At 41.2% G+C, this 69509-nt stretch overlaps 11 protein-coding genes and 6 pseudogenes across 11 annotated transcripts; 11 read left to right on the top strand and 6 right to left on the bottom strand.

The window, feature by feature from the left end:
• The first annotated feature begins 10245 nt into the window (after positions 1-10245).
• LOC137160804 (histone H1-like) lies at positions 10246-11245 on the top strand (annotated as a pseudogene).
• A 571-nt stretch (positions 11246-11816) lies between these two features.
• Positions 11817-12415, bottom strand: LOC137160807 (histone H2A.J-like). The gene has a single exon (XM_067559675.1). It carries the CDS (start codon positions 12267-12269, stop codon positions 11880-11882), a length of 390 nt encoding a protein of 129 aa, XP_067415776.1. The 5' UTR covers positions 12270-12415; the 3' UTR covers positions 11817-11879.
• Positions 12416-12483: 68 nt separating this feature from the next.
• On the top strand, positions 12484-13106 carry LOC137160808 (histone H2B 1/2/3/4/6-like; annotated as a pseudogene).
• Positions 13107-13557: 451 nt separating this feature from the next.
• On the bottom strand, positions 13558-14064 carry LOC137160805 (histone H3). Its single transcript, XM_067559673.1, has one exon. It carries the CDS (start codon positions 14027-14029, stop codon positions 13619-13621), a length of 411 nt encoding a protein of 136 aa, XP_067415774.1. The 5' UTR covers positions 14030-14064; the 3' UTR covers positions 13558-13618.
• A 4992-nt stretch (positions 14065-19056) lies between these two features.
• Positions 19057-19603, top strand: LOC137160495 (histone H2B 8-like). The gene has a single exon (XM_067559062.1). The coding sequence runs from the start codon at positions 19167-19169 to the stop codon at positions 19545-19547; it is 381 nt and encodes a 126-aa protein (XP_067415163.1). The 5' UTR covers positions 19057-19166; the 3' UTR covers positions 19548-19603.
• Positions 19604-21569: 1966 nt separating this feature from the next.
• Positions 21570-22148, top strand: LOC137160806 (histone H3). Its single transcript, XM_067559674.1, has one exon. It carries the CDS (start codon positions 21666-21668, stop codon positions 22074-22076), a length of 411 nt encoding a protein of 136 aa, XP_067415775.1. The 5' UTR covers positions 21570-21665; the 3' UTR covers positions 22077-22148.
• A 2736-nt stretch (positions 22149-24884) lies between these two features.
• Positions 24885-25489, bottom strand: LOC137160811 (histone H2B 5-like; annotated as a pseudogene).
• Positions 25490-25721: 232 nt separating this feature from the next.
• On the top strand, positions 25722-26214 carry LOC137160810 (histone H2A.J-like). The gene has a single exon (XM_067559676.1). It carries the CDS (start codon positions 25759-25761, stop codon positions 26146-26148), a length of 390 nt encoding a protein of 129 aa, XP_067415777.1. The 5' UTR covers positions 25722-25758; the 3' UTR covers positions 26149-26214.
• A 4121-nt stretch (positions 26215-30335) lies between these two features.
• LOC137160496 (histone H2B 8-like) lies at positions 30336-30821 on the bottom strand. Its single transcript, XM_067559063.1, has one exon. The coding sequence runs from the start codon at positions 30770-30772 to the stop codon at positions 30392-30394; it is 381 nt and encodes a 126-aa protein (XP_067415164.1). The 5' UTR covers positions 30773-30821; the 3' UTR covers positions 30336-30391.
• A 252-nt stretch (positions 30822-31073) lies between these two features.
• LOC137160498 (histone H2A type 2-C) lies at positions 31074-31574 on the top strand. Its single transcript, XM_067559064.1, has one exon. It carries the CDS (start codon positions 31120-31122, stop codon positions 31507-31509), a length of 390 nt encoding a protein of 129 aa, XP_067415165.1. The 5' UTR covers positions 31074-31119; the 3' UTR covers positions 31510-31574.
• A 1417-nt stretch (positions 31575-32991) lies between these two features.
• On the bottom strand, positions 32992-33479 carry LOC137160391 (histone H1-like; annotated as a pseudogene).
• A 4201-nt stretch (positions 33480-37680) lies between these two features.
• LOC137160393 (histone H3.3C-like) lies at positions 37681-38156 on the top strand (annotated as a pseudogene).
• An 11092-nt stretch (positions 38157-49248) lies between these two features.
• Positions 49249-49635, top strand: LOC137160499 (histone H4). The gene has a single exon (XM_067559065.1). The coding sequence runs from the start codon at positions 49264-49266 to the stop codon at positions 49573-49575; it is 312 nt and encodes a 103-aa protein (XP_067415166.1). The 5' UTR covers positions 49249-49263; the 3' UTR covers positions 49576-49635.
• A 780-nt stretch (positions 49636-50415) lies between these two features.
• LOC137160394 (histone H2A type 2-C-like) lies at positions 50416-53448 on the top strand (annotated as a pseudogene).
• A 1300-nt stretch (positions 53449-54748) lies between these two features.
• LOC137160500 (histone H1-like) lies at positions 54749-55379 on the bottom strand. Its single transcript, XM_067559066.1, has one exon. It carries the CDS (start codon positions 55377-55379, stop codon positions 54777-54779), a length of 603 nt encoding a protein of 200 aa, XP_067415167.1. The 3' UTR covers positions 54749-54776.
• Positions 55380-62006: 6627 nt separating this feature from the next.
• LOC137160501 (histone H4) lies at positions 62007-62372 on the top strand. Its single transcript, XM_067559068.1, has one exon. It carries the CDS (start codon positions 62007-62009, stop codon positions 62316-62318), a length of 312 nt encoding a protein of 103 aa, XP_067415169.1. The 3' UTR covers positions 62319-62372.
• A 1693-nt stretch (positions 62373-64065) lies between these two features.
• LOC137160502 (histone H2A.J-like) lies at positions 64066-64539 on the top strand. The gene has a single exon (XM_067559069.1). It carries the CDS (start codon positions 64094-64096, stop codon positions 64475-64477), a length of 384 nt encoding a protein of 127 aa, XP_067415170.1. The 5' UTR covers positions 64066-64093; the 3' UTR covers positions 64478-64539.
• The last annotated feature ends 4970 nt before the right edge of the window (positions 64540-69509 follow it).

Here is a 69509-nt window from a genome sequence, read left to right on the forward strand (position 1 = left end):
ACTACACACCTTCACCTGGTATGGGTCACTAACTACCACAACACCTGTTCGCTGGAAACCCTGGCACACATCTACATAGGCTGCTTCAGGTTGCAGGACCTCCTCCAGAATATCTTACTGAGATTCTGGCTGTACTTTTCTCTGCACCTCCTGATCCTGGCACACTTCATCTGTGGCCCCACACAGTCATGGGATATACTCATCACCCTCCTCCTGGTGCTGGCCAAGATGGCTCTGCATCATACCAGGTGGAGGAAGCTGGATAGGCGATGCTCTGCAACAATGGGGCCTATTTCCATTACCTTGTCCACTCACAACACCGGGCAGAGTTTCTCTGTGCGGTGTTTGTTGGATTGAGGGTCACTTACTCAGCAGAAGAATGTTACAAATCTTTATTACAGAAAAACATTCAGCAAATACTGACCAATTACTCACAAGAGGGGCACTCATTAGGACCATCTGATCACAGTTGCCTCCAGCATTGGACAATACAGCTTCAAGTATCTTTTGTTACACAAACTTATGTATAACTTTTTGTTATCTTTTCTTATATATATATAAATATTAGTCTCTCATTTCCATGTTAATTCTCCTCCCTTGTCAGTACAGGGTTAGTGTTAATTCAAATTGGTCTTTTTCTAGCTTTTTAGTTACTTCTTTTGTTCTCAGAAACAAGGTTATTCTGCAATTTTTTACACATGAGCAACACAAAACATGCCTGTATTGTTAAACATTATCAGAACAGACTCTTAAAATCCACAGCAGGATTCAGTAAGGACTAAATATGCCTTTGCTCCCAATAGCGTCCATTGACTCCACTAGTCAATAGTGTCCACAGCCCTTGAGGAGCAATGGACACTGTCAGAAATTCTCTGCTCAGTGTCCCCCTTCAGATCCCTGATTATTACCCTATGACCTGCAGTCCCAGTCCTGCTTTTTCATTAGCTGTCCCAAAAGATCAATTGAAACCTGGTTTTAGTAGCTCCTCCCCCTTTGCTGAGGAGGAGAGTCTTTAGTTTTGGGCAGGCCCAGACCTGCCCAAAACAGTACTTTCAAATACTGCATGCCTTCCAACCTTCATTCACTATCTCCCCTGGCTCTCCTTCCTTCTACAGCAAGAGGGATATCCTGGCACACATTTATGTAGAGGAGGTCAGATTGCAGCTCCTTCAGAACTCCTTACTAAGGTTCTGGCTGCACTTTTCCCCATATCTCCTGGTCTGTGCACACCCCATCCATGGTGTCACAAAGTCAAAGACCTCCTCATACACTTCCTGCTGGCAATGGCCAAGATGGCCGTCCATCACTCGAGGAGGCTGAAGCTGGATGTGGGGGTACTCGAAGACTGTGGGGCCTACTTCTCATCCCTCTGAAGAAGAAATCCTGTGGGTGGTGTCCACTGACTCCCTAGACTCCTTTGAGCAGCAATAGGTGCTGTGCGGGGTCCTCTGCTTGGTGCCCCTTCCAGATCCGTGATTTTCAACCTTAGACCTCACTCCAAATCTTATGTTCTCTTTTTTGTCCCCTGTAATCAGTTGTAGCTTGGGTTTAGTGGTTTCCCTCCCTTCCAACTTAGTTGAGGGGGAGTCACTTCAGTTATGTGCAGGCCTAGACTTGCCTGTACCAGTAGTTCAGATAGTACACACTGTCAAGCTGTCTAGAGTAGCTCAGGAGTGTGAGTGCCAACCTCTGGGCAGACTGTTAAGGAACAAGGCTCAAACCACAAACTAGCTGTATGTTTTATAATTAGATTTCAGCAACCAAGTAACAAGTGTGAACTCCTAAAGCACTACAGCAAGCCTTGTAAAGCAAGCCTGCCTTTGTGATAGATGGTCCCTTACACCAAAAATCACAACAATATGCAGGTTACTCCCAGTTCCAAAGGACTAGTATTTCACAAAATGCTTCTCTCCTGACAATGGAGGTTTACAGTTTTAGAGCAAACTCTTTTATAGTTCCAAAGCAAACACGTACCTATTACCTTATAACATAGGATAAAGACATTATTAGTGAGATTAATGCATGCAGCTACTTACAAGCATTTCATAAAGTCCAAACACTAACCATGCCTCTATACATCTAATATGTCTATTTTAACAATACTAACACTTAGGCAAGCCAGACTGGTTTTCATCTGTGCATTTGATCAGTGTTCAGTGGGGCCCAGGGGCCTTGGCATGAGCTGGCACTTTGTCTGTCAGCATCACACACACCTTCCAACTTCTGCAAGAAATAATGAAGAGATTCTGTGGACAACAGTCTCCTTAACTACTGGTTTATTCCAGGAATACCATCCATCATGGAGCCGAATGAAGCAGGTGTTCTGTGCAGAAAATAGTATGTGATCATTACATTAAAAGCCACAGATTTTGTGGATCTATAAATCTAACTGCCCTTAAGCCTGTTATTGTAGGTTAGTTTTTACTTTTCCTGGTTTCTTTTGCTAGTATACCTTATATTTTCCCAAATGACTGCATCTACACTAGGGCTTTTGCCCAAATGGCTGTAGGTTATAGGTGTGATATAGCTATTCTGGCTAACTTTTTGCATGTAGACCAGTACTAATACTTGCATATTGTTAGCTACCAGCAAAATTCACATCTGCACTGGCATACAGGTCATATGCCCTCTCTGTCCTTTCTGCTGCACTATTACTCTGGGCAGTTCCACCAGGCTGGTGGCACACAACACAGTACACAATTTTCTGTCAGGTCTAAACAAAGATAACGACCCAAAAGGAATCCTTATCAGGATGAACAGGTGCATAGGCATAAGCATATGGCAAATCTATGTTGTTTTATCTAGAATAGACAAAATGGTTAAATGTATTATAGCTCAGTTATTCCTAACAAAGCCCTGTTACACACACACAAAGCTCCACACTTGTGTGTTTTGGTGCTAGTACCTCAAATAAATGATACCAATGGATATATAGGTTAAAGTCTGGTCAGCTGCTAATATGACCACCCTACTGTGTGGATGTAGCCTAGTAACATTCAAGTGCTGCTAACCCTTCTTTGCCTTGCCATTATTCCCCCTGGAGTGTCTTCTTTTGTCTTTTACCTATTCCGTCCTAGATCAGAAATTACCTACCAATTCATATCGGCTGGTTAAGCTTTCAACCCTTATATTTTTACTTGGCTTCCAGTATCAGCAACTCTCCAGGTCCAACACAACACTTTCTGTTTGAGAATGGTGACTAGGAAGACATCATCTCAGCGTGAAACCAACCAGCCAGAGGGTAACACAAAAACCCACCTTGATGTCCCACCACTCCAATTGCATCCAAACTACACTACTATATTCTTCGGTCACTGTACAATTTGGGGTGAGGGCTCAGCCACTTAGTGCCTCAGTCCATGCATGGAAGTGCACATGGTCAGCAGTACCCAATGCACTCTATGTGTCTACACAGGAGGAGAGCAGGTAAACTGATGAATTACACATGATATGGCACTTCAATATTTTCTGTTTGGGCTTACTTTACTTTTTCTGGTTTGGCCTGGTTAGGGTTGATTGATTTTGTGGATTTGCAAATGCCCTTTAGTTTGTAACTGTTGGGCTTCTTGTATTAGAAACCTGCAATAAATATTTTGTGTACTGTGATCCTTTGGTGTGTGTGTACTGCAAAAACATTAATGAGAAACGGCAACTTAAAAATAAGGATTTTAATGAATTCTCAGATTTACAATAAATGCAACTGATTATTTGACTAACTATAAATAAATTGATATGGTGAACTAAGGCAGTGCTCTCATTAATTAATTTCCCCATCAAATCTAAGATGTGGGAACATAAGGCATCACTTACTGCCCTTGTTCTCCTGGGCCCAGCCCTAGTCTGTGGCATTCTTACTCAAAAGAGAGGTGTGCTTTCTTCTTGCTTGTACAGGGCCTGTAAAAAATTGCAGTCAACAACCCATGCATAGCCAAAGAACCCTCCCTTATCCTCAATTATATTGTGCTGTGCACAGCAATCCCCACTCACATCAGTCACATTGTACACATACTGCAGTCCAAATGGATTTTGTAGACAACACTAACTTGACTTCAAGACCAAAGAATCATTCCACCACTATTGTGCACTTACTCAGTGTGCTGTTAAAACTAATGTATACATATACAAACGAAAACTACCAAAACATGACATGCCACTGTATGTGCTTCTTCCTCTGGAGGAGAGGAAGAGAGAACACAACATGTGACTGATGTATAGTCATGTTACTTAATGCTCTACTGGAAGACACTCAGATACTAAAGTGATGAGTACAGTATAAGAACCTATAGAATACAATAGAATAGAAAGGACTCCCTTTGTAACATTAATTGCACTTATTCCCATGTTGTAGTACGGTGTCATTTATTTTACCAGACTGCTACAAATCCCCATGGCAAGAATAGACCTTTGTGATCCTCTGCTTGCGCAACCCACATCAATCAGCACAGAAATGAGAGGTTCATTATGCCTTTGGGTGTAAATTCACGTCTTCTTATAACAGTGTGAGCCATGGTGAGCTGCTGAAAGTAATTCTTCCATCAGTCAACACAATGAAGGGCATTTGTGGTGCATGCAGATGAATGAGGGAATTAAATTCTGTGGGACACAACATAACACATAAAATTGTACATTATAGAAGAGTGACAGCTCTGCTATAGTTAAGGTTTAGACCAACTTTGTGTTTAAAGCTCAACTCTTTTAGGTGCTCTAAAATCTACACAGTTACTCAGATTACCTTGAAATTTGGTGTGCCTCATGCAAGTGCAGGGTTCAGTTGGTGATCCAAATTGGGGGCACTTTGACCAAGGGGTTCTGGAGATATAGCTTCTCTACCCCTAAAAAAGCTTTTCTTAAAGCTGAGAGTTTCTGCCACGGCTCAGATCATTGCATCAGGGTCTCCAAAGTGTAAGGGTTACTCCAACAGAGAGCATAGCAACCACTGGCCCTGAGGGAAAATTAAAATAAAACATTATTTGTAAAAGATTGTTCTTATTCAGTAAGGATCATCATTGCCTCATGTGCTCATTCTTTCTCCATATAGATTACACTAAGCATGCAAGGACAGAGGAGTTAATGGGGTTGTCAATGGATATTCCTTTGCACCAGCTGGATAGTTCATTTCAAGCCCTACCTTGGGCAGGAATCTGTCTCTATAGGAAGCTTTCCCCCTCCTCTAATTATTATTATTTTGGGGAAATGTAATCAAAGTATTTTTGGTTAAAAAACCAAAACCATACAAATGCTTGCTGGCACAAGAAGGGTATTTTAGGAATTAGTAGAGAGGGTGTAATGGGTGGGAAAGGTTTGGGGCTGCATTGAGGGAGGGGCTGGGGGGCTGAGGGCTCAGGTGGGGGACACTGGGAAAGGAACATGGGAGTGAGTAGCATGGAGACTAGGGGCAGAGGCTCCCTCCCAACCCCACATTCTCCTCTTCTGTATGTGCCAGAATATGGGGGGCTGACCCCTCTCCCTGCCCCCTGGGCCGTGTCTGAGCCCCACTTCCTGCTCCCCTGTGTATGCCAGAATTCTGGGGCTTCTAGCCCCTCTGCAGGAGATGGGGAGGTGATAGGGGGGGGAAGAGGAGGAGTCTGAGCTCCTCTCACTTTCCCCCTCATGTGAGCTGGGATCTGAGGGTTACTGCCCTCTGTTGGTTGAGGATTACCACACACTTGGGACTCAGACACTCAGGTTTATCAATTTAAACCTTTATTTAAACCAAAAGCATGCCCTCACATTTACAATTACCTTCTCCTGGGGCATAGGCAAGTCACAATGGATTTTTCTTATGAGGTGCTGACTACCCCACATTATACTCTAGCCTATTTATACCTTTCCACATTTTCTGACCATCCCATCAACATTAAGCCTCATGTCTTACATAATCCATACAATAGGCATATACAGGCTTCAATTTACATAACTTTAGCTGTCTATGCTATTTTTATGTCATCATGCCTCTTTTCTAATTGGTTTATTTACTCTAATCATACCATTCTATGTAGAAATGTTCCTGTTTTTCCCAGTACAGGGACTTGTTGTCAGTAGCTTTTATGTATCTTACTGTACTGATTAACTTCCTCTTATTTATGCCTAAGCTTGTCAAAATTGAATTTTTATTTTTTCTAATTTTAGTGATTAATATCAATTTTGTTTGTATTGTTTTTACTGTTGCTGGAAATTAAGTGGGGAGAAGGGTTGGGGTAGAGTTAGGACAGCACTGACAGCAGGGCTGCGGGGGCTTCCTGTGTATCTGAGGGGCCCAGAACATCAGGATGCAAGATGAAGGGGCAGCTGCAGTCCTGCCCCAGCAGAGCAGAGACCTCTGGCCAGGACTGCAAGGAGGCGGATAAGTCTCCAGCTGTGGGGTGCTGCTGAACATTGCCTGCCCAGGGATGACTCCCACGTGTCTGGCTGGTGAGTGAGGGAGTGGGCTGTCCCCCCAGCCAGGACTTTGAGGAGGAAGAGGATAAGCCCCTGGCCATGGGGAAGGCCACCCAGCTGGTAAATGGCTCCTGCCTGGGGACTGGGCAACCTTAACTCTGTGTTAACTAAGGTTTTTTTGTTTTGTTTTTTGCTATTCAATTTGTAAGCCATGCCTCATGTCCACTTACTATAGGGTAGCCCTGGCTGAAACATACTTACAGAACATCCTCAGTGGCTATTGAGAACTCCAAGGGGGCAGTTAAGCGTGGTGTGGCTGGTGTGTACCATAATTTTGTATGTCCTGGTTCTCTGAGGTTTACAGGTTGGTGGCTTTGATGTTCTGTAAAGGCACGAGTCACTGTTGGTCACTTTGAACTCTGTATTAACAAAGGTTTTGGACCGTGAATAATCAACTAGTAATTTATTGTAACCCAAATGGCAATCTGGAATGATGCCTTAGCAGCTGAATTCCAGTGAATGTTTGCCAGGATCTGGAGTGTCCAGTAAGAATGCCTGATGTGTGCGGTGTGTGCGGCCTTCCAGAAACTAAACTGCACACATAAGAGAAAGAAGCTTCTTTTTCCTAATTTCTGATATCCCTTTGTTTCTGTTTTTTTGCATATCTGTAACTTAAAATTAAGGTATCTGAAAATCTAGTGAGCATGTTGTGCTCACCTCTTTCCCCCCAAAACAATATACATATATTTTAAAATGGATTAAAACCCCTCATAATTAAAAGTGAAAAAATGTCACCAAAGAAACAAAACCAATCAACCAGCCCTCCACCTCCCTCACACCTCCTGCGTTGGAGACAAGGGGTCAGTGGAGCTGGATGTATGCAGGCTAATGAGCTATTCTTGTGAGTGGAGAGAAAAGGGCACGAGAAGGGTGAGTGTCTTTAGGGTTTCCCTGGGATTTAGAGGTGCTTCACAAGCATGTGTCCATGATAAAGTTGATGCCAGAGCCTCTGCACCAAATGGCTAACATTTGAAGGGGTTTCCCAGCCCTAGTGCCTTGGCCCACTGGAATGCTTTGGCAGAAGTAATATGGGGATGCTTAGACCACTGATACCTTAGTGCAAAGGCATTCTTATTTCTTTTCAGTCCTCCTGCTGTAATGCTCTAAACAGCCTATTTGTCGTTTGTCTGTACCTATTTCTCTGACCTGCCTTTTTAGAGTATAGCCTGTGGGGGAGGGATCATCTCCTATTCTATGTTGGTACAGGGCCTAGAGCAATAGGACTGTGATGCTGGCTGGGGACTTTAGGCACTACTGAAATAAAAACAACAACAATGAATGGTGACTGGGAAAGAAGTAGGGCTTGTGCTGGGAAGGGCCAGGTGAGAAGAAGGGTGGCAGAGAGGAAAAAAAAGCTCTGCTATCCCCTCCTTCTAGAAAGCTGGAGTCTGCAGAGGGTACATGGTGTATGGTGAATGGTGATAGTGTGCAAATGATCTGGTGGAGAGGAGGCATCTGAGAGCATGGGATTTGGGCAAAAGCTTGTGACAGTCTGTGGGGAATACATATGGATGGAGTTCAGGGAGTGTCTGCAACTGAAATGTGTCTAAGTGGCTTATGTAGGAGTTGGGCGAGGACTTTGGGGTTTCCAGAGGTACAGGATTGTTCCATGTGGGGGATTTATGAATGGATAAATGTGTATGTGTGTGCAGAGAAGAATGACTACGTGTTCATCTATCACAAAACAAGATGAAATGCACATATATTGACTGAGGCAAAGATAGTACTTACCAAGGTCCATTGGTCAATTTTGGTATTGGATTAAAACATTAACAAATTAAAATGCATATTTTTGTAATATATTTTGTAATTTGGGGGAAGACTAACTACTTATATCCACAGGAGAGGACAGACACTCACAGACAAGTCAAAGTACTTTTTAAAAAGTCCTCATTTTTTGGTTGATGGTTGGCATAATTTTCTCTTTAGAAGGAAGATAAGTGAACCAGACTGGCCATACCAGGCCACTGGCAAAAAATGCATTCAAATCTCACCTGCTCTGCTTCAGTTTTACAGCCAGTTTTCTAAAATCATATTCCTATGGGCCTCTCTCAGGTTGACCTTTATGCTAAGGATGCAATATGGAGCAGTTTATATCATCCCCTTCCTCTCCCACCTTCCTGCCCTCTTTTTTTGTTTTTTAAATACAAATTGGGAAGAATAAAAACACCGTAAAAAGGGGAGACTGTTTATTTTAATAGCTTCCATGTTCTCTTTCCAGTTCATCTGAGTGTGCTTTGCAGTGACTATCATGCCTTTACCATATGGCATACATCTTTTTTTTAGAGAGACAAGTCCTTTAAAGGGGCATCCTAAAAGTGATAAATGACTTCTCTCACTTTATCTTGGGGATTCATTAGGCTACATCTACAATTGTTTCTATTAATTTCATAACAGCCTTGTCCAGAGCATAGTGTACAGGGGAAAAACAAAGTAAAAGCAACCATTATATTTCTTAAATAACCAGCAGTGATGCTGGATAATTAACATTTCCTTATTACCATTAGCAGGCTGGTCAAATACTATGATGTGCCTTAATTTTATTTATCATATTATATCATCTTCAATAACAAATCAGCTTCTTTCTTGTTGTTTAGGATCTGATTATGGCCTAGTTTTCACCAGGTTACACCAAGATTATCATGAGTAATTTTTGTGGAATGGAAAGAGAGTATAGAATTTTCTAACTTTTGTTGTTATGGATAATTCAGATTTATAATTCAGACCTTTTTGTGAACTTGTGATTGGCTCTCATTAGAGTGTATGAGTTTATTTTTGAATGGATGTAAGGCTTCCATTACCTTTTCAAAAACAAAACACTGAATCATTTAGTGCTAAGAAAACAAACAAACAAACAAAAAAAACACAGGTGTCAAGTATAGTGCAGTTCACAACCCAATGCAAATATGAGTAATTCACAGAGCTAACATTAATTGTCCAGTTTACAGAAACCACTTTTGCATAACATTAAATTTAGGTGAAAGAAAAATAATGGATTTACTATCCATGGATTTTGAACTTTAATTAATGTCCTCAATATAACTTCAGGTTTTTACAGTGACAGTTTCTGCTTAGCAAAAATGTCATAATAAATAACTGTGTAAAAAACCTTAATCTTCTTTATTTTTTGAGAATACCTAAAGAATATCACACTAGCAACTCTTTTCTTTCTTTTTTTCTTTTTGCATTTAATGAACAGAAATTATTTGTAGGAATATAATTAATTCAAATAACAATAAAATATCTTTCAAATATAACTTTTTATGTTGTAATGGAACATCTAAAAATTACAATATGACAATTCAGACATACATATACTGTTTTTAGGCAGTAAAATACTTGGTTATAGGAACCAGTTCTCCTCCTCTATTCAAAACTCAGGAAATAACAGCAGTTCAGTCCCTTCTCTTCTAAATCAATTTGAACGGAAAAGATTGATTTAAATCACTGCCTTTCTACCCTGATTTGGAGGTAACCTTTTAAAAAATAAGATTCCCTTGTAATTGTAATTTTATTTCCAAATGTACAGTTTTAATTTATTGGTTCTTCTTTATTTCATCATTAGTTTATCCAATGGGAGAGAAGAGAACCCGGTTGTAAATTGAGATTATTTGATGGCAGTTGTACAAAAAAATACACTTTTTTTAACTTTTAAAAACAATAACTAAAAACCTGGGTGGGCAGAAAAGTCCTTCTTTGCGGGCTCCTTAATGCACCAATAAGAAAGAACCTTTAGTGTCTGAATAACGGGCACCAACTGTGTTCTTCCCCGCCCCTTTGTATGAGTTACAAAAAAATTCTACTAGTATGTGGGAAACAGCACCTGTTGCCGCGCTGGTTGCTTCTGCTCGTTGAGCTAAAGCCTCAGCTGAAAAGCCGAGGAAGGCGGCAAGAGGCTCCAAAACCCACGAGTTCCTTCCAGCATGACCGAGCTGATCACCAAGGCGGTGGCAGCTTCCAAGGAGCGCAAAGGGCTCTCTATGGGTGCTCTTAAGAAGGCTCTGGCCGCCGGAGGCTACGATGTGGAGAAGAGCAACAGCCGCATCAAGCTGGGGCTCAAGAACGCGAAGCAAGGGCACTTTGGTGCAGACCAAAGGCACCCGGGCCTCTGACTCCTTCAAACTCAGCGAGAAGTTGGGAGAGACCAATGAAAAGGCGCAGGGGGAGAGAGAGAGGAGAAAAAAAAAGGCAGCAGCAAAGCCTAAAAAATCAGCTGTCAAGAACCCCCAAAAGTCTGAGATGGCGATAAAGAGCCCGAAAGAAGCCAAGGAAAGCCCCCAAGCCTAAGAAGGAAGCTAAGAGCCCAGCTAAAGCGAAAGCGGCGAAGCCCAAGGCTGGCAGCCGAAGCCAGGGAACCGGGAAGGCAAAGAATGACTTAAAGAAAGCTCCTCTCATGCCAAGACCCCCAACAGCTTTTTAAGAGCCACCCCCTTCTTCCGAAAAGGATCTGAAAAAGTTCGTTTAGTAACAACCTGATGGTGTTTTTCATGGAAGGCAGACATTCCCTTTTCTTTTTGCCCCTCAAAATCTCTGGAAAGGGACCCGTAAAACACGCTTTTGTGGATCGCTGGGAGTGAACGTGAAGCATCCCCCGGGAAAAAGTATTCGTGTCATTCTTGCCGTATTGCTTTCGCCCTTGCGAGAAAGCAAATCAATGGGATCACCTTATAAACTCAAGTGTAGCTTTAACTTTTTGGGGGGCAGGGCCGGGGTGCATCGTTCGAAGAAGAGTTCTTAGAAAGAAGATCCAATACTAATGCCGGAGTCGAGTATCTTCCGCTAATAATTATTAGAGGAGTGAGCATTAAGCAACTGTAGATCCACTCTTCTTGAGTAAGAGAAGAGAGGGGTTGCGTGCGCCGGAGACTGTAGCCATTCATTACCTAGCAGCTTCGATCACCATGTTGCAGGGAAAGGAGAGAGGAGACTTCGTGAATTAAAAATGGGTGATCGTGATTTATAGACAAAAATCCCTTTTCTGGTCTACTGGGCAGCTCTGCAAGGATTGGCCTTTAACAATCTTAAAGGGGGACGCGGGGATTAATCAGCATTACATACAGGCTGCTTTGCCATTCAGGGAGAAGAAGAATGTGGAGACTGTACCTAACACCAGATGCCTCCCTTCTCAGGGTATATTTTTATTTGGTTTCCAGTCACGTTTGTCAGCCAGTTAGATGCGCCGTCCCCAAGTGTAAGTACATAGGACCTGTGGATGTGGCTCATTTTGTTCATTGAACTCGTCGTTCATATTCTAATCCACAACCCCATCTAAATACTGCTGGTTACTATTTCAAAAGAACTGTCAGAAATAAATGTTATTTTCTATTAGGATATGATTAAAAAGTGAGTGATATTAGAGCTCTTTTTTAATTTTGTGAGTGGCTCTAAAAAGAGCCTTTGGGTTGTTTTCTTTGAAGTTTCCCGTTTCTTCTTGGTGGGATTCATTTGCCCTTGGCCTTATGGCTCTCAGTTTTCTTGGGCAGCAGCACGGCCTGGATGTTGGGCAGGACACCCCCTTGAGCGATAGTCACTTTCCCCAGCAGTTTATTGAGCTCCTCGTCGTTCCGGATGGCGAGCTGCAGGTGGCGGGGAATGATCCTGGTTTTCTTGTTGTCCCGAGCGGCGTTGCCAGCCAGCTCCAAAATCTCAGCGGTCAGATACTCCAGCACCGCAGCCATGTAGACCGGGGCTCCGGCCCCCACTCGCTCAGCATAATGGCCCTTCCGGAGCAGCCGGTGCACACGGCCCACCGGGAACTGCAGCCCGGCTCGCGACGAGCGAGACTTCGCCTTAGCCCGGACTTTACCGCCCTGCTTTCCTCGGCCTGACATTACTAACAATTCTCGTCGAAATCTGTTCACAAAGGTAAATCGAAAAATCTTAAAAATGACACCGGCCGCACCATCAGCCCGCCTTTATAGCCTTTCTGTGTGCAGAAGTAATCGCTGTGTGATAGGCAGACATGGCGTTAATCTCAATACAGCCAATGGGGAGGCGGATCTAACTCTGGCCAATGGTGGAATTCAACGTCCTACTTGCGACGCTCTCGTAGCTCTGACCCAACAGTAAATCAGCCAGGAGAGTCGCCTTCGTTCCATAAAGTATCTAAAATACTTCAGTAGCCCCGGCGATTTGTGGACATTTGGGGCTGAACAGTAAAAGAGAGACACAGCTCGGAGGGGTGTGGATGAAAGAAGCTCGCAGTAAAGAAATTGTCAAAAATGCCCGAGCCCGCGAAATCTGCTCCGGCTCCCAAGAAAGGATCTAAGAAAGCTGTGACCAAGGTCCAAAAAAAAAAAAAAAAAGGGGGGATAAGAAGCGCAAGAAGAGCATGAAGGAGAGTTACTCCATCTACGTCTACAAAGTGCTGAAGCAAGTTCACCCCGATACTTGCATCTCGTCTAAGGCCATGGGCATCATGAATTCCTTCGTGAACGATATTTTTGAGCGTATCGCTGGAGAAGCGTCTCGACTGGCTCATTACAACAAGCGCTCGACCATCACTTCCCGGGAGATCCAGACCGCGGTGCGCCTGCTGCTGCCGGGGGAGCTGGCCAAACACGCTGTGTCTGAGGGTACCAAGGCTGTCACCAAGTACACTAGCTCCAAGTAGAGAGTTTAATAGACCAGTAGCACTAAAACCCAAAGGCTCTTTTAAGAGCCATACATCTTTTCATTAAAGAGCTGTATTATCATTAACACCTATCATGTGTTCTCTCAACTATACTAAATAGTCTTTAAAAAACAAGAGGCTTAATATATTGAAGGAATAAGCGCTATAATAAAAACAAGTACTTTTGAACCATGCTTTCCTATAGGAAACTTCCAGACCATGCGACTTGATTCATTCTTTTCAGGTCTAGTTTCCTGGAGGACAGCATTATGCTAGGGATTTTATTTTTGGATAGCAATCGAAGATCCTACAAACACTGAAATAAGAGGACGCTATTTAAAGGGGAACACCCAAACTAATATTTTAAAAAGACACGCCTTTGTTCATTTTAGCCAAATGATTTACACAAACCAAACCCCTAGACGCTCATAGAACTTCAATGAAACGCAACGAAAATGGAGGGGGAACTACTTATGAGTTGGTTACAGCTCCTTTCAGTGTGAATGTAGTGGCTCTTAAAAGAGCCTTTGGGTCGTTTGGAAGTTGCCGAAAATGGCCGAGCAGCCTTTAAGCCCGCTCACCACGGATACGCCGGGCTAACTGGATGTCCTTGGGCATGATGGTGACTCTCTTGGCGTGAATAGCGCACAGGTTAGTATCTTCAAAGAGCCCCACCAAATAGGCTTCGCTCGCCTCCTGCAGGGCCATAACAGCCGAGCTCTGGAAGCGCAAGTCAGTCTTGAAATCTTGGGCGATTTCGCGGACCAGGCGCTGGAAGGGCAGCTTGCGGATAAGCAGCTCGGTGGATTTCTGGTAGCGGCGGATCTCTCGCAGGGCCACGGTGCCGGGTCGGTAACGATGAGGCTTCTTTACTCCCCCGGTGGCAGGCGCGCTCTTCCGGGCGGCTTTAGTTGCCAGCTGCTTACGGGGGGCTTTGCCACCAGTGGATTTACGGGCGGTCTGCTTGGTCCTGGCCATTTTCAACAAAGCACAACTGTAACTCAGAGACAAACGAACTGAGAGCCTGAGAAACTTTACGGAGCGTTTCACTGGAGGTATTTATTGGCAAGGACTGCTTCTGATTGGCTCATGGAAAGAAGCCCTAAATCATTGGATATTTTGAAAATTTGAAAAGCCCGCGCTGTAATAGAGAAACACCGAGACCCTTTTAACCTCACCACCATCCTAGTAGCGTTTACTGTTTTCTGGGAACGGTTTCCGAGGGGGACATAGGTTCTTTGAAATTCACAGTCCTTTGACCACATCAATACAGGGTTGTTTTACATACATTTTCTGTCTCTGCGATATCATCTTACAAAGTCATTCCTTACTCCCGTACATTTTTTTTTAATCGGAGGCTCCATGTTTCACTATTGGTCTCGCAAAATTTACAGCTTGCACGGCGTCCGCTGCTGCCTCCCCCGCGAGGGAACTAGCCAGACAGACTGCGATCAAGGACACGAACCCTTCTCCAGCTAAAGGATTTCTTACTGCAGAAAAAACAACCAGAGTCCTGTAGCACTTTAAAGACTAACATATTTAATTTCTGCAGGCATGAGCTTTGGTGGGCTGTAAGTCTTTAAAGTGCTTCAGGACTCTCGTTGTTTTTGCTGTATACAGATTAACACCGCTACCCCTCTGGAACTTTACTGCAGAAAGTGTTCAGAACTATCCACCTTTCAGTAAACGAGCTTTAATATTGTGCTTTAAATCTATTAGTTGCATGTATTGCAAGTTCTCTATGAAGTAACACATAACTGGAGCCAAATTAGGCTTTTGCGTGTTCTCCTGAGCCCTTACTTGTATTATTTAGCATTTTCATTTGGTTCAACCCCACAGTGATTTTTTTCCCTGACATGTGATGAAGGAACTAGAGAACACAGGTTTACATGCTTTTTAATAAGTCAATGGATATTAAATTATTACTTCAAAAAGAATAATAAGATAAAGTAATACGTGTCGTGTTCTTTAATTAGGCATTATTACTAATGGAATGTGTTGAATAAATTCTTAGTTCTAATGTTTTCATTTGTAGATATTTAAGTGGTGGCCCAGATATCCTTCAGTTCTTCTTCTCAGACTTAGAGGCACTTTGCCTTCATGAAGGACTTCTTTACTCTCTTCTTTCATCCTACCTTCAACCTTAATCAAACAGAGGAGACACTGAAGACGTTCTTGAATGGTAATCACTTTAAATACTTAAATAGTAAAAAGCGGTAGTTTTTCTGTAGCACTTTAAAGACTAACACATTTCTTTGGGCATAAGCTTTCATGCATCTGACGAAGTGGGTTGCAGCCCACGAAAGCTTTATGCCCGCAGAAATTTGTTAGTCTTTAAGGTGCTACAGGACTCTTGTTTTTGCTGTATACAGACTAATGTGGCTACCCCTCTCGAGTAGTTTTTCTGACTACGTTTTCATCCTGATATATCTTCACTCACAAGAATCTACCTGGCTTAATATGTGGTCTGCAGCAGAAGATGAATAGAACACAAAGCAAGATATATCGATATCCCTTTTTCCCTTCTTGTCTCCTATAACAAATGTTTCATAAGTTCTACAGACTCTTTCACTGAACAAGCCTGATTTATTCCACGAGCACGATCCACCTGGAGCTGAAAGGGGTAGTTTTTCTGTTTAAAAAATCGTATGTGATTATTACATTAAAAGCCACAGATTTTGTGGTTTCATACGGTTGACTATCCTTAAAATGGCTGTTGTATATTAATCTTTCCCTGCATTGTTTTAGTAGGGCTATAATCTTGCTTTACAGGTAGAGGAATATAAGAACTAATCATATAGAGAGAGGAGTGATTGTTTGCAACAGGCAAAATTACTGACAACACTGAAACTTAATTTAGAGCAAAATGTCCCCTGAAAATCCTGGTTTGAAAAGATATAGGTTGATATTAAGGTTGTTGTTCCCCATATTTTTCCTACTCAAATAAAATAATTTATATTAATGAAAAATCCACATATACTGAATCATAATATTAAAATACAAAGAAAATTGCTGAATGGTAGAACATAAGGGTTACATTTTGTTAATTTAAGGTTGAGTAATATTGATGTAATGCTAATGATTTATAGTAAGAGTGGAAAATGAAAATCAAATTATGAAAGTTGGGATAAATATATCAATGGGTATATGTGTTGTTGCATAGCATTGGATGGAGGAAAGCTAATGTGTATGCCATATGGAAAGGTAAAAAACTGAATGAACAAGTGCCCAAATCAGACAATACCTGACCAGAGATAGAAATGGCCATTATGAAATGCAGAAGAGTTTCCTGGTACTGAAGAAGTCATTACATTTGGCCCCTACCTGTTCCATCTTATTTGTTTATTACTGTCTGTCAGAAATATATAACCAGAAACTATAAATAACAAAGATTATATCTGCAGATTTATAAATAAAAGGAAATTGAAAATTGAGTAAGTCTAAATTGGGTGGAGTCATGCCTGTTTCCCAACTTTATACAGTGCTTTAGTTTAATTCCACCTTTACTTGCACTAAACTCAGCATTGGTGACCTTTTAAAACTGTTCAAAATGGTTGAAAGGTGGCAGCATGTTATTTTGTAATAAACTTGTTGAAAGAAAGAATAAAAGGAGTCTGAGTAATTGTATTTTCTAGGTGACTTGAAATATTCACTAGCACTCTTCCTTCTCACACATTACTCCATCCCTTTAAGGAGTACCCTTACACATTTCCTAATCAAGGCCCCTATTAGGAACCCCACTATCCAGATAGTATTACCAACACATATTCCAAATATCACAAACTGGTAACAGGATGTAGACCTGTAAGAGCAAGATATGAGAGCTGGCACTGTTAAATCTCTAAACCTCCAATTTCCAAGCAAGTGAAGGGAAATTAATGGCAATGGGAGCAGACAATGCCCTATCTCTGCTTTCAAGCCTCACAAAACCCATCTGTGCTTTCTGGGGTGTGAGAACAATGACACAGCAGCTTGTATTAGAGGAAGGGTCATCTATCCACAATGGTTTCTGTGGACAAAGTTTTGGTGACAGAAGTTGCAGTTTATCACCCCAGTTTAGCAAGCCTCCACACCCAAATTTCATTTCTGACAATGAAACCCAGGCTTTCTGTCACTAAAACAAACCTAATTCCCCAAAGGGACATAAGTCCTCTGTTGAAATACTTCTGCAATGGGGAGGGTAGGTGTTAGCAAAGTCCATTCACTTAGAGTAGATGAGGCCTATTTACAACTATTGATTAGAAGGTGAGAATATGCCTGCAGAAATTAAATTTCTTAGTCTTTAAAGTGTTACAGGACTCTAGTTGCTTTTACTCTATGATGTAAGACTTATGAAATAGCAGCTTCTATTAGGGGGTGGTCTTTCCCCATAAGTAGTCCTCTGTCTTCTTCTTACCAATGGGGGTGGGGTGGGGGGGTGGAGGTGAGGAGAGTAATGACAAGCTTCTTTTCTTTTCTTTACTTTTCTTTCTTTTCTTTTCTCCTCCAATTTATTACATGGAGCAAAATTAAAGGTGTTGATGAGTTTGGAAAATCTGTGGTAGGCAGGAATTAATTAATATTACTGCTGTTGCCTGTTTCCACTAGAGGGCTTTGCAATACATTCATTCTACATCTTACGGTTCCCCCGTTGGGGCCCAGAGAGATAGTATGATATAAATCAGTGATCACCACCTCTGGGTTTCTTCACTTCATTTAAAAAAAACAACAACAACAAAAAATTAAGTCACAGAAGACCATTATTCCCTTATTTCTGAGCACAAATAACCTGAAAGTGAACATGGATTATAATTTGATATTAATTTTTACACATCAATACTTTTACCTTCAGCATACCCCTGTCTTGCCATTTCTATCATGCACATGTGCCTCACCTGCTCTGCTTCAGTTTTACAGCTAATCTCCTAAAGCCACATTCCTCTGGTCCTTTCACAGGTCCACCTTTATTTTGATGCACTGTGGAGCTTTTATTCTCAATATTTGTTCCCTTTCCCATACCTTTATATAGATAGCTGAAGATATTTTATATAGCTATATAAGATAAAGCTGTGATGGTACCTATAAAGCATACTGCAATGTAAAGGAAATGGTACAAGGAAGCTGTAAAGATAAGCAGTGAAATCTCCCCCTTGTATTATATGTCTTTAATTGGCTCTGCATGGTGTTGCATGAGGCATTATAATATTTTCAATAGAATATAGTGTTTTTAGGAGATAAAAGATGGGTTAAGGGAACCAATTTTTAACCCATGTTCAAAGTTCAGAGAGCCGTTACTTCCTTGTATTTGAAATCGATTTAGATTGACAAGGTCAATTTAAATAACCCCTTGCTACCCTGATGTGGAGAAAAGCCTGTAAAGAATTGTATATTTGACTTTATTGCTGACACAATTATAATTTACAATGAAAAACGAAAGTTTCCCTTTTCCAAGTTTTCTCTAGCCCCAGGATATAGGTTTACTGACTTTTCTTTAATCCACCATTAGTCTCTCCAACCGGAAATTCTAATGGCTGCAAAATGAGGTGATTCGGTATCAGAGGAGAGGCTAAGAGTACAACTTGCAAGGGGAAACTACTGCTGATCTGTAGAAAAAAAATCCCATTTCAATTTCTGACTCTCTGATGGGTGTGAGATAAAGCCATTAGTAAATTTGAAAAGCCCGCGCTGTGTCATGATTGGACAATGACAACCCACACAGTTTTTCCTCTTAAAGCAGATTCAGCATTATGCAGGCTTTTCTTCGTCCATTCAGGGGAAGGGATAATTGTGGGGAGAGGGTGATATTGAGAAGATTGCAGCACTCTCGCCCCCTTCCCAGTTTACCATACCATTTATCTTTGGAGACTTAAATGACTTTCGATAGGTTAAAAATGTCATTATCTGATCAGCCAATGGTAATGAGGATCTAACGGTGACCAATAGCGAGCCAAAATATGCCGGTGGTGACTTGTCAAGTCCAATAGGAAACCATGAACGAAAGGTTCATTATTAGCAGGAGATAATATAAAGAGGAGCAACGAGTGTGTCACATCTTGCTTTTTTTTGAGTATAGAGTGAGTGTGCGTACAAGGGAGATTCAGTCTAAATTGAGTGTAATCTACGTGCTAATTGGAAGATGCCTGAGCCTGCAAAATCCGCTCCGGCTGCAAAGAAGGGGTCTAAGAAAGCCGTGACTAAGACCCAGAAGAAAGGCGACAAGAAGCGCAGGAAAACAAGAAAGGAGAGTTACTCTATCTACGTGTATAAAGTGCTGAAGCAAGTTCACCCAGATACCGGTATCTCCTCCAAGGCGATGGGTATCATGAACTCTTTTGTGAATGATATTTTTGAGCGTATCGCTGGAGAAGCGTCTCGCTTGGCTCATTACAACAAGCGCTCGACTATCACTTCTCGGGAAATCCAGACCGCTGTGCGCCTGCTGCTGCCGGGGGAGCTAGCTAAACATGCTGTATCTGAGGGTACTAAGGCTGTTACCAAATACACCAGCTCCAAGTAAGCAGTTTTTGAGTAGGCTAACACAATCTATAACCCAAAGGCTCTTTTAAGAGCCAACCACACTTTCATTCAAAGGGCAGAACATCGCTAACAACTATATTTTCCCCCAAACTGCAATATGTCGTCTATAAAGGGAAAAAAATAAAATATGCTGGGTTTAAATTTTACATAAGAACTTTCAAGCAAGTTGTAAGTACGTTTTGTTCCTAAACTTTATGCTGGAAAAACCTGGATTCTCTTGCTAATGATAATAAATAAACATTTCTTTGCTATAGTCTAGGTAAAAGGATTCTTGTCTCTTGTAAAAGTGATTAAACTCCCACTTTACTGAAGTAGGAGTATGATTCAGTGATATTCAAGCACCATTTTAGCAAAAAATTAAGTTCATTTATGTATAAAATTGATTTTTAATATTCTGGGATTTCACTGTTTTCAAGCTAATGATTTTTTGTCACTGTTCCGATAATGTCTAATTTCTCCCTAGTTTTGCCCCATCCTTAAAAACTATTTAGTCCTTTATTGAGTACAGCTGAATGAAATCAACTGTCAATTTCTTACATCAAAACATTTAAAACCAAAGTTTTCCTTTATTTTCAAAGCACTTTCCCCCCTTATCCATAAACTTCTATGGAATGACAGAGTAGTCATTCTAGAGAAGTTTGGTGAAATGGAATTTAAAACAAACCACTCCAGAGGAAGCAAGATTAGAGTCACATCAACAGTGCTATCATTCTAATACTTTATACTACAGTACCATTAGGTAGTAATCCTCTAGGTCAGGATTTCATTTTGATTTAATCTCACCTATTTAGCTTGCAGGGGTATAGAAATTTTGGTTATGGTATATTATCTAAAATTTTCAGTTTCATTGATTTTTTTTACTTTCATGGCTGAGAAGTTAGATATTTTGTAGTCTTGAAAAAGCTACAGTATGAACTAAAGACGGAGTTGGAGCTGGGCCTTTTTATATCTTGGATGAGCTTTAACCTTCAAACCTGCAAAGAGTTGGGTTCGACGTTTCAGAACATAAACCCTGCTAATGGCTATCAGTCTTTTTTTGTGGGCTCATCGTAAATGACAGCAGCGACGGTCATTGTCAGACCAGAGATACATTTCATGATCCCACAGCAAACACTGTGACAGAAGGTCGGTAATACCTGATTTTCATCTTGGGGCATTTTTCTGTCATGGTTAAGCCTACCTTTACTATGATCTTTTTCTCCTTTACCACGTTCAAACATTTTATTAGACATCTTGAGTAATAATGAAATGGCTGTGGACTACTACTTTGAATAGCTTGTTTATGAAATAGCCGACTTAACTGAAAACGTACTTAGTTGATATTTTTAGGGAATAGCGAAAGGATGAAAGTTTATTAGGAAAGAAGTTATTTTATGGTTATTACGCTTAATAAGGAAATTAACACGTGATTTGTAGTATGTAAATATTGCGCCTGATTATTATGAAACTTCTCTCTGTCTTTCACAATCACAACTGAGGTTATAAAACGGCACATAAGCAGATAAAACAGATCCCTTATAAGGTGCTGGTGACCTTCAATCTGAAAAGAAGAAAGATAAGATATTTATATCACTTTAAACCCAGAAAACTAAAACACAAAAGAGAATGAGAAGAGATATTTCTATGTGTTCGACGAATTCCGTGATTTAAATGTTCTCCATTATCTTCCGAGTGTAGTGCTCGTGCTCAATTTTCTTATTTTGAAGAAAGGAATCAGGAATAACATGCATGGATACAGATTCGATTACTTTGACAACTATATAGTCAGATCCCCGAGTTACTAGTAGCTAAACACACACACGCACACAACCCGAAAAAGAAATACGGTCTGGTAGATGTTGTGTGATAGTGAGCTAGAGAACTGGTCACTGAATTGTTCGAACAGCAAGAAAGAGAAAGGAAATTGACGCTGCACAGGGCGGGCTTTTCAAATTTTCTTATTGTCCAATGAAATTTGGCTGACTCCCAACAGCCAATCAGGAAAGAGAGTTTAGTTATAAATACCGCCCGAGAGGTCTGTAAGGAATTCATTTCTATTCCATTCGTTTTCTGTTGGATTAAAGTATTTTTTCATAGTGACTAGACGTATTGGTAGAGAATGGCCAGGACCAAGCAGACCGCCCGTAAATCCACTGGTGGCAAAGCCCCCCGTAAGCAGCTGGCTACTAAAGCCGCCCGGAAGAGCGCGCCAGCTACTGGGGGAGTAAAGAAGCCTCATCGTTACCGTCCCGGCACCGTGGCCTTGCGAGAGATCCGCCGCTACCAGAAATCCACCGAGCTGCTTATCCGCAAGCTGCCCTTCCAGCGCCTGGTCCGCGAAATCGCCCAAGATTTCAAGACTGACTTGCGCTTCCAGAGCTCGGCAGTTATGGCCCTGCAGGAGGCGAGCGAAGCCTATTTGGTGGGGCTCTTTGAGGACACCAACCTGTGCGCTATTCACGCCAAGAGAGTCACCATCATGCCCAAGGACATCCAGTTAGCCCGGCGTATCCGAGGCGAGAGAGCTTAAAGGCTGCCATTTTCTTTACTAGTAACTAGAAAACTACTCCAAACCACCCAAAGGCTCTTTTAAGAGCCACTACATTCACACTGAAAGAAGCTGTAACATACCTTTATCTAAGTACTAAAGTTGTGTAAGAACTTTATTTGAAGTTAACATTACTGACTAAATGTATTCTTGAAATAGCTGAAGAATGAAGGTTAGAGGATTAGTGAACTAACTCACGCTATCTCCAATTTTTGTGATTAGTCGAAGTTTATTAGTCGAAGTTTAGCTAGTACTTGTACTACCATGCGACCCTTCTCAAATTTAATTTGCTATTTTTGTTTAAGCTTGCGAGTGCTTTATTGTACATTTTACAAAAATCATTACATGGCAAATCTAAACTTTCAAGGATTCAGATAAAACAAAGTCATATCACTGCCCCAAAGCAATGCTAACATAAGGTATGGTTAATAAGCACTTATTCCTGCCCTTACTTGCCCCTGATGATACAGGGTTTTTATTTTTAAGGAAATAATGTATAACTCCCAATGGGAGGTAGGGCTTCTGTTTTGAATGACATTTTGTGGAAGTTCAACATGATTTCTCTCTAATAACTTGATTTCTTTCACAGCAAATAAATCTCCAGCATCCTCCAAAAAGTCTCAAGCTCTGGGCACATAAAAGTTCCTTTCAATATAACCGTAGTATGTCTTGAAAGATCCTTAGTGTCGTGTGTAATGTTTCTTTGTTTTTTTTAATTGCCAGAAGATGGTTGTAATATTCTCAGTCCTCTCACATCGGATACGCTGGTGCAGGGAAGGAAGCAAATGTCATTGGATAATTTGAAAAACTGAGACGTCCTCCCTGTCCCTCCCTCCTTCAGATTCCTCAAACTGAAGCTCAATGGCTGCCTGGTACATGAACCTTGTGCAGCCCCACACCAGCTCAGTGGCCCCTTTCCTTCTGTTTCCGCTCTGTTTTTCCACAAATACCATCACTCTACCGCATTGCACCCTCCCGTATTTTTTTACGTTTCTTCTGTTATACGCATTGGAGGTGAAGGATTTAACTTTGACTTTCAAACTGACCAAATCTGTGATCATGAACATTATTCAGCTTCCTATTCTAAGGTACAAATAAACATCATGAGCACCGATCCCCGGAGATACGGAAGGGTAATATTTAAACTACAGGATTTGAATGCAAAGAAAAATCCCTTCGTCCTCGGTTAATTTTGTTTTAATTTGCATATTTTAAGATGGTGATATCGCACAGTTCTTCCTCTCCCACTAAATTGCATGCACACCTGAAAGATCTGTGTACTCTCCTTCTGTCCCACCTTCCTCCGATGGCAGAGACAGAGGGCAGTAATTTATAGTAATTAGTTGCAATACTTAATTACCACAATAATAAATAAATAAATAAATTAGGGATTTTATTTTCGTTTTTTAATATTTCTCCTTCCTCGAAAGAACCATATTGTATTTAATATGTAGCCTTAAGGAGCTGGAGAATCATTAAATACATGTTCTTATCCTTCTCCTCCGCCCCCCTTCCCAATATACCTGGTCAGTTTTCAATCAGGGGATCAGTGCATAAAAAGCAATTTGAGCCAGCAGTTCACAGACTTTCATTATTAGTGAAGACGTTTTTGGAAAATGTTTGGATGTGGTAAAGGAAGAAAGGATCTTAGTAAAGATTGGTCTCAACACCACAGACAAATGCTGCTAGATAATACACACAAATCAGTAAACCGTCCATCACCTCGCTTGATGTGGAGCCATGAAATGTATCGCTTGTCTCCTCTACCAGGAGACCCGCTGAGAAAGTGTATTTAGAGCAGCTGATCTTCATGCTATCACTTACTCTGAGTCAGTAAAAAGAAGAACCTTAACTATGGACGTGGTTTATATCCTGAAAGGTCAGGCCACACTGTTAACAGTTTGGAAGGTTAAAGCTCATCCAGATTATCTATATATCTACAAACACAAAAGTTCTTTTAAGGCAAATTCCAGTTCCCGCCAAACTGCAATGGATACATTCAATTGTACTGTAATTTTTTTCAAGACTATAGAAGACCTATGAGCCTCTCTTCTGAGTCACTAAAGTAAAAGGGTAAAAGAAACTGACCAACATGGATATTTCAATGTAACATAACTTCTCTGCGCATGGCAGATAAATAATATCCTAGTTGTTTGGTAATTTAAAGAGTTTCATATTATAAACCAATAGAAAGAGCAAGTGTGTCAATATGGTTCCATAATCAGATCTAATCCCAGTTGGTTCGTGTGTGTTTTTTTTTTTTTTTTTTTTTTAAATCCACTTTACCGTGAGTTCCTCCGAACGCTACCCTACCTCTAATTTCCCATACATATTCACTGACTGGACAAATGAAATAAGGATTTGGCGAAGTGGAAAAATCTGCTTTGAAATACTGGAGAAAATACGGAAATGACTTGATATAACAAATAAATTGGTTTTATTCAGCTGTACTGTCCAAGAACTAAAAAGTCTTCAAGGATAGAGGAAGGGTGGGGAGAAACAGAAGATTCCTGTTATACTAACTAAGGTCTTTAGTTAGTAAACCCAGTGAGATTCCTGAAGTTTAAATTTAATTTCTATAGGTGCACCATGCAATTCTGATACAAAGTTCATGTGAATACCAACTGAATTATGCCCTTATTTCACCACTGTGGGAGTATTAATAATTTTATATGATTATCTACTTGAATATTGTGACACTGCAAGTGCTTATTTACCATACTTAGCAAAGCGAAACCAGACTCCATCTCTAGGTAAGGTGTGGGAAGAAAGAAATGTAGGACAACATACCTGAGACTAGAATTTTGCAAAGCTTATTTGCTATGTATTATGAATTATGATGTCTTCTTTACTTGCAGGCCACTTGATGCAGTTTGAAAAACACAAGCACGAATAGTTAGTCATTCTCTGGTCTTAGAACAAGAAAGTGGTAGGTAGCTCTTAAAAGAGAGTTTGGGTTACAGATTTAAATAGTCTACTCAGAAACTGCTTACTTCCAGCTGGTGTACTTGGGACTGCCTTAGTAGCCTCAAACACAGCGTGTTTGGCCAGCTCCCTCGGCAGCAGCAGGCGTACAGACCAGACGAGAGGCTTGTCCAGCGACAGGCTCAAAGATGTTATTTACAAAAGAGTTCATTATACCCATAGCCTTGGAAACGATGCCAGGGTCTGGGTGAATCTCCTTCAGTACTTTATACACATAAATGGGGTACCTCTTTTTCCTCCTTTCTAGCTTCCCCCTTATTCTGAGTTTTAGTCACAGATTTCCTAGAACCTTTCTTAGGAGCAGATTTCGTTGACTCAGACTCAGGCATATTGAAAGCTCTTAGTTTATTTTTACTTCTCAATGCCGTCTATTTTTTTGTTTTTCTATCCCTAGTCAGTTCAAAAGCATACAAACTATCGACGGTGCCACTCCGTTTATAGACATCTTGGGGAAATGACGAGAGTCTTTGCTGAACCTTCATTAACGTCACCTCGAACCTTATAATTGGTCAGAATTCGATTCGCATCGCAATTGGCTAGTCAAGGAATCCTTTTAGCCCATCACTAAGCGTTTAACGCTGTAAACAGAGAGGATATAAGGGCGAGCTGTGGATGGGCGCTTTTTTCTTTTCCAGGAGAAGGTGTAATAGGGTAGTTGGTTTCTAGACAGTGGCTGATCATGTCGGGCCGAGGAAAGCAGGGCGGTAAAGTCCGGGCTAAGGCGAAGTCTCGCTCGTCGCGAGCCGGGCTGCAGTTCCCGGTGGGCCGTGTGCACCGGCTGCTCCGGAAGGGCTATTATGCTGAGCGAGTGGGAGCCGGAGCCCCGGTCTATATGGCCGCGGTGCTGGAGTATCTGACCGCTGAGATTCTGGAGCTGGCTGGCAACGCCGCTCGGGACAACAAGAAAACTCGGATCATTCCCCGCCACCTGCAGCTCGCCATCCGGAACGACGAGGAGCTCAATAAATTGCTGGGGAAAGTGACGATTGCTCAAGGGGGCGTCTTGCCCAACATCCAGGCCGTGCTGCTGCCTAAAAAAACTGAGAGTCATAAAGCTAAGAGTAAATAAAGTCGGCCAAGGAAACACGGCTACTTTTACTCCAAAAAACAAACCAAAGGCTCTTTTCAGAGCCATCCACCAACTCAAAAAAGAGCTGTTCCGCTTTCTCTTAACTTAGGAAGAACCGGTTAACTTTACATAGTTTTAATATCCTAATTCAGGCCCCATGCTAAAGATATTATTTCAAACGTGCAGAAAATAATGACTAACAATGACATTAGTAAAGGAGTAACTAATTGTCTATTCTCTTTAAGGGAATTAACAGTGCTGGTTGTCATCTGCCAGTCCTTTCACAAAGCTGGTTTCTTTCTTTCTTTCTTTCTTTCAAAGGGCGAGCATAAATCCATGCAGACTCCAAAATTAGTCTGGATTAGCTTGCTTGGTACTAATCCTTCTACGTTGTTTTCTTATCCCCTCGAAAGAAAATTAAAAGCTGGCATAGTTTATTTTTCCCCCATAATACAGGTTTCCATCAAGGGTTGAACATTTACGGTAAGAAAGGAATAAAAACACACTTTCCGGGGGCGTTTCGCCTTCATTCCCAGTGATACACGTAAATACGTATTTTATTTCTCCTTCCCAAAATTTAAGTAGCGAGAAGGGAATTTGTCTTTCCTGGAAAGCACCAGGGCGTTGGTAGTAGATTAATTAACCTGGTGTTTCAGCTCCTTTTTGGGTGGGCGACTCATAAAATAGTCCTTGGATTTCCGTGAGAAGAGCCTTCTACGTAATTTCGGACTCACTTCCACGGCTACTGCCTCTTGGCATTTGGCTTTTTAGGCTTTGCCACTGGCTTTTTTCTTCGGTATTTTTTCTTTAGTTTTTCTCAGCTTGTTGTTTAAAGAAGCCAGAGACAACAGAGCCTTTGATTTGTACCAAGCCGCCCTTATTCCCCTAACTCTTGGGGTGGTAAGGGACTTGAGAAAGGAGCTTCACAGTAACTCCCGGGATATTATGAAGCCACCTATTCAGGATCTGGCATGTCCTGGGTGAACAAAGCATATTTCGGGACTGATCTAGAAGAGACTTGTGGGTATTGTAAAGAAATGAGGGTGAACTATCTCATATACGATTGTAAGGATCTAAATGTATTTAATGGATCATATGTTGGCTAATATATAAGCAAATGAGTAAGCCATATAAATGTTAGCCTCGTTTAGTTTGGTTACTAAGACCTTTAGATAAACCTTTTAGGAAAGAATGCAAGCAAAGCCTTCTTACTTTATTAAATATCCTGTTATTCAGCTTTTGGAGTGTCAGTGATTGTCCCTGACTTGGGTACAGGACAAAGTGGCATGCCAAACATGATCAGGAAAAAAACCAAAACCACAAAAAACAAGAGAAGTTCATATTTTAAATGAGATTAATAGCTTTGTTATTGATAAGTAGATAAACATGTTAAATACATGTGTACTGTGCAATTTTTAGATGGTCATAAATATTAATTATAACACAATGAATTGGGAGTTGATAAAAATAAGTTATCTTTTTGAGTATAAAAAGAGTGTGCTGAGATTTAAGTTTTTGCTTTTGTTTCTGTACAGCATTTTGCGTATGTGGACATGCAGCCAATGCATTGGCTGGGCTATCCCAGTTGATCACGGGGATGTGACATTCTGTGCCTATGCCGAAATAAATTTGTTGCTTGGTTCTGAACTTGGAGTTTGCAGTGGTCATCTGCTACAGGAAGCAGTGGTTGTCTGGTTCGCTAGGTTCGTCAGGTAACCTGTTGGCCTGGTTGGTGGTCCTGAAACATCCTTACAGATATTAAAGGTTTCTTAGAGAATGGGATGCATGATGCTGTTACTTACACTGAACATGCCAAGAGGAAGACTACGGATGTAGCTATCGGGCTCCATCAACTTCAGGTGAAATTGTAGTTACTGTTTTACACCAGCCATGTGAAAGAAGAAGTAAGCGGTAAATTCATATCTGTTGATCCGTAAGAAACATTGTATTAAAATAGCTCTGTCTGCGTTCTCCAGCTCCATGGCACATATTTGGGGTGGGGATACTTGGAGTGTGAGTCATTAGATGTAAGAGGGCTCAGGAGAGCACACGCTTGATCCCTGTGTAATATATTCAAAAAGAAAGTATTAAAACTATTTTAACGAGGGTTGGGTGGGTCTAAAAACTCTTAAGACACCCTTTAATTGGAGGTGGACTTTGGTGTCTTTTGAGCAGTCTGTCTGTCCATTTCCTCCTGCTTCAGTATCACAGCGGGCTGAATCTCCCAGGAAACGATAGCAGAGCTCTTTCCCTAGAAAACTTTTTTTTTTTTTTGGGGGGGGGGGTGGGGGAAGGCTTTTCCTGGAGTTGCACATCTGTATTCAGTCCTGGTCTCCAACGGGTGAAGACGAGAAGAGCAAATGTGAGGGAAGGGGGAAAGATAGGGGAGAAACTGGTCGATTAAATGACCAACGTATCTTTTCTATCGGGCTATTGGAGAGAGAGAGCCATTGATTAGTTTGAAAAGCCCGCGCTGCTAAAGGATTGGTTAATTATAACCTTCCGCTGTATTTCCTCTTTGAAAATATTCAGAACTACACAGACTGACGTAGTTGGTGTTTTCGAATACTCCTTGAGTATACAATTACTTTCTGCAGGATTTTCTCTTTTGGATTTTGAAACACTATCGTGTAACAAAGAGCTGTGGGGCAGTTCAAAGGATTTGCTATTTTACTTTTAAAGAGATTTATTCTCGTCAATCTGGCCAAAAACCTGTAAAGAAACCGCCAATGTGTTATTCTGGGGTGGGGTATTCCAATGATAGGCAGATGACTTGTGTAGCCACTTTATGCAATTCAATCCAGTCCAATCTAATTGGAAACTAAACAGAAATGCGATCTTTTTAGAGGAAAGAAATGTGGGAGACACGGAAAGCGACATTTAAGTCCAATTATTTGTGTCCTATTCTGCTTAACGCTGCATGTCAAGCCAGGTAGATTCTTGTGCTCGAAGATGTATCAGGATGAAAATACGGATAAAGAAACTTAATCCTTTCACTACTTCAGTATTGCAAATAATTAATAGTTAAGAACTCCTCCAATCTGTCGTCTGTTTAAGGCAGGACTGAAGGAGATTAGCGAGATCCCTTATGAGGGCACAGTGCCCCTTAGTTACAGAGGAGACTTAGTGAAGGGAAGTTGTGCCAGCTTCTAAATAACCGCAATTTAAAACACGAAATGCAACGAGAATCGAGAGATTTTTCAGCCCATTCTGTGGTTTAACTATTATCCTCCGCTCCACACCCCATTGTCTCTGCGAATGGGTGTTCATGATGGTTGTTCAGCTGTAAGGGAAGTAGAGAGCGGGAATGACACATTGATTAATAAACTGGGCATTTTGAAAGAAAAATAGCGAGACATGGAGCCTCAGATATAAAAAATAAATATGAACCAAGGTGGCAGAGAACGAAGAGCGGTTGTGTAGACTGAGCCTCAGACAGAAAGGAAACAGAAGAAAAACACGGTACCGGGGTGCTTCAAGGATCCTGAAATTTCAGGAAACCGGCCACTGGCGAGCGGTTTCGATCTGTGCTCCCAGAGCCAGAGCTGTTATGACCATACAGGAGGCGAACGAAGCCTACTTAGTGGGGCTCTTTGAAGATACTAACCTGTGTGCTTTTCATCCCAAGAATTACCATCATGCCCGAGAGAACGTCGGTAGCTCGGCCTATCTGTAGCGAGAGTTTACAGGCTTCAGTTTGCTGTTTCCAAAAGGCTCTTTTAAAAGCCACTCCTTAACTGTTAAAGGAGCTGTAACAGGCCCACAACTGTTCACATTCGTTAATTTTGATATTTATCAATGTTCGCTTATACGAACAACCTCAAATAGAAAGTTTATTCAGGTAAGATTCTTTAGGAAACTAGAATACTGGACAGTGTGATCGGGTAACATTTCAAATATTTTATTTATTAGAAACCTTTTAGCTATATCTATATTTTTAAAAATACCTCAGCCTATGATTTGTTGGGGGGAAGGGGGCGGGGAGAGAGGAACGAGCAAAACTGGAAACACCGACATTTACTAAAGAAATCAGTCCTCCATTTAGAAAACACAAAACGAAAGAAAATGCGCTCACCAGTCGCTTAAGACTCAAGCACATTATATTTACCTTATTTTTAAATACTGTTGGAGTCTGAAGAGCACAAATAGCAATTAGTGACAATAGAGCTCTTTGAATGATAAAGTGGATGGCTCTTAAAAGAGCCTTTGGTTTATAGATGTAGGTAGCCTGACAGTAAACTATTTACTTCGAGCTGGTGTACTTAGTGACGGCCTTGGTGCCCTCAGACACAGCGTGTTTGGCCAACTCCCCCGGCAGTAGCAGGCGCACAGCGGTCTGGATCTCTCGGGAAGTGATGGTGGAGCGCTTGTTGTAGTGAGCCAGGCGAGACGCTTCCCCTGCAATGCGCTCGAAGATGTCATTGACAAAGGAGTTCATGATGCCCATGGCCTTAGAGGAGATACCGGTGTCCGGGTGAACCTGCTTCAGCACTTTGTAAACGTAGATAGAGTAACTCTCCTTCCTGGTCTTCTTGCGTTTCTTGTCTCCTTTCTTTTGGGTTTTAGTAACTGCTTTCTTAGATCCCTTCTTTGGAGCAGGAGCAGATTTCGCTGGCTCTGGCATTTTGACGGTTGCGGTCGGCCTGCAATCCCAGCACAGGCAATCGTCTCAGTTTAGATCAAGAAATGTGTACAATAGTGAGTATTTATTCAGAACTTATGCAAATTAAAGCCTCGCTTTTCTGAATTTCTATTGGTTCAGAGACAGTAGTCACGTTCCAAACGTTCTGTTAACCTTCCTATTGGTCATAATTCTATCTGCATCGCCATTGGCTGTTCAGAGCATTCGTACTTTTCAGCCTATCACGGCTTTTTAAATCCAAATAGAAACGATATAAGAGCAGGCAGCGTAGCACAAAAGGTATTCAGTCTTTTGATTTTTAGTCGTCAGTTACAGCATTGTAATTTACAATGTCAGGCCGAGGAAAACAAGGAGGTAAGGCGAGGGCTAAGGCCAAGTCCCGCTCTTCGCGGGCTGGGTTGCAGTTTCCTGTTGGTCGAGTGCATCGTTTGCTCCGAAAAGGTAATTATGCTGAGCGGGTTGGGGCTGGGGCACCGGTCTACATGGCTGCTGTGCTGGAGTATCTAACTGCTGAGATCCTGGAGTTAGCTGGCAACGCTGCTCGGGACAACAAGAAAACTAGGATCATTCCTCGTCATCTCCAACTCGCCATCCGTAACGACGAGGAGCTTAACAAACTCCTTGGGAAAGTGACGATCGCTCAAGGGGGTGTCCTGCCCAACATCCAGGCTGTGCTACTACCCAAGAAAACTGAGAGCCACAAGGCTAAGAGTAAGTGAAGCTGATCAAGAAGAGGCAGGAATCTTCAATCAAAAACCGACCCAAAGGCTCTTTTCAGAGCCACCCACAAAATCAAAAAAGGGCTTGATTATCTTTAACATAATCACGTTTAGAACAAAAAATAACAGCTATTTCTCCTTCCTGAGAGTACTGCATTTGAATTGGAGAAAAAGTAGCTCTTATATAGTTATCTGAAAGTAGACTAGCAATTTTGCACCGGTCTGTTTTACTACAGTTATTCTTTGTGTCATTATAGCTGAATCTCCTATTTTGAAAGTCGTATTTGGCCGTGTTTTGTATAATATAGAAACGAGGAGAAAGAAATCTCCCTACCACTGTTCACTGTTGAAATCAGGAGAAAAATAGACACCGTTCCCTCTTTATTTCATTCTATAGCAAGGCGAGAACTAGGAATTCTTAATATATTAAGATGATGGTTACAGAGATCAATTGTGGTTTCCAGAGACTGAAAGACGCAAGAACAAAGGCAGAGGTGAGAGCTGAGTACCAACGGAATTTATATTATGAAAAAATAATAAAATAGGAAATGTTATTTATCTGCGACTTGTTCTCCGATTTCAGGGGAAAATATTTTCCTAATGACCTATGAATTTGACTTGGGAGGGAAACCCGGGGAAGAAAGTTGGACTAAAACGTTTATCAAGAAGACTCTCTGTCCTGTTTTCCTTTCCCATCTCATTTCTTTTACCTGAACTGTTGCATGATATACGCATTCTCTTTGAATAGGAAAACTGTCCGGGATGTCTGGCCAATTCTTGGCGGGCTTTTCAAATTTACCAACCGCTTCAGTTCCTCTAACCAGCAAGTCAGAAAAGGGTTTTGTTTATCATAATTCCTCCCATACCCTACTGAGTCCTCTAATTCACCCCTGTGGACAAAGGTAGTAACGCGAGAAAAGGCCACCTATATTCTGGCTCAGATCCTTTGGCACAATAGATATGGTAAATGGTAATTTACCTTACTCTAAGGACAGACATTATGGAAATACCTGACTCTCCCAACTGCTTGAAAACTTTACTCTCAAAAGAAACTAAAATTCCCCTGGATTGGGGGAAAGGAGGCGATTAAAGCCAAAAAGAACTATAATCTTTTGACTGTGGTCAGAAAGAGGAGCTACTCCTGTACATGGCACGTACATACTATTTGACAGGAGTCGCTTCTCTTTGACTCAACACAATTTGTGTCTCATTTATCCCTCACATTGTGTGTGTGTGTGTGTGTGTGTGTGTGTAATGTTAAGTAGTGAAGAGGGAAGGGGACTTGTGTCCTAGAAAGCTGCATGAGGTTACCGGTAAGCGAACCTGCTGTTTGGGTGGCTCTTAAAAGAACCGCTGGGTTTATTTGCAAAGTAAGTCTTTTTACTTCTTCTTGGGCGCCGCCGCTTTATCCTTTGCTACTTTAGGTTTCCTTGGCGTGGATTTGGCACCGGCAGCCTCGGAAGCCACTTCAGCGCTTTGGCTTTAGCCGGACTCTTTAACTGCTTTCTTGGGCTTGGCCGCTTTTATCTTTCTCGGGTTCTTTGGTTGCTTTTTCCGGCGCGACAGCTGCTGGTTTCTTGGCGCTTTTTTTCTCTCGCGATCGCAGCCTTTTTGGGCTTCTTGGCAGCTGGGTTCTTACCTGCCGCTGCCTTTTCCCCCCAGCACCTTTCCCTTGGTCTCAGTGAGTTTAAAAGACACCAGACTCCTGAATCCTATTGTGAGTCGGTTGTTGTTACTCTTCTCAACATCGGACCCTCCAGCCGCCAGAGCTGCCTTCAGAGCGGCTAAACAAGACCCCTTCACGGTCCTTAGAAGCAGACCCGGCTTTGGTAATAACCTCGGACACTCTGGGACCCGAGGGTTTGTGGGCTTTAGAGCCGCCTGTCGCCGCCTTCGATTTGTAACAGGCTTTTGCCTCGGGAGTAGAGATGGCAGGAGCAGCAACAGGCCACAGGCGCTGTTTCTGACATAGTGGCTAATATGTCTTATAATAAACCAGAAAAAAACAAACAAACAAACAAAAAAACATCTGGCGTAATAGTTAGTTGCCTAATGTTTAGACCCAAGACTCAGCAGCCCTGTGATTGGTGCGTTTAAAGGAGCCCGCCCAACAAGGCAGCTTTCTTTTCCCCGCTCGATTTGAGTTTCTTCTGAATAAAAAAAGGGTGTTTTTTTGTCCAACATCTGCCACCCAAAAGTCCGTTTCTTATCTGAGTGAAGAGGAAACAAGGTATTTTTATTCAGTAGAATTTCCAGTTGAAGAGTGAAATGTGGGTTTAAAGAAGAGTCAATAAATATTTAATCTTGGAATTATAGAGACTTAGGGACAGGGAAACTTGTTTTTCCTTGTGAAATAAAATTGAATAGTCGTTCATAAAATCACAACTACAATTAAATATTATTCTTTAAAGTACTTTCTACAAATCAGAGTAGAAACTCTATGATTTGAATTGACTTCCTCAGAGTAAAATGATTTTTCGTAAAGAAAGTAACAAACTTCTCTCAGGCTTTGAATAAGGATTGAGAACTAGCTCCGTGAACTAAATATTTCCCTTGCTATAATAATTAAATCTGTTTAAATATTTCCTAATGCCACAACACAAATAACTATTCAGAGACTTATGAAGAGATGTTTATGCGACAGAAATACATATGGGAGTAATTTTTATGTTGTATCTTTCTTAAGTGTTCCCTTATAAGATAAACTATCATTCTTTTTAAAGTTCTAAACTATTTTATTGCTATTTGAATAAATTATGTTCCTAGGATAGTGTTAACTCAGACTGGGATCTGCTATTAGTGTGCTCAGGAATTGACACGACTCTCGTTTGATAATGACAGAAAGGCTTTAATTACTATACTTATAAACACATAAAATGAGCCCCCAAACCAAAAGTCCAGTATATTTTAGCTGCAAAAGTAATTATCCTCACTAATGCAGGCAAGAGGCGGTGATGGTTTCTTAGCAGCTTCCCCCTAAGAGCCTGGATCCTGGTCTCAGAAGACAGCTGGGCAAAAATGACAGGTCTTGTCAGTTTCTTGTCCAGAGTGAAGAGTCACTCTTGAAGCTTGCTTGCCTTTTTTATTTCCATTGCGTCTCTTTTATATTCTTAAATGTAATGTTTTTCAAAGTATTTTGGTAATTTACATGAGTAAACACAGGAATTCCCGAAAACAATACAAGTGGGAGAGACCCATGTGTTTTACTTAGTTAAAAGGCGCTATCCGCCTAGATTTGTTGTTTAGTTTCAGTGTTCCACCCCTCAAACAAAGGGGTATTGGGGTTGTTGTGATTAAATTGAGCAATATCTGGGGTGGCATCCAGCCATGGGCTTTGATCATAAGGTATTTTGAGAGATCTGGATCCATGGAGGCCTAGCAGGCCCTGCATTTAACACATTTCTGTTTACTGCATAGATGAGTTACTCCCAGAGGATAGGTTCATTAGGGAAGATGGTCCAGACAAGAAAGGCAATTAATAAACAGTTATCTTAATGAAATACCAGACATACTTTGAGAATGGAAAGACCACATGTGTTGCAATGAGAAACAACCACCCCTTTTCAAAATGGACTCTAGCCACCATTTCACATACTCTGCAATATGCAACTTATTAATATTTGGTAGCTTAATTTTATAAGTAGGCCCAGCCTAGATGAAATTTCATGGATAGTCACTTATTTTCTATAATCTTTAAATGCAATTGCCAAGGAAACTGCTAATGTAATAGTCTGTATTTCAGTTGGAAATGAAAAAAAAAAAATTAAAGGATATTTCACACAGTGTTTTGTTAAAATTTATAGTAGGTCAGAAACTGTGGTGTAGTTTAGCTTACCACAGGGAACAGTGAAGCGTATGTTGGGACTGATTTACAAAGAGACCTGGAGTGTGCTGAAGGTTTTCTTGAGATTATGGTCATCTGGTCAATACTATCATCTGCACTGAACACATTAAGCGGAAGGATAGCCATGTATGTGGTCTATGAGAAAAGTCAGGACCTCACTTTCTAAGAAATTGGGCTATCCATTCCCCACCCCATTAAAAACAAACCAGAGGTTCCATGCATTCATAATAAGAGCTGATACTTTAGTAGCTGCTGCTGCTTCTTTAACTCCAGGGGAAAAATAGTACACGCTAACTTACTAAATACATAACTTTCAGTAGGACTACATTTTTACTTGGTTCAGATACAGGTAGCAGTACTAAGAAATTATCCTCAGTGTGCCTACTAGAAATAGGTTTTATCAAAGCACTTGTATTTTTATTTTTCAGCTCTGTATCACATATGGGGGGAGGTGATCATTGAAGAGTTGAAACTCATAAGGTACATTCACGTGGTGGATTTAAAATATTAAATCTTTTATTGAGAAGAGGATTGTTCTAAACACTTTTTGCAGTAAGTGATCCTGTGACTGGAGATGGCTGAAGAGCCTCCCAAAACAAACTGAATGACAGCCGAAGCTCAGCTGGATTCCCACCCTGGCAGAAAGCAGCATTGTTGAAATATTAAAAATATTTTCATTTGAAATAATTTTTAAGAAATAGATTTGAAGGAGACACTTCCAAACAAGTTATGAGTATGAATGTGGGAGACAACCATTCTGTCTCTGTACACTCTGCTTTATAGGAGAATAGTCACTATGTAGTCACATAAGGGGTTGGATGTTTCTGGCCATTCATTGCACATTGGCTTAGGTCTCCAAGAATCAAGGGTGAAGACTGAGTGAGGGAAAGAGGTGAAGTTGTTTGGGATTTCTATCTGACTAATGGGAATGGGATGAAACCGATGGGTGAATTTGAAAAGATTAGCCAGAGACAATCCTCTGTATTTCTGCATAAAAGAGAATATTAGAATTATATAAACGATCTGTATGTTGTTCAAGGATACTTTAAGTACTCATTCGACACATTATTGTGTCCCTCAGAATGTTCTGTATGATTTTTTAAAAAATACTCAGTCTTAAAGATCTTTATTCCTGTAAATCTAAAGAAAAATAACATTTCAAAGAGAGCGGTGATTGTGTGTAGTTTGTTGTGGGATATGTAAAAGACAGGTAGGTGTCCTGAACATTTTTTATGCAATGATGTCCAATCTAACTGAAAAGTGAGCAGAGATGTAATTTTTGTTTTTGTTTTACAAGGGAGAAAAGAACAGGGAGATTTATGTCTACTGGGTTGTGTCCTATTTTTCTGCTCCTGAAGGCCATCTGTTCGACCAGGTGGATTTTTGTGAAAGAAGATATGTCAGGAGGAAAATGCTGGTAAAGAAAAGTTGTTGTTTACCACTTAAGTATTGCAAGTGATTTCTATTTAAGACCTCCCCTGGTCTGTAATCTGTTTGAGGTTTAAAGCAGTGTGGAAGGAGAGTAAATATATTCTTTATAAAAAGGAGGTGCCCTTGAGTATGAGCGGGAAGAAGTGTGGGGGTACTGCTTTCATCTTCTGAAAGTCTGCTAATTAAAACAAACTAGAACAAGTACAGAGAGATTCTCTGTCCATTCAAAAGTCCTGTAGCAATTTAAAGATTAACAAATTTAATTTTTGTAGGCATAAGCTAAAGCCTACAAGCTATGCCTACAAAAATTAAATTTGTTAGTCTTTAAAGTGCTACAGGACTCTCGTTGTTTTTGCTGTATACAGACTAACACGGCTACCCCTCTGGAACTTCTGTCCATTCAACACATTTTGTGGTTTAACTCCCTTGTCTCCTGAAATTGGTGCTCATGATAGTTGTTCAACTTTAAGAGAAGGAGGATCTGGGGATGGCATATAGATTAACAAACTGTTCAGTTTTAAAATAAATATATAAACAAAAAAAGATAGAGAAACAAAGAAACATGGGAGACAGGGAAGGGAAGGATTCTTTAGGGTGATGGGTTTCAGAAAGAGAGGAAACCGCAGGAAAACAGACGCTAGTGTAGTTCAAGAAATTGTAAATTTCAGGGACTCAGACAGTGGTGGCGGAAATGGATTCAAGAAACGGCAAGAGCTAGAATGGAAGCGAGCAAGAATCGCATTTCTCTATACATAGCGTGGACGTCACAAATGTTCATATTAGCCAGTTATGTTTGGCTTCTTCTCATCAGCCAATCAGAAGAAGGAATTTTTCTATAAATACCATCACAACAAAATAAATCTTTTCTTTGAAGCTGAGAGCGTGTGTTGCCCAAAATGGCCAGGATCAAAGAGACCACCTGTAAATCCACTGGTGGCAAAACTCCCAATAAGCAGCTCCAAAGCTGCCAGAAATAGTGTGCTTGCTACTAGAGGGAAGGGATGAAAAAGCCTCATTGTTACAAAACAGGCACTGTCCGTGGCCCTACAAGAGATTTGCCACTACCAAAAATCCACTGAGCTGCTCATCTGCAAGCTGCCCTTCCAGCAACTGGTCTGTGAAATCACCCAGTACTTCAAAATTGACTTACATTTTCAGAGTTCGGCCATTAGGACACTGCAGGAGGCCAGCGAAGCCTACTTGGTTGAGCTCTTTCAGGACACTAACCTGTGTGCTATTCACACCAAGAGTCACCATCATGCATACGGACATGTAGTTAGCCCGGCATATCCAGGGTGAGAGGGCTTCAAGGTTGCACCACTGCATTCTGGCTACTTTAAAACTACTCCAATCATCCCAAAGGCTCTTTTAAGAGCCATTAAATACTCACTGAAAACAGATGCAACACACCCATAACTTGTGCCCTTTGAATCATAAGACTTCACTTAGCTTACCTAAGTTAAAAATTCTGACCAAGCATGAAACCATCAATAATGGCTCCAGTTTTTCAAAGCATGTGCTTGAGGTGGCACACTTAACTGCACATTAAGCTGCCTTCTTGACTAAATTCTTAATGTTCTCTAGCCAAATTAACTTAACAGACACTTTGTGTTATGACCGGCAGTGCTTACTTTTGCCTTTTCTTTATCTGTGTTTGTGTGTGTGTGTATTTATCAATATCCACTTTCATCTTTGTAATACAAACTTCCACAAATGCATTTCATTTAAAAGTATATTTCCTATTACCAAATAAGTAGTGCCCTATTCCCTATTCAGGACTATTCCCTATTCAGGACTTTAAAGAATGGTTTAATCAAGAAGGTAAAACCATGTGTATGTCTTTCAGATACTACTCATAAATTGTAAATAACTAACTAAAGAAGGCTGTTATTCAGATCTTGAATTTAGCGGATTAGCTAGGAGTCTTCCCCTTGAAGAAACCAGAATATTGTACAGGAAGTGGTATGTAGACCATGAAATTTCAGCTAAGCTGGGCCTACTTATAAAATTAAACTACCAAATTAATAAGTGCACATTGCAGAATATGTGAAATGGTGGCTGGAGTCCCTTTTGAAAAGAGGTGATTGTTTCTCATTGCAACACACCCATGCTGTCTTTCTATTCTCAAAGTATGTTGGTATTTCATTAAGATAACTGTTTATTAATTGCCTCTCTGTCTGGACCATTTTCCCTAATTAATTTATCCTCTGGGAGTAACTCATCTATGCAGTAAACAGAAATGTGTTAAATGCAGGGCGTGCTAGACCTCCATGGCTCCAGACCTCTCAAAATACCTTGTGATCAAAGCTAATGGCTGGATACCATCCCAGGTGTTGCTCAGTTTAATCACAACAACCCCAATACCCCTTTGTTTGAAGGGTGGAACACTGAAGCTAAAGAACAAATCTAGGTGGCTAGCACCTTTTCACTAATTAAAGCACATGGGTCTCTCCCTCTTGTATTGTTTTCTGGAATTCCTGTGTTTACTCATGTAAATTAGCAAAATGCTTTGAAAAACATTGGATTGAAGAATATAAAAGAGAAGCAATGGAAATAAGCAAGCAGGCAAGCTTCAAGAGAAGAGGAATCACTCTTGACAAGAAACTGAGAAGAACTACCATCTTGCCCAGCTGCCTTCTGAGACCACGGATTCAGGCTCTCGGGGGAAGCTGCTAAGAAACCATCACCGCCTCTTGCCTGCATTGGTGAGGATAATTACTTTTGCAGCTAAAATATACTGGACTTTTGGTTTGGGGGCTCATTTTATATGTTTATAAGTATAGTAATTAAAGCCTTTCTGTCATTATCGAATGAGAGTCGTGTCAATTCCTGAGCACACTAATAGCAGATCCCCGTCTGTGAGGTAACAGGTATGTAGGAAAAAAATTGGTAAGGATGGCCTGGGGAGAGTACACTTATCAGAGGAGCTGAGGATCACAAAAATTGGACTGAGGGATCTGTTAAAGAAACTATAAATACAATAGTGTCTTTGTACCCAAGAAAGTGTGTGGAAGAAACAAGGCTTCACTCTGCGTTTTAGTTGAGGCTCATCAGAGATCTGAGACTCTTTTATTATTATTTTAAAAACACAAGCATATGCAAGGGGAGAGCCACCGACGGCGTTGTCTCTGGTCAGTAAAGGGTCTCCACCCTCAGGTAGATTTTAACATATATTTATAACAGTGTTAGATTTACAGCATTCATTCTTCTTATCATTAGTCAAGGTTACAGACATAAGCAAACTGCAGTACAAGCATTTTCCCCATACAGACAGTTACATTTTCAGCACAGTTACATTTTTCAGCACTTTCTCACTCTCTGTCTTACTCCCTCCCTTTACCCATAAGACATACTTTTCTTGACCAAAGTTTAAGGCCTATGCAGTTTACTTCAACAATCTCCCCTTTGGTGCTCTATAGCACCATACTGCCTTAAACTTCCACATTCATTAAGTCTTCAACTTCTTTCTTTACTTGCTCGTCCCATTCTTTTATCTCAGCATACATATTATATACTGCTGTCTTCTGTTCTGGGCTCAGCATATTTTTTTGCATTTCCTTTGCAGTACAATTGAAGCAACATTTTATAAGCATTATGAATACTTGTATACACACAAAAATGCCAGTAATACCTCCAAATACAAGTAACACGATGTAGAAGATTTTGGACCCCCATTCTTCGAGCCACAACCATAGGCTCCATTGATCTGTTTCATGGAGCTTTGCTACTTCTTTTCTAATGTGCTCAGCTTGTGTGAAAATGTCATGGGTGTTATCTGGTATGTAAACACACCATTTGGGTCCTATCAGGGCACACACTCTTTCCTTGCTTGCTAGAGTAAAGTCTAGGGCCATTCGGTTCAGCAGAACCATTTGTCGTATACTACCCATTTCAGTGGCTGTGTTCAAAGCCCTGGGTAGTGGCATCAGCCACTTCTTCAAGTACCCCAGCATCGCACCTTATTTCCTTGACAGAGTATGCAACTCCAAGGTGAGGCAAGGTGATACCCCAATAACGTTGGGCCTCGGTGATTGCTCTTCGGTTCCGGAGTCTGCCCTGGGGTAGTGTGGGTGTGTACCTGATGGCAGGGACGATAGCTCCGATATAGCAGGAGCCTTCCCACCATAGGGGTAATCTTTTATGGGCCTTATTCCCACATATAAAATAATGACCCACTAAACCTGTGTGTTCATGTAAGTAAACTACAGAACTTTGCATTAAGCGAATGCCATAATAACTGATATTCAGGGGGTAGGGAAAATAGCCTCTAAAAGAGCTCCCATTCTGGGCTACGTATCCTGTAGAGTTGATAGTAAAGGTATAGTTACAAATGCTATAACCAACCTTTATACTTTTGTGGAGTGCATTCTTTCCCCACATGGATTGATTGGACTTAAAGCAGTATTCCCCTTGGGCCTCATAAACTAGGTGGATGTATTCTGTTTTATTCCAACCTACATCAGCCCAAGTTTGAATCTTTCCAGGGAAAGGAATGGTAACCCCTTGTACTATTTGTGTGGTGTTTAACACAATCAGAGCCACGGGTATACCTTCTCCAGAATGCAAGGGAACATGACTGCAAATCCAACAGTTAGACACATTTAAGTCTTTCCGTAATTGGTTAATTACTTGTAAAAATGTGTTAGTACTGTCCAAGGAGTGTTTTCTTCTATGGTTCAGTCGCTTAGTTTTTAATTGTACCTCAGAGTCATCAGGTTGTCAGTCTTCTACCCCATGGACCATGGAGATTTCCTCGACAGGTGTGCTGGTAATCAGGAACCTAGACCAAAGAGAGTCATCCAGATAATGCCAATACAGAACATCCAGAAGATCACTAGCCATATCCATTTAAGGAACCAGTGACTTGGAGGAATTTTACGTCTTTCCCCTGAGGTGGTAGGGATGATGTTGTGGCACATCCTCTTTGCTCTGGAGTGGCAAATCCTCTTCTTGAGCAGGGGAGAGATTACAAGCACTTTCACCCTGCTCCTCTGACCTTGTTTTTACAGGTGCAGAGGTTCTTTTACAATGTGAGGTGTGTATCCAGGACTGGTAACCTCGGCACTTTACAGCAGTGTTGGTGGTGAGGAGTACCTGGAGTGGGCCTTTCCAGCGTGGTTCCAGCCCTCTTCCTCTGGTGGACTTTTACATGGATCCAGTTACCTGGCTGTAGATCATGACACGCTTCTCAAGGTTCTTGGGGAAGGGCTTCTTGTACCTGTGAATGAAAAACCTTAACACACTTCATTAACGCCTGACAATAAGTCAAAACAGTTTCATCAGCCAAATTAATATCCATCATGTGAGTTGATACTGGTGGAGAACTAGGGAGCCTCGTGGGTCGTCCCATTAGGATCTCGTGTGGTGATAGTCCAGTCTTTCTGTTACATGATGACCTCATACTCATAAGGGCTAAGGGCAGGGCATCTGGCCATTTGAGGTTGGTTTCATTGCAAATTTTGGCTATTTTATTTTTCAGGGCGCCGTTCTGTCTCTCCACTGCCCCTGAAGATTGAGGGTGATATGGGCAATGAAAGTTCTGTTGCATACCGAGGGCCTTGCAAACTTCTTTCATGACTTGGCCTGTGACATGAGTGCCTCTGTCACTGTCCAAAGAGAGGAATAAATTCTTTCAAAAGTCTCTTGCTGACTGTAACAGTGTCAGCCTTTGCACATGGGTAAGCTTCTACCCATCCTGAAAACAAACATACAATTACCAGCACATATTCATATGAAACACATTTTGGCATTTGAATGAAATCAATCTGAATATTTACAAATGGTCCCCATGGTGGGGGATGTGCTGCCCTTTTTGTTTTTATCGGTTTACCCACATTGTGAGCCTGACAAATAGGGCAGGTTTGACAATATTGATGAGCCGCTTGGGGAAAATAGGGGCATACCAATCCCGTTTCACTGCTTCTATCATCCCCCCTCTGCTCAAGTGTGCTATCCCGTGATGCACTCGAGCAAAGTAAGGGAAAAGGACCATGGGCGCCACCAGGCAGCCATCCGGGGAGCGCCACAAATGGTCTGGGTGTAAAAGGCACCCTGCCAGTCTCCAATGCTTCTTTTCACTTTCTGGGGCCTGATCCTGGAGGAGGGCAACATCCTCAGTAGTAGCCATAGGAGACTGGACTGATGTGAACAAAAACATGGATGTGGCCTGAGGTGCGGAAAGGGCCGCAGCCTTAGCAGCAGAGTCTGCCAAAGCATTCCCACGAGTAACTTCGTCATAAGAAATTCGATGAGCTAGACGTTTAACAACAGCAATAGTAGAAGGTAACTGTAAAGCATCTAATAAAGCAGCAACATAAGATCCATTTTTAATATGTGAGCCTCCCGAAGTGAGGAAGCCTCTTTGTTTCCAGCGTTGACCATAATTATGGACGACACCGAAGGCATAATGGGAGTCAGTAAAAACATTAACAGATTTACCTTTGGCCAGGATACAAACTCTAGTTACAGCAAAGAGTTCAGCTACTTGGGCAGAGTTCACAGAAGGAAGAGGGTTATTTTCAATTACCTCATGTTGAGAACAAACAGCATAGCCGGCCACAAGAATACCTTTAGAGTTTCTTTGACAAGAGCCATCAACATAGAAAATCAATTCTGGGTTCTGCAAAGGGGTATCTTTAAGATCAGTTCGGGGCATAGTAAGGTGTGCGGTCACAGTCAAACAATCGTGGGGTTCACCATCAAGAGGGGTGGGTAACAATGAGGCAGGATTGAGGACCGGACACCGGGTGAGTGTACTATGGCCTGCAGACAACAAAAGAATTTCATATTTTGTTAAACACGCATTAGATAAGTGCTGTGTTTTGTTTTTCAACAATAGAGCTGCAACAGCATGAGGAACAGAGACAGTAAGCGGAGAGCCAAGGACCAGGGTTTCTGAGGTTTCAAGCAAGGCAGCTGCGGCTGCAACAGCACGGAGACAAGATGGAAGTCCAGCAGCCATGGGGTCCAGGGCAGTACTACAATAGGTAATAGGCCTATGCTTATCCCCATGCATTTGTGTGGGGACACCTATAGCAAACCCATCTTTTTCATGACAAAACAATATAAAAGGTTTTGAATAATCAGGCAAACCAAGTGCAGGTGCACTAGAAAGTGCATATTTTACAGAGGTAAAAGCTTGTTCTGCCTCGGCAGACCAGGGAAGAGGTTCAGGAGTGTAGACCGTGAAATTTCAGCTAAGATGGGCCTACTTATAAAATTAAACTACCAAATTAATAAGTGCATATTGCAGAATATGTGAAATGGTGGCTGGAGTCCCTTTTGAAAAGGGGTGATTGTTTCTCATTGCAACACACCCATGCTGTCTTTCTATTCTCAAAGTATGTCTGGTATTTCATTAAGATAACTGTTTATTAATTGCCTCTCTGTCTGGACCATTTTCCCTAATGAATTTATCCTCTGGGAGTAACTCATCTATGCACTAAACAGAAATGTGTTAAATGCAGGGCGTGCTAGACCTCCACGGCTCCAGACCTTTCAAAATTCCTTATGATCAAAGCCCATGGCTGGATGCCACCCCAGGTATTGCTCAATTTAATCACAACAACCCCAATACCCCTTTGTTTGAAGGGTGGAACACTGAAGCTAAAGAACAAATCTAGGTGGCTAGCACCTTTTCACTAATTAAAGCACATGGGTCTCTCCCACTTGTATTGTTTTCGGGAATTCCTGTGTTTACTCATGTAAATTACCAAAATGCTTTGAAAAACATTGAATTTAAGAATATAAAAGAGAAGCAATGGAAATAAGCAAGCAGGAAAGCTTCAAGAGAAGAAGAATCACTCTTGACAAGAAACTGAGAAGAACTACCATCTTGCCCAGCTGCCTTCTGAGACCACGGATCCAGGCTCTTGGGGGAAGCTGCTAAGAAACCATCACCACCTCTTGCCTGCATTGGTGAGGATAATTACTTTTGCAGCTAAAATATACTGGACGTTTGGTTTGGGGGCTCATTTTATATGTTTATAAGTATAGTAATTAAAGCCTTTCTGTCATTATCGAATGAGAGTCGTGTCAGTTCCTGAGCACACTAATAGCAGATCCCAGTCTGTGAGTTAACAAGGAGTCTCAAGTCGAGTGAGTTCCTGCAGAGGCTTAACAATAGAGGCATAGCCCAAAATCCATTGGCGGCAATAGCCTGCCATGCCTAAAAAGGTTCTCATTTGTGACACAGTAGTGGGTTATATGGTGGTGGAGGAAAAGCACTGAAAGAGTCTATTATATCCTCAGCCGTTCCTCCCTTATCATTCTTTTCAAGTTGGGGGTACAATGGAACAGATGGAGCGCAAGGTGGGCAAGCCTGGCCAGGTTTACATTGGGTCTTTAGCTCCTTTATCTGAATTTTCAATTTTTCTTGGGAGTCCTTTACACTCCTTACCCGGGATTCATGCAGTCTTTTAAGGGTTTCCTCATACCAATTAAAATATGCATCCCATTGAGTCTGTGTGGGTGACTCTAGGGCTCCGCGGAGGTGTACAATTTTATCTAAATCAAAAGTTCCAGTCAAAGGAAACTGCTTACTAGGATCCTCTCTGGTATACCAATTCCACTTAGCCAAATATCTGCAAGTCTTTTGGCCATAATGTGTACACATATAAAATGCTGGGGTTCCCTTTGGCGGGACGGAGGCATCCTTTGACCCTCTAACCCCCATTTTCTCAATTCACACAGGGAAAGTTCATAAAGGGAGTCCTGTTGCCAACAGGGTGCATCCGAGGGAAATGCCAAAGGCACTCCAACAGTGTCTCCTACTGTGGCTTCAGGCTCATTGCCGTGGATAAAGGGGAGGAAAAATCAATGATTCCCACTGGGTCACAGGGTTCCACCGAGCCCCCTTGTGATCAGTTCTGCCTTTTATCAGGCAGCCCTGGGGTGGCTGAACTTGGCTTGAGTCCTAGACCTGGTCAGCGGTTATAATCTCAATTCACACATCCCCAGCTCTTCAAAATCTCTTTTGACTAGTCACCTTTATACCTTAACCAGAATGTCTGATGAGCCTTCTCTCAAAAAGTTCGGATCGCATCAGCCACTGTTCAGGATTTCCAACCCCCCGGGCAGTCCTCCACCGAGCACCCCATCAGAGATTTCAAAAGGTCTCTTACCTTGGTGTGGTGCACCGGAGTTCGGAGGGAGATGGCCCGACTGGGGTCCCGACTGGGCTTTTAGCGATCCGAGTCACGGCACCAAGAACTGTGGAAGAAACAAGGCTTCACTCTGCGTTTTAGTTGAGGCTCATCAGAGATCTGAGACTCTTTTATTACTATTTTAAAAACAGAAGCATATGCAAGGGGAGAGCCACCGACAGGGTTGTCTCTGGTCAGTAAAGGGTCTCCACCCTCAGGCAGATTTTAATATATGTGTTAGAATTACAGCATTCATTCTTCTTATCATTAGTCAAGGTTACAGACATAAGCAAACTGCAGTACAAGCATTTTCCCCATACAGACAGTTACATTTTCAGCACAGTTACATTTTTCAGCACTTTCTCACTCTCTGTCTTACCCCCTCCCTTTACCCATAAGACATACTTTTCTTGACCAAAGTTTAAGGCCTATGCAGTTTACTTCAACAAGTGAATGATACAAATTGTAAATGAACTATGAAAAAGTCTAGGTTAAGAACCCAGAGGTAAAATCATCAGGCTGTCTAATGAAGAAGTTTAAAAGGAGTTTATTGGCTCATTGCCAATAATAAGAATAAGTAAATTAAATTAAAATTATATATACAAATGCTAGAAGTTTAAAAACAAAAAAGATGTGAACTAGCATGCCTTGAAATATTCAAAGAGCTTGATAAAATATGCATTACATAAACTTGGTGGAATGACTAAAAACCAATGGGATACTGTAATAGCTAGTTAAAAACTATACAGGAACAAGATTAAGTCCGAGAGGTCAGGGAGTAGCTTTGTATCTAAAGGATACTATAGAATTCATCAAAATAAATTTTCTGAATGGAAAGGACAACACTAGATGAATCTCCATGGATACAAATCACAAGCTGCAAAAATATAAATATACTGTATTAGATGGATTATAGTACTGGCCTCCGGAACAAGATAAGGGGAGAAAGAAAGAGACAGAACAATCAAAGAGAAAGCAAAATCCAATTGACTCTAGAATACATAAGAAGAGAGACTTTTCTTGACTTAGGCCAGATCTACAGTAGAATTTTCTACCTTCTCCCCCCATTCCCACACGCACCCCACCAGGAACTCTGTGTTGCCCCCATTCCAGGCTCTCCCATGCCCACACCTAATGGCAGGAGCTCTGTGTGTGTCTTTATTTCCCCTTTTCCCACTCCATGCATTCCAGGGTCTCCCAATCCCCCTATGCTATGAAAGGAGTTTTCTGTGTCTACCATTTCCCCTCACCCATTCTCCTCACATGGCAGGAGGTTCTATATGAACCCTTATTACCTCCTTCCCCCAATTTTCTCTTCCCCACCATACCCTTTGCCCCTACCCCATACCAGGATACCCCCAGTCTCCTCCCCCACAATGGGTTCTGTGTGCCCCTTTTCCCCCTTCTCTCATACTAAGGTCCCATATCTCCCCTCCATGCCAGAAGCTCTTTGCACTCTTCCTCCTTTGCCTCCTCACTTCATCTCCCCCACCTCTCTTCCCTGCACTATCTTCTTTCTGCATGGGTGATAAATCGTTTATGGTGTCAACATATTCAATTCTGTTGGGAGAATGGACAGAGATCAGATAGGTGTATTGTTATGTTGGAAGGCATTAGTGAGTGGCATCAACTTGTTGCCCGATCTATAGAAAATTGCAAATGTGTTTGAGACAGTGGCTGTGCAAAAGTGTTTTCAGGGGCTCAGTGTGTCCCCATTTCCTGTTTTGGTATTCCAATTTTACCCCAAATCTATATGGTTCTGGACATTGATCCCTACAGAAGGCCCTGAATTTTTGGAATTGATTTAAAGCAGTGCTTAAAATGTATTACACGTGCATACATACTTACATAGAAATGCCATTGAATGCAAGGCCTTTAATAAGCTTGGGCAACAACTAAGTACATATTTGCTATTGTTTGCAGTGTTGTTGTAGCCATGTTGGTCCCAGGATATTAGAGCGACAAGGTGGATGAAGTAATATATCTCTTATTGGACGGACTTCTGTTCGTGAAAGAGCCAAGCTTTTGAGCTTACACAGAGAAAGCTTATCTTTTTCATCAACAGAAGTCGGTCCAATAAAAGATATTACCTCATTCATCTTGTCTCTCTAAAATTAATTATTAATATTAATGTTTTTGCTTGTTTTCTTGCATTATATTTGTCATATGTTTGTTATTAGTAGTAAGTACTGAACGATACACCATTTAAAAAAATATTTTTTTACAATTGGTGCAGATTTATAAAGAATTTCCATCAGAGAGCAGTAGAGGATAAGAAACTGGAAAGGATAGGATTTCTTCATAGTTTCTGAGAACCCCTTCTGATAATTTCCATCCATGCCTTCTGAAGGTCTGCAGACTCATAGTTAAATTGTATTTTATTGAATTCATGTTGTCATGTGTATAAAGTATCAATTTTGAAGTATTGTTGTCAGTTTTCATATGTGAAATTCCGAAACTCAACTCTTCCCTATATAAAACAATAATTTTTGGCTATGAAGTAGAGGAATGAGTTCCTTTCTCTGGAATGGGAAAAAGAGTCTGTTTTTTTTTAGTGCTTATTTCTGTGGTCTTTCAGATCATCACCCTTTTGCATGTACTGCAAAAAGAATAGCAATAATAAAAATACCTCCAAATGAAAAAAATAAATAAATAAAATAAAATAACTGCAGACAGATATAGCTTCCAGTTGTATAAAATGGCATGGCTCTGGATGAATTTAATTAATACAATAATCCTGTGTACTCTTTGGAAAATAACTGCCAGAAACCTGTTTGGTCAGTTTTTGCCGCAGCCTGTGAATCACTGAAAATCAGAGGAGTATTTTCCAAAGAAAATAGCCACATACATGAAGCACTGTTATCGAAATACCCTCCAGAAGGAAAAATACGATAATAGAAAATAAAAGAAAAATTGCAGTTTGAAAGCGACTCTTATTTTAAACAATTCAGAGAGTGACTGATATTGCCGGAAATGTGGCATTAGGTTAAAGTTATAATTAATAAAGGTAGGAATTGATCATATGTCTCAGTTAAAATATAATTGAAATATAATCGGAAAATGTGTGGAGTCTAAATGGAGCATTCTACAGATCATGGTGAGTGGGGGAGGGAGGAAAGAGAAAGAGACAATAACCAGCCATCTCTTTTCTTCACACTCGAACAGCCTCATCAAGATTAAGAGGGCTGTGAGAGGACTGGAAGGGCAGGACAATAGAGTAGACCTCGCCCCTCTTCGTACAAGTTTTCAATCAGGTCGGTAGCCCAACAATATACAGGGAGCGCCGAGTTCACTTGAGTACAGTGTTTGTGGGTCTGAACACAGAGTGAGAGCAGAATGTCTGGGCGCGGTAAAGGCGGTAAAGGACTTGGGAAAGGGGGTGCTAAGCGTCATCGGAAGGTGCTTCGCGATAACATCCAAGGTATTACAAAGCCAGCTATTCGTCGTTTGGCTCGTCGCGGTGGCGTAAAACGTATTTCTGGTCTCATTTACGAGGAGACTCGCGGTGTACTGAAAGTTTTTCTGGAAAATGTTATCCGTGATGCTGTTACTTACACGGAGCATGCTAAGCGGAAGACGGTGACGGCCATGGATGTGGTTTATGCTCTAAAGCGTCAGGGTCGTACTTTGTACGGGTTCGGGGGTTAAGCTTTTTTACTTCATTTCAAAACCAAACGGCAGAAAACAAAGGCTCTTCTAAGAGCCACCCACACTTTCACAATCAGAGCTGTTCTCAAATACCGTTTCTGGAAATCAGAAAATGTTTCTTATTCTTGAGCTAGTTACGTTATTACTTGTACTGCGTTTTAGTGTTTGTGTGAGTATTGCGAATGAAATACAAAATACACAGAAAAAGTTACTTTGCAGCATCGGTGAGTAGGCACTTGTAAGAGACCATTCAGCTAGACAACCTTTGTATCCTCAGTCACAAGTCCTAGCTAGTTTTCTCTCTAACAAGCAGAACAGCCTCAGTTTCCCGGGAAAGGAGAGCTGAACCCTCTTCTCCCTCGTCTAGAAAGCTGTATTGAGATTCTTAAAACTCATAACAGTGGCTGATGTTTTAAGATAGTGGGGTTTTTAAATCGACTTGAAAGCTGTTCTAAGCAAATTAAAGGACGTGGTAAGAGCCAAGCATTATCAATTCTCCCTTTAGGGGCATGAGCGAGAATAGCCATAACGTTGAGTATGCTCTAGGCCATTTTTTGATGACCTCGTCTCCAAAGGGATGAGAGAAGGGAAGAGGAGAAACTGCTGGCGATTTAGAGAAAAAAAAAATCCCTTTCTGGCTGCTGCAAGAGGGATGAAAGCCTTTGTTGAATTTGAAAAGCCCGCGCTTTGCCAGGATTGGTCAGTGACAACACTCCCGCTAAAAGGCATTCAGAACTACTCAGAACATGTCCTTGCCGATGCCTCTGAGTGACATTTACTCGTATAATAGGAAGTCCCTGTCCCTCCTTATTTTTTTTCATTGACTAACGAGAGAACAAAATGACAGGTATGTTAAATGAAAAGAAAAATGCTGACGAGGATTACTTTAGGAGGAAGTGACTGCGTTCTCCCGATTTAACTTGTGAGGTTATGGGAAGGGATAGGGTGGCCTTTCTCTAGTAGTTCCTTCAGAACACTCCAAGATACAACCTGCGAAATAAGCATTTCAAAGTAACAGGGATCGGCTCAAATGATGTAAACGCGTCATGGCAAAATTCAGCCTATTGAAAATCTCCACTGTGGCTATTCAGTTTAATTAAAAAAGAAAAAGAAAAAAAAAAGGTAGTCATAGTGCTCCTAATGTCTCTCGTTCCCCTGTCTGTATTACTTACTTTCCAGTCCAGATCGGTGAATTCAGTTGGATAAAAGTATTTCTTTCATCAAGCCAGATGCCTTGTCCTTTTAGACTCAAACATATATATAGTTATATTAAATCGCTATCACTGGTCATTTTCATTGTCCTGTTCATTTTGTGACTGAGAACAAAAGCTAATGTGTCTTCTATAGATTTGAAAAAGTCACAATGCAATATTTTGCATCAAGTTTTGCTTCTGAAACTGTGAAGAATGCAGCCTGGATTACGCACTTTCTTTTGGCATTCTCAGTGTAGGTCCCAGCATCCCCGAGCTAGGCTTTCACAATGAACTGTGTTCCTCTAAAAGTTCCTTAAACAGAAGGGAAAAGCTTTTACTCTAGAACCTACAATCTTTTACATTCTCGAAAGGAAACCACATGTTTCCTAGTGCTGGAGTCTCTATTTGAAGCAAAAAAACTCCTATTAAACTACCTACTGTAAATATTGTATCTAAAAGTAGCTATGGTTGTGTTTACCAGCACTGTATTATACAGTTGCTGAAACGTATAATACACACAAATCTACTTTGGGACTTTTGTTATTGTGTTATTTAATACTTAATGTGTAACATATTCAGGTAATAGTTTTGACGTATTACAGCTTTTTCTTAAAACTGAGTTGGGTGTTTCCGAACACTTTCTGGTGTAAGAGCATTTAATTGGAGACGGATTTGGTAACCTCTCATTTAGTCTCTTTAGTCAGTTTCCCCGGCCCCAGCAGCAGCCTGGATCGCTTGGAGTGGGATAACCGTAACCCAGGGCTTTCCTGCTCTGGCTACGGACCAGTATAGTCGAGCAGCCCTTAAGTGGCTAATATCTTTTGAGACTGAGAGTTAAAGAAATCAATTTGAAAGATACATTTCCCCAATTCTTTGACAGAGATTAGACCGTGAGTCAAGCATAGTCTCTTTATTTACTCCACTATTAGGAGAGTGCGCGGGAAAAGGCACAGATTTATCGTGTAAGGAATGTGAGATGACTGTGGCTGTGTCACCCTGGCTTCAATCTCCAAGGGGTGCCGCGAAAGCCAGGACAGGATGAGGGAGGGAAACAAAGCAGCTCTTTACAAAAAAATCCCTTTTGCACTTGGAGGTGGTTAAACGCCTTTGTAAATTTGAAAAGCCCGCGCTGTGCAAGGATTGGTCGGTGACAAACACTTTTGTGAGTTTGAAAAAACCCGCGCTGTGCATCAGAAATCTACTGAGCCTGAGCTTCCTCGTCTGCAAGGGGCTCTTCCAGCAGCAGCGCCTGGTCCATGAAATGACTCAGAACTTCAGTTACTGGAATTTTCAGAGCTTGCCGTTCTTCTGGCCGTTCAGGAGGCTAATGATGAAACCTATGTGGGGGTCGGGCTCTTTAAAGATCGTAATCTCTGTGCTATTCACGCCAAGAGGGTTTTACGATCGTGCCTAATAAGAACACTCACGCCGGCGCATCCGGAGGAAGAAAGCTTAAAAGCTACACGACCTTATTTTCGTTCTGAACTACTCCGGGCGACACAAAGATTCTTCTAAGAGCCATTACAGACAAACAGTGAACGAAGTTATAACAGGAGGAGATTGTGTACTCATTTTATATAAAATGGTCCTGGCAAAATATAAAACCAGCTAAGATGCTCTTAATGTCTTAAAACACCTCCGCTGTGAGAGAGTTTAGGCAGCCTTTTAGAGTCTCGATTTAATCACTAATGCCAGTTAAAATTGCAGGGATAACGGTGTGCGTGCTTTTATTTACCTGCATATTTCTATAAACTAAAAAAGGGGGAAGAACACCTTCAATCGATGTTCCTGTGAGAGGCTAGCTGCGGGAGCCTAAAAAAACCGGTTTAGTCAACCATGCAATCTTATATACAATAATTATGCAAATCAAAATGTCCTATTAATAAGGGAGCTTTGAAAATTTACGAGTGTCTTGCACTAAATGGAAAGTTTAAAATTATTTATATTACTGTGTTCGAGTATCCTAAAAGTCCCCTCTGTCTTTCTAGTTGACCCACAAAAAGAAGAAAAGAATGATTCTCGCCGAGCTATTAATGCAAATTAGCCGACTGCTTTTCTTGTTTTTTTTATTGGCTGTTAGCTACCTCAACTTTCACATCGTACTTCACCATTGGGCAAAGTTAGATCCTCATCCCCACTGGCTGTTGACGTATAGGTGAACTTTTTAGCCTATCATAAATTGTAGTATTGTACGAAGAGAAAAGGGCAGAGTGTGAGATGTTGTCATCTTTTTCTTTTTACCTTTTGAGCGAAGAGTATCTTAATAGATTTTTGCGTCATAAGGTCGGGCCGAGGAAAGCAGGGAGGTAAAGCGAGGGCTAAGGCTAAGTCTCGTTCTTCACGAGCTAGGCTGCAATTTCTAGTTGGCCGTGTTCACCGCCTATTTCGGAAAGGTCGTTAAGCTGAGCGGGTAGGTGCTGGCGCCCCGGTCTATGTGGCTGTGGTGCTGGAGTATCTGACTGCTGGGATTCTCGCGTTGGCTGGGAATGCTGCTCGGGACAAGAAAATCATAATCATTCCTCGCCATTTGCAACTCGTCATTCGTAATGATGAGGAGTTTAACAATCTACGTGGGAAAATCACCATGGCTCAGGGCGGTGTCTTGCCCAACATCCAGGCTGTGCTGCTGCCTAAGAAAACTGAAAGCCATAACGCTCTTGGGAGCAAGTACAACCCCTAGAAGCAAATTGAAACTGATATTTGTTCAAAAACCAACCCAAAGGGTTCTTCTCAGAGCCACCCACCAGATAATTGTCTGATTCTTTGAGAGTAATGAAACAACTACTTCAAAACAAATTTTGACTATTCCCCATTTATCTTTGGAGAAAATAACCAGGAGCATTATAGACGTGGGGATAGACTAGAATCTGTATGAAGTGTGTTATACCAAAAGGGTAATGCACTCCTCTTCTCTTTACAGCTTGTTGAGCGATTTAAAACGATTCCAAATAGCCCACAAATGAGCGGAAACCATATATATATCCTGGGTGAATAATTTATAGCTAGTAACAACCTTCTCACATTTTCTCAGCACAACAGATGATGAGGCACATAGGAGACGCTTATTCTCCTTTTTTAGCAGAGGCAATGCAACGTCTCACTGGCCAATCTCGGCAAAGCGCGGGCTTTTCAAACTAACTCCGGCTCTGATCCCTATTCCTGCTCCTTCCAGGCCAGAAAAGGGACCTTTGTCTACAGATCACTAAAATTTTAGCTTTCCACACTGTTTTTCTCCGAGCGGGAGAGGATAAGACTAAAACTAATGTGCGAGGAATGCCCACAGACATTCCCTCTCTGTCACTGTCTTTTCATGATAAAGAGCGTGCCTGGTAATTTACAGCTCGTTCCCCTAACGTAACGGTAGATACTGGGGAGCGGAGGGATGTTTGATTTCAACACGGGACTTTTTTTAAACTGGCTTGGGAGATGCATCTATGTAATGCATCCACTACTGTAATGCAATCCACTACTATGGACATATCTACTCCCTGTTAACCGCATCCTACGTAACCCCTGCTATACGTGACGTTCCCGAAATACCAGTCACTTTTTTTTTTTCCAAATCAAAATTCTCGACCCCTGTAACCGGGTTACTGTTGATTATGTATCCCTTGCACCTGTTCAAACTTCTAACCAAACTCTGCTCTTGTCAATAATCTGTACACTATACCCGGATGTCCAGCAACTCTTTGTGTAAACTCTGTGAATTGTTTGTACTTTTAAACATTACCTTTCATAAAATGTATTAAAGAATCTTTCTAAAATGTTGCCTTTTATTACTGGAGCCGGTGGGATAAGCGTACTAAGAAACACCCTTTCCCAGGGCCGTTTGTCTTTACTTCCTATTGGCGCACAAAAGAAAATATATCGTATCTGCCCTTCACGAAAGGCACCGATAGGTTACTAAGTGAGTGATCCGCATGTTTCTGCTCCTTTTGAGAAGGGATGGGTGGCTCTTAAAAGAGCCATTGGGTGTGTTTGGCTAAGATTGCTTCTCTTGAAACAAATTCACTTCTTGGGCGCCGCCTTCTTTGCTTTCGGCTTTGTTGGGGTGACACGTTTGGCCTTCACCGCTTTGGCTTTAGCCGGGCTCTTAAGTGCTTTCTTGGGCTTAACGGTTTTAACCTTTTTCGGGCTCTTGGCTGCGGAAGCTGCTTGTTTCTTGGTTTTCTTCGCGCTCTCTTTCACGACCGCAGCCTTTCTGGGCTTCTTGGCAGCTGGTTGCTTAGATTTTGCCGCTGGCTTTTTCTTCGGCGCCTTTTCCTTGGTCTCATTCGGCTTTTTGCTGAATTTGAAAGAGCCCGACGCGCCGGTGCCTTTCGTCTGCACCAAGACGCCTTTGCTCACCAGGTCCTTTAGCCCCAGCTTGATGCGGCTGTTGTTCTTCTCCACATCGTAGCCTCCGGCGGCCAGAGACTTCTTCAGAGCGGCCAAGGAGAGCCCTTTGCGCTCCTTAGAAGCGGACACCGCCTTGGTGATCAGCTCGGTCACGCTGGGACCCGAGGATTCGTGGGCTTTGGAGCCTCCTGCTGCCTTCTTCGGCTTTTTGCCGGGGGATTTCTCCCCAGGAGCAGAGACAGGGAGAGCGGCAAGAGGTGCGGTTTCCGACATACTGTGCCAAGTATCTGATAGTCTGTGTAACTGCTGCAACTCATAAACAAACAACTGGTCTGGAGTGGAGACGGTCAGGTGCCTGATATATTTAGAGAAGAGCTGTTGTCTGATTGGTGAGTTAAAGAGCCCGCCCAGCCTCATTGCAAAAGGCTCCCAGTTCAATTTGCGTTTCTTTGCCATAAAAAAGTTCATTTTTTGCACAATATCTGCCACTAAATTGCTCAGTGTCTTAGCTGGGTAAAGGGGAATCCAGGTATTTTCAGTCTACAGAGTTTTCAATTGTAGAATGTAAAGATGAGTTAAAGAAGAGCCAATAAACCCTGAATCCTGGAGCCAGAGAGACCTCGGGAGAAGATAACTTTTGTTTTTATTTACAAATTAAAATGCTACCATTGTCAGTAGAATTACAATCAAAATGAAATATTATTCTTTGGAGCGTTTTATCCAAGTCAGAGTATAAACCTAGTTATTTGAATGGATTTCATCAGTGTAAATTAACTTTGAAGAGAAGGAAGTAACACAAGCAGGTCCCTGAGTTTTTGAAAATGGAATAAGAATTGGCTCTCTTAACAATGTCTTTTACCTCCTAAAATCACTTAATTCTGCTAAAATAGTGCCTCATACAAAATCATGCAGGACTTTTTAATGCTTGTAGAAGGAAGTTGATATTCTGAAAAAGTATATGCACATAATTGTTATATTTTGCCTTACCAGATATTCCAGTTGAAGATAAGCACACTGGCCCATTTTACAGCTTCAAAGTAATTTTAATGTTGTTTGTATTTTTCCTTAAAAAGTAACTTTTTTAAATTAAATATATCAACCAAATTATTTTCTAGGTAGTGTTTTGTATTTTTTTTTTAAAGGGGAGGAGAGTTAACTTAATTATTTATTAAAACAAGAATTAAGGTACAATTTTGTAGTATAAACATAAACTATATGGATAATATTATCTAGAGATGAAAACTCAGTTAATAAATTATTTTTCTTCTACTTAATTTAATGTTATGTAAAGATGGCTTCTTTAGGGCAGCACCAATCAGAAGTGCATCAGCTGATATATTGTGGATCTCATGCTGGGGAACTAGAAAATTACCTTATCACTTATTTGGGTGAACTTTCTTGCAACTAAGCAGAACATTGGCTAGTCCTAACAACAGGTTGGTGTCCCATATTGGAAACATCCGATTTAAGAGATTACATAATACTTGTCTTCTCCAGCTTTTGCAATCTTATCTTCACCTTGTCCCCATTGCCTCTGCTGTATTGTGTGATTTTGGATTTCTTCATCGAAGGTGAACCTACAAATCCATTATGCACTCTGCAGTGGATCACAGTGACGTAACCAGGTACCATGCCTCTTGAAATGACATGAGGTACCTGGGGCTTTCCAGGCTCCCCCACTTGACGTTACCAGTTTCAAAGGATGAGTGACGTATTCCTTTAAGATGTAACCCACCATGGTAGGTTCCAACGTACCTATAGGCTGGACACTATACACTCTTAATGCAACACTTAGACCTGAGGTCACTGGTACTGGTGTACCAGAGGAATTATCCATGTTTCATCAATCTTGCTCCTTTTCTCAGTATAAAAACCTAACCCTGCACCAATTGACTCCTTTTATTTTTGTCCATTGTTCTAGCACCTTATTTGTTATGAACCCAGGTATTTTCCCATGTGTAATGAGATTGCCATACCACGGACAAGGAATTTGCCTTTGACACATTAGGATGGTTCATAATTTTTCCCAGTTTATTGAGTACTGCTTCCACTTCCCTAAGCAGTTGCTCTGTTATCCTAGCATCCTGAACAGCCCTTAAATCCTCCTCTATAGCCTCATTCTCGTGTTTATTTATCTTTAACAGGTTTTACAATTAGACTCTCACTCTCTGATTTTCCTCCCACAATACTGTGATATCCATATGATTGCACATGGATGTTCCCAATGCCCCAACTTTTAGTTCTGTTCCTATAGCTTTTGTATTTATCTTCCCTTGACTCCCTTATCAAGCCATCAATTTTTTTTTCAATTCTATCCCATCCGTTGAGTGTCTGAAATTTTGCTCCACTTTTGCTAGCATTTGCATTTAGAAGTGCACATATTTTGCATGATAGACCTGCTGTGGTAATGTAAAATTGGATAAAATCAGTACAAGTATCACTTGTTAAGAACATAAAAGCAGCCAGGCTGGGTCAGATCAATGATCCATCTAGCCCCAAATCCTGTCTTCCAACAGTGGCCAACCCCAGTGCTTCAAAGGGAATGAATAGAATGTGTAATCATCAAGTGATCCATCCCATCAGCCATTCCCAGCAATCCCTGCCTATCCTGGCTAATAGCTATTGATGGACCTATTCTCCATAAACTTATCTAGTTCTTTTTTGAACCCCGTTATAGTCTTGGACTTCACAACATTCTCTGGTAAGGAATTTCACAGGTTAACATTGCACTGTGTGAAGATATACTTCTTTTTGTTCATTTTAAACCTGCTGCCTATCAATTTAATTTGGTGACCTCTAGTTCTTGTGTTCTGAGAAGGCATAAATAATACTTCCTTATCTACTTTCTCCATACCAGTCATGATTTTATAGAACTCATTCATATCATCCTATAATCATCTCTTTTCCAAGCTAAAAAGTCTCTCCTCATATGGAAGCTTTTCCATACTCCTAATAATTTTAGTTGCCCTTTTCTGCACCTTTTCCAATTCCAATATATCTTTTTGAGATGGGTGACAAGATCTGCACTCAGTATTCAAGATGTGGGTGTACCATGGATTTGTAAAGAGGTAATATGATATTTTCTGTCTTATCTCTCCCTTTCCTAATGATTCCCAACATTCTGTTAGCTTTTCTGACTGCCGCTGCACATTGAGTGGATGTTTTCAGAGCACTATCCACAATGACTCCAAGATCTCTCTCTTGAGTGGTAAAAGCTAATTTAGACCCCATTATTGTATATGTATTATTACTGTACATTATTATACATAATCTGATTTTCACAATTTATCCTTAGGCCATTGTCAGGTCCTGCTTGCATTTCTAGGTGTGTTTCATTATCTTGCTTCAATTCTGAAGCAGTAGGCATTGTAACTCCAGTATATTCAGGAGTTGTAATGGTATTCTGACAGTCCTTAATCACATTCAGAGAGAAGCTCAAAGTCTCAGTCACTTTCCTGGTATGGCAGGTAGAATCATGAGCGGTAGTTTAGTGATTTGCTAAAGTAACTAATATTTCCCACCCGTGTTAACTATGTTTTATGAATGGTTAGGTTAGCCATTACCATCCCATTTAAACATGCCATCCCCTTTCGGTCCCTCAGTCCAAGTCCCTGCTCCTGAGAACTGCTTGTGCTGCAGGATCTTCCACTTTGGCTGCAGTCCAGTCTATACCAGAACACTGTAAGCTTTCTTGCATGACTACCTGGCAACCATAAGGGTAAGGTGGCATTCTCCCCTTCATGCACTCTCATGTCCTTGTTCCTCTGTTGTATCCTGAATTCCATAGACCCCAGCATCGTGCATATTTTGCCTCCCATGTAATCAACACCTCAAAGAGAAAACAATTATTGTTGTGTCCCTCTTTTTACATCAGTAGATTCTCTCCTGTCCTTCTGTCTGTATGGGTTCAGCTTCATAGCATACAACAATCGACTCACCACCCATTTTTCATCCTTACCCTGAACCAGGTATACTGATAGGCTAACCTTGTTCATTACACGGCAGGGACTTTCCCAAATGGATTTTTATCTGAGACATATTGCACAAGCATCTGATCTCCCACTTCATGCTCCATGCCAGAGACTTGGCCTTCAAAACATCTTCTCATTTTTCATTGGGCCTCCCCTAAATTAAGCAGCTCATGTTTCTAAACTGCAATTTTATTTTTATATGTCTGCTCTGAATACATTTTTCATATTTTGAGCTAACTTTGGGGGAGGTGGGTCTGTTTGCTTTATTTTAGCAACATTCTCTTTTGCTACAGCTTTGATTTTCTTATTCTTTTCTGAATTTCAGCCAGCTTTGATATAGATATCTCTGCTGCTACACTTGAACTGTTCTTTTTCTGACAGGCGGTTAGCTGCTGTATTACTCTTTCTCTTTTTTTTAAACACTTTTTAACACTTTAATACTTGCACTCCTCCTGACTGTCTACCTTCTTGTGGGCTTTGCAGTGTTCTTAGAGTCTGCACAAAACTCCTTTTAACTTCACATTCCTCTTCCTTAAATAACTCAGCTTCAGTTTTTCATTGTGAAAGAGAATTTTCCCTAAGGCTTCTCTAGCTACTAAAGTCTCAGATTATAAATGTATTACCTTTTTGCCCAGCATGGCACAGTTTTCATCCAATGCATTTGGAAGCTTTAAACTTATCTCTGTGTCTTTTATATTCATTTTTAGCTTAACACATTTTGAAGCTGTCTGCATAGCTGTACTTCAAATACAGCCCTTTAAGGATAACTGTTCTTTGTTGTCTAAAGCTGTCAATAAACACACGGATCAAGTCCACTGCCTCTCTAGGGTAAGGATGCCATTATGGGGAGGAGGTTCCAGTCTCTCAGCTTAGCTACACACATCTATATTACCCACTCAAAACTTCAAACTTAAAGTAAAAACTTAAAAGTAGCACATACAGGTCCAGAAACTCAGCATTTGTCATGTGGTCCCTCAGTTTAAAGAATTAACTCCCTTAACTATAAACACAAAGTGTGAGCCATTGATATCAACATATTCTCATTGACCTGTGAAGTATTCCACAGAAAAAAGGTTAGCCAAATCCACTATACAACCTCCACCTAAAAGCCAGTCTGCTCCCAAACTCTATAAATCAGGAAATACAATTAAGACTACACCTCTCTTCCCCCCACCAACTTAACTCTGCCTCTTCTGAGCAATGTCCCAACAAGTCCCAAAGAAAATCCTAATTTTGGTTAGTCCTAACTGAGCCTTATGGTGCACTGAATGACCCAGAAGAATAGAATCATAGAAATGTAGGGCTGAGTGGTCATCTAATCAAGCTCCTTGCACTGTGGTAGGACCATGTAAACATAGACCATCCCTGGCAGCTGTTTGGCTAACCAGGTCTTAAAAACCTCCAGTGATGGGGATTCCACAACCTTCCTTGGAAACCTATTCCAGAGCATAACTACCCTTAAGGTTAGAAAGTTTTTCCTAATGTCTAAGCTAAATCTCCCTGGCTGCAGATTTGACACCTCATACTTCTTGTCCAACCTTCAGTGAACATGGAACAGAATTGATCCCCATCCTCTTTATAACAGCCATTGTATTTGAAGACTGTTTTCAGGTCCCCCCTTTTTCCAGCCTTCTTTTCTCAAGACTAAACATGCCTACTTTTTTCAATCTTTCTTCATCGGTCAGGTTTCTAAACCTTTTAGCATTTTTGTTATTCTCCTCTAGATTCTCTCCAATTTATCCACATCTTTCCTAAAGTGTGGTGCCCAAAACTGGACACAATACTCCAGCTTCAGCTTCACTGGTGCTGTGTAAAGTGGGAGAGTAATCTCCTTTGTCTTATATACAACACTCCTGTTAATACATTTCTATTTGCCTTTTTCACAACTGCCTCTCATTGTTGACTCTCATTCAGTTTATTCCACTATAACTCTCAGATCATTTCCAGCAGTAAACCACCTAGGCAGTTAATCCTCATTTTGTGGTCGTACATTTAATTATTCTTTCCTAAGTGTAGTACTTTGCATATGTCTATATTGAATTTCATCTTGATGATTGTCTAATAGTGGACAATCAAAGGACAGAGTGGGTGTGTTCTGTGTGAAGCTAGTTCAAAGGGAAGTTCTAAAGATCACAGAGAATATCCAAGAGGGTTAGAAATAGGTGAAGTTCACATATTCGCTCATTTTCTATACATAACTAGAGGAATGTCAGACTCTGGATTTAGTAGCGACAGCCCTTTCAGCATACCCTTTGGATGAAATTAAGGTGTACTTATCATATTAACCCTCCTTGTGCATGTTTTGGAAAATGGCAGTGAATGTGGGGTAGAAGAAAGGAGAAAGATGTCTTAGGAAACCTGACCAGTCACATTTTGCTGCAGACTGCAAATTCTTAAAAAGCAGAGGATCATTTTCAAAAGAAATAGGCCATAAATGTGAAGCACCTTTCCTGGAAGATCCTCCAGCACTGAAAATATTCCAATGACAAATAAAAATCACATTTTGAATGTGGCTTTTTCAGAGTGACCAGTATTGCTGGAAAATCTGAGATTCCAATATTTATCATAATTACATAGGACTTCATAATGTATACGAGTATAAAAATCATAAAAATACTACGGAACTAAATGTATATATTTTTAATCTAAAGCTTTATGAAGTTTAAAAGGAGCAATCTAATAACAATGGCGAGAGGGCAGGGCGCGGAAGAAAGAAACACTGAACTGAACTCCCGCCCTTTTCTTCTAAACTAGCAGTGTACAAAGGCCACTGGGGGAGGGAAGAGGAAGACAACTAGACGAGAACTGCAGTTCTCAATTAGGTCGTCAAACACTGTATATAGGGAGACCAAGAGAGAGTGTTTTCATTTTATCTTAAAGACTTACACCAGCGTTATTTGGTTTTTTTTGTGTCTGTAAGAGAGTAATCATGTCTGGCCGTGGTAAAGGGGGTAAGGGGCTCGGAAAGGGGGGCGCCAAACGCCATCGGAAGGTGCTTCGTGACAACATCCAAGGAATCACCAAGCCGGCTATTCGCCGTCTGGCTCGCCGTGGCGGTGTGAAGCGTATTTCCGGCCTGATCTACGAGGAGACGCGTGGTGTGCTGAAGGTGTTCCTCGAGAACGTGATCCGTGATGCCGTCACTTACACGGAGCATGCTAAGCGCAAGACTGTGACAGCCATGGATGTGGTTTATGCTCTGAAGCGCCAGGGGCGCACTCTGTACGGATTCGGAGGTTAGAGGTTCATTTCTGCTCCCCAAAGTCTAATTAACAACGGCTCTTCTCAGAGCCACCCACACTTTCACAGTAAGAGCTGTGTCAGCCTGATGAGCGCGTGAAAACTTTTCGTAATAATAATAAAAAAAACCTAGTGGCTGGTACTTGTGTTCTAAGCAACAAGCTTATTGCCCTATTTAGAAATAGTATTGAAATGCCCCAATACCTTTCACCCTAGTGCATATAGAGGGGCGGGGTTGAATTCCGATGGTCTGAAAACCTCAAGTCAAACTACTGGAGAGAACACTTACTAACCCCTCACTGCTTCTATCATTTGTGTTAATTCGTATCTCGCTTCGAATGTCGAAGTAATAGTTTTAAAACACCGATATTTGATTAGGGGGATGTTTCTAACCACTTGCAGCAAGAGACCGTTTAGCTGCAAATGGTGCTGGAGACAGTCCTTGGTCAATTCCCCCAGCAGTCGCAGAAGCACGTGAAGTTGGATTTCTGGGGAAGAGAGTCGAGCGCCGTCTAGAAAGCAGCATTATGGAGGGTTTTTTTTTAAAAAAAAAACCCTCACAACAGTGGCTAATAAACTGTTTGGATCGTGTGTTAAATCGATTGGGAAGATGCATTTTGTAAAATAGTTAAAGGGGATTAGAATGGGAGTCAGTCATGCCCTCCGTATAAATGCTGCCGTTAGGGGACTGAGCCACGTTGTAAACGTGCGTCTGCCTCTGTCCCCGAGGAGAATGAGCGAGAGTGGGAAGCGGGAGACAATGTGGGCGATTTTAGAAGTAAATTATCCGTTCTCTATCTGGGTGCTGGGCGCTCATTAACAATCCGTTCGTGAGTCTGAAAAGCCCGCGCTGTGTAAGGATGAGTCTGTTGCAAACCTTTCGTGAGTTTGAAAAGCCCGCGCTGGGCAAGGATTGCCCAATGACAATCCGGCCTTTTTACCCCTTCAAGAAGTTACCTAGACGCATCCAGTTGCTCGGTCGGAGGAATAGGGGGTGGTTTTAAGTACCGGTTCTGGCGTCCTACTACGTCAGTACTACGTCCTGGCGACTTTCTATTTGACTTTTAAACAGATTCATCAGTCATTTGGAGACCTTTATTCTCGCAAATCTGACAGCAATCTGTAAAAGAAAGTTGTGTGGGGAGACGTAGATATAAATATTGACCATTCCTGGTAAAAGTCATACAGTGGAAAAAAAATATTATGCATTCAATCTGAATTCCCACGTCATCTTCAGACAATATTATTTCCTCCCCCCTAGGTATATATATAAAAGCTCTTACCTGTGTGTAAATTGATTGCATTGGAATACTCACTTTAGCTATTCTTTTTTGACGAAATATATCCTTACTATTCAAATAAATCAATAGCTGGTCCATTTATCAATCTCTTGATTGAATTACCTCCGCAAAATAGTCTCGAAAATAAGGGGCGGGGGATATTAATTTAAATGATAAGATTACATCAAATACAACAGATTAAGGGTAAGAGCACCTTTAATGAGTGTCTACGTCACTGACGGGCTACGCACAAGGCCAGTTGCTTAATTAATTTTCTATTAGATATGAGACGCAAAAGCCAACCCAACACTTTACCGACGGTCCCACTTAGATCCGCTTCTCCATTGGCTGTGCAGACAAGGCGAGTCTTCAGTCTATCGCAGATCGTTTGACCCTGAAAACAGAAGACATATAAGGGCGGCTGCTGGTGGCAGGTGCTTGTTTTGCTCCCCCCGCCCAGCACAGGGTGTTAGCTGAGGTAGAACGTGAATCGCAAATGTCGGGCAGAGGAAAGCAGGGCGGTAAAGTCCGGGCTAAGGCGAAGTCTCGCTCGTCGCGAGCCGGGCTGCAGTTCCCGGTGGGCCGTGTGCACCGGCTGCTCCGGAAGGGCCATTACGCTGAGCGAGTGGGGGCCGGAGCCCCGGTCTATATGGCCGCGGTGCTGGAGTATCTGACCGCTGAGATTCTGGAGCTGGCTGGCAACGCCGCTCGGGACAACAAGAAAACCAGGATCATTCCCCGCCACCTGCAGCTCGCCATCCGGAACGACGAGGAGCTCAGCAAGCTGCTGGGGAAAGTCATGATCGCTCAGGGGGGTGTCCTGCCCAACATCCAGGCCGTGCTGCTGCCCAAGAAAACTGAGAGCCATAAGGGCAAGTAAAGCTGACTGAGAAATTAACACTTGGACTTTAAAACTAACCTAACGGCTCTTTTCAGAGCCACCCACAAGGTCAAAAAAGGGTTTGATTATCTCCGAATGGTCCGGTGGGAAACTTGTGTGTGCTAAACAAAAATAAATCCTCATTTTATAAAAATCAACATTCAAAACAAAACAAAACCATTTTCTTTGACATTGGGGGCGGGGGGGGACACAGGATTTCGCCCTCATTTTTCTAACAGGAACTAGCAACAACATTATTCCCTTCCCGTGAACACTGGATTAAATTGGAGAAAATGGCATTCAATTCACACACGCATTTAAGCGTACCTAGTGCGGGGGAAATAATTTTTGTCTGACGATGACACGAGAAATTTGAGATTTAATGCAGAATTATCGATTTTCCACCGCCTAACTTTTAACAGGAAGCCAGAATTTACACCTCTCACGCCTCACACCCGGCTTTCTTTTACAGGTTGGTTGTCAGATTTACGAGAATAAGGTCTCCAACTGGGTAACAAATCTGTTTGAAAGTCTGTTAGAAAATCCCGGGGACGTAGTTTTGTATAGAACGAGTACTCAGAACCAGCCTCCACTCCTCCGACCGAGCAAAGGTAGCTTCTTGAAGGGATTAAATGGGAGAGGTTGTGACTAAGCAATCCTTTCACAGCGCTGGTTTTTCAAACTCACGAAAGGATTTCATTACTGCTATGTCTTTTGCAGTACATACAGTAAGTAGTGTGACTGTTGGTTTGCAAGTCTGCAGAAAGAATCACTAATTGATCAGAAAACTAGACTCCTTTCCAATTACAGGAAAAGATACTCATTGTCTGAACCGATAGGCAGATTTTATTTATTCATTTACGTTGAGAAGGGGCTTCTTCATTGTTTATATGAAAATAGGGAGCAGTACTTAGAAGACGATGCTATCCGCACAGTCGTCAAATCAAAGGCTACACTGTACAAAATAATTAAGAATTTGCAGATGTTTGAGAACCATAGATCAAAATGATCAGCCGCGGTTCTGCTAAAATGTGAAGAAATGTATTTCCCTTTCTCATTTTTTATCCTGTAGTGCCCTCTGATGGACATTCGTTTTTAAGTTGCAGAGTATGTAAACAATATAAAAATCTGTTTTACTGTCCAGTATTTACTAAAAATAATATCCAAGAAATAAAGAACATCATACAACAAAGCAGCAAGAACAATAAATATATATCTACTAATAAATAATGAAATGTCTCTTGCTATTCACCTCTGTCAGTTTCACAATAGTCTTATTTTAATTTATATTAGAATACTACTTTATTTTCGCAGGCAGAAAGGATTAGGACTTGTGAGTAGAAACTCAGTTATACAAGATACATTTGCTATATCTGAGGTCTAATATTGGGAATTTTTAATATGTATTCATCAGTATTGTTAATTATGCCAGAGACAGATGTAAATTGAGCTCTGTAGTGTATGATTCTATCCAGGCACTTGGCCCGCACAGAGAGAGGGGGTATCAACAGCACCAACTTCAACCGCAGGTCTCCAATTTCTCCTGCCCAAACTGTCACAAAGGCTTTATTTCAAATGCTGGACTGGCTGCTCCTCCACAAGTTAACAAGTGCTAAATTTCCCTCTTCCACAGTCATTGTACAGAAGACAGACAACTGAAGAAGAAATAGTTATTTCCCATTTTCCCCATTTACATAGAAGTAACCCCTAAATACTTTAATCAGGTGAATTCCGTCTAATGCTAGGCACTGGACAAACAGCATATGGAAGACCAGATTGTAAACATGTTTAAAATATAGTCTGACACAATTTGGAGCCTGACAAGGGTGGGGGGAAGTAAATAAAAACAATTTTATTTTATTTTTAATAAATGTGCAACCTTTCAGTCTTAGTTAAACTTCACTTCTTCACCTCGGAAGTTACAAATGTGAAACACGAGATAAATGTTTATTTATACAATTATGATTTCCGGATCTAGCATTCTCGTGGACTTCCTCACTTACTTTTTTTCTCATATGCTAATTTCCTACACACTGCCATGTTCATTGATACACAGAGAGAAAGAGACACTGTGAGAGCTATAAATAACCTGTGTTCTTTATGAAGAGTTAGAGGCTTTCAGCCCAAGTGCTAATTTCTAGCTAGGCACTCTCCCGTCCTAGCTCATTACAGTGTCTCAAGACCGTGGTTTGAATTTTAAAGGCCATCTTCATGATACCTTTCAATATTCAAACCAGTCAAAATATGACTAATGAGCAAAGTGAGGAAGATCTGTGGTGTATCTGGAGGGGACTGGTCCTCATATAGGAGGACAACCTACTATTGCTACTGTTTGTTACTCAGCTCAAATGGCAGAGGTTTGTGCTGTAGATCTAAAGGCTCTAACCCTCATGATGACTCACTTAGTGGTCAGTATAGTACCACATCATGGAATTTCTGTTTTGTTTTGTTTCTGCTTGCCTTAAAAAAAGGGAGAAAGGTATTAAACAAAAAAGTTGGTTAAAGAAGTTAAGGTTGCAAAATCATGAAATGACAGTATTAAGCAACCCCAGTTCCCTCCCGGCCCCTTTAGGTGTATGCATTATGATCCAGGCTTTAATTACATGGTCACATGCTATTCCCCCTTGTTCCTCCCTCTGCCACAAGGCACCTGTCCTGATCATTGCACAGAGTTGATGATTTTCACTGATGGGCTAGTTATTCAATATATTGTTTTATTCTCATTATTCAGCATGTGGCTCCAGGCTTTTTTAATTCACAGACTTCAGACCTTCCTCTGAATACAGAATTATTAATTTCTCATGTGTTATCATCATCATGGCATCATAGTGATTAATATCAATTAACATATATTCAGGAAACCCTCTGTGAGCTGAGGTGGCATTATTAATCTCATTTTAGGCGTGAACTAAATCACAGAGAGAATAAAGTCAAAAGTGTCAACTAATTTTGGATGCCCAGTTTGAGATGCCTTGCATCAAAATTTTCATAGTAGTTTGCATTTTATAGCATTTTACAAGTTCACAGCAGAATTTCCATTGACTTCAGTTGCAGCTGCAGTTCTGCAGATCAGCCCCCAGGTGCTCAAATTGGGCACTCAGCAACAAGATGGAACATAGTGAAAATTTTGATTTGAACAACTTGCCTGTTGTCTTGTAAGAACTCTGTGGCTGAAGCAAGGATAGAATCAAACTCTCAAGGGCAGCATTCAAATGTCTTAACCCTGAGACTATTCTTTATCTTCCTGCAATCCCCTGTCTCATTCACTGCACACATTTCAATTTCTGCAAGAAATGATGCAGGGATCTTAGGAAGGACAGCCTCATTGACTATACAATTCATTCCCTGGGCACAGTCTTTTCTATTAACTGAATCAGGTAGAGATAATGCATAAAAATCAGTATGTAATAATTACACTAAAAGCCACCAATTTTGTGGGTCAACAAGTCTGACTACCCTTAAGCCTGCTATTGTTGATTAGTGTTTAACTCTGGTGTGTTAATATAGTCGTTTCTGTCTGTAGCTAGAGCAGATAGACTACTAATACCACCCACACATCAAAGCAAGATTGCCATTTCCAAATGCTATGCTTGTATAGTTACATTCAATTCTGTTTAGTACTGCCTATGTTAGATTATATGCTTAAGGAATCTTCACTTTCCAATAAGGCCACAGATCACATTAATAAAAGTATGGAATGCCTCTGATTATTACTTTGGAAGAATATATAATACCAAGTTGATTATATCAGTATTTCATAATGGTTTTGTATTTCTGCAGGAGATGCTGTAAATTGTTGACAGGGAGCCTCCAGAACATGAGGTTCACATACCTGTCCCATGTATTACCCTATCCCTAGTGTATTATCTTCTTTCATCCATCAGGAATGGGCACAAGAACACGCAGGGCCTGGCTATGTAATTGATTATTTGTTTCCTTGAAACCTGTCATCGTGAAGTGGGGTATCACAGCATTCTCTCCTCCACCACAATGTGTGTGTATGAGGGGAGAGGGTTTATGCATCATATATTTCTTGTGCCTTTGTTGAAGTCTTAGTCTCTCTATATCCTTCTGAAATCGCTTGCCACTCACTTGCATCTGACGAAGTGGGTTGCAGCCCATGAAAGCTTATGCCTGCAGAAATTTGTTAGTCTTTAAAGTGCTACAGGACTCTCGTTTTTGCTTGCCACTCAGTTATTCCTTAAGGATCTATTGCTTTTCTCCATTAACAGCTGGAGCTCTGAGTCCCTCATCAATTTCCACTTCAAATGAAGATCATCTGCTCAATATTATTAATAGTATTGTTGTTGTCTTCCTCCAGTTTTTGATCTCCTGTCCTCCTCCTCTATTTTCCCCCCCCCATTTTGACTGTATTTCTGCAGGTGTAAAATAGGGAATTAAGTGTTGATAGCATTTTCAAGGATCCATCCCCAGTGTTTGGATTGGAAAATAATAATTAAAATTCAGTAGCAGTATTATTAAACATTTATACTGTGGTAGCACCCATAGGTCAAGCAGATTGGATCCCTTTGATACTAGGTACTACAAATCCCTCCCACTCCCCAATCACTCTCCCACCCAAACATCAAAATGTTGAATTTCTTTCCTGGGCTTCTCTCACCCCACCACCAAAAAAAAAAAAAAAAAAAAAAAAACAAACAAAAAAACAAAAACAAAACCTATCTGAGGCCAATGTGGGTGAAGATCATTCTGGACAATGACAGATTTTCTTTACATAAAAATGTTATATGGTATCTCACTATGTTATACTTCTAAAATAAAAGACTAGCAGGATCTTATTCAGGGGAACAGGGCAACATGCCACATTTATTATGAAAAAAACACAATTATATTAATAGCTAATATCTAGTACTGACACACACATACACCCCAAATATTCTGCAGTTCGTCAGGTATAGTTACCAGTCCTGGACATTGCTTGAGATTGTAGCTTGAGTTCCTGGCTGTAGCTCTTGGCGGCTACTTGGCCAGAGGCGCTGGGCACAGGGGAGTGGGGTCTCTGTCGGCCCTG

This window comes from Emydura macquarii, unplaced genomic scaffold (assembly GCF_026122565.2).
Source record: "Emydura macquarii macquarii isolate MOO-44397 ecotype Brisbane River unplaced genomic scaffold, CSIRO-AGI_Emac_v2 contig_2205, whole genome shotgun sequence".
Taxonomy (NCBI): domain Eukaryota; kingdom Metazoa; phylum Chordata; order Testudines; family Chelidae; genus Emydura; species Emydura macquarii.

Excerpts from the sequence above, each read along its gene's own strand:
- LOC137160499 (XM_067559065.1), top strand. The coding sequence starts at position 49,264 with ATGTCTGGGCGCGGTAAAGGCGGTAAAGGACTTGGGAAAGGGGGTGCT.
- LOC137160807 (XM_067559675.1), bottom strand. The coding sequence starts at position 12,269 with ATGTCAGGCCGAGGAAAGCAGGGCGGTAAAGTCCGGGCTAAGGCGAAG.
- LOC137160806 (XM_067559674.1), top strand. The coding sequence starts at position 21,666 with ATGGCCAGGACCAAGCAGACCGCCCGTAAATCCACTGGTGGCAAAGCC.
- LOC137160495 (XM_067559062.1), top strand. The coding sequence starts at position 19,167 with ATGCCTGAGCCTGCAAAATCCGCTCCGGCTGCAAAGAAGGGGTCTAAG.
- LOC137160500 (XM_067559066.1), bottom strand. The coding sequence starts at position 55,379 with ATGTCGGAAACCGCACCTCTTGCCGCTCTCCCTGTCTCTGCTCCTGGG.
- LOC137160810 (XM_067559676.1), top strand. The coding sequence starts at position 25,759 with ATGTCGGGCCGAGGAAAGCAGGGCGGTAAAGTCCGGGCTAAGGCGAAG.
- LOC137160502 (XM_067559069.1), top strand. The coding sequence starts at position 64,094 with ATGTCGGGCAGAGGAAAGCAGGGCGGTAAAGTCCGGGCTAAGGCGAAG.
- LOC137160805 (XM_067559673.1), bottom strand. The coding sequence starts at position 14,029 with ATGGCCAGGACCAAGCAGACCGCCCGTAAATCCACTGGTGGCAAAGCC.
- LOC137160496 (XM_067559063.1), bottom strand. The coding sequence starts at position 30,772 with ATGCCAGAGCCAGCGAAATCTGCTCCTGCTCCAAAGAAGGGATCTAAG.
- LOC137160501 (XM_067559068.1), top strand. The coding sequence starts at position 62,007 with ATGTCTGGCCGTGGTAAAGGGGGTAAGGGGCTCGGAAAGGGGGGCGCC.
- LOC137160498 (XM_067559064.1), top strand. The coding sequence starts at position 31,120 with ATGTCAGGCCGAGGAAAACAAGGAGGTAAGGCGAGGGCTAAGGCCAAG.